Source organism: Euprymna scolopes, chromosome 35 (assembly GCF_053919585.1).
Source record: "Euprymna scolopes isolate OS-2025 chromosome 35, ASM5391958v1, whole genome shotgun sequence".
Taxonomy (NCBI): domain Eukaryota; kingdom Metazoa; phylum Mollusca; class Cephalopoda; order Sepiida; family Sepiolidae; genus Euprymna; species Euprymna scolopes.
Window position 1 is genome coordinate 88,302,541 of NC_136516.1, and position 72,089 is coordinate 88,374,629.

The 72,089-nt window shown below is 32.3% G+C and overlaps 1 protein-coding gene across 1 annotated transcript; it reads right to left on the reverse strand.

The window, feature by feature from the left end:
* Positions 1-17,401: 17,401 nt before the first annotated feature.
* Positions 17,402-55,849, reverse strand: LOC145259990 (uncharacterized). The gene is made up of 6 exons (XM_080117995.1): positions 55,601-55,849; positions 35,594-35,720; positions 31,820-31,979; positions 30,813-30,960; positions 21,293-21,366; positions 17,402-20,110 (listed from the first exon to the last, which is right to left on the reverse strand). The coding sequence occupies exons 2-6, from the start codon at positions 35,706-35,708 to the stop codon at positions 19,738-19,740; spliced, it is 870 nt and encodes a 289-aa protein (XP_079974121.1). The 5' UTR covers positions 35,709-35,720; positions 55,601-55,849; the 3' UTR covers positions 17,402-19,737.
* Between the last annotated feature and the right edge of the window lie 16,240 nt (positions 55,850-72,089).

Genomic DNA, 72,089 nt, shown 5'->3' on the forward strand with positions numbered 1-72,089 from the left:
CACTCTTCGCTCACTTCTCTATTTACATCAACGATTCTGTTGCTACGTTTTTTTCCGCCAGCATAAGAAAATACGATTATCCACATGCACGCACACACACACACACAGAAGCGTTTACCCACACACCGCAAATTATGCAGATATTCAGCCGCACGCAAAGACATTTACGTTCTTCTTTATTTCTCCCAGCACACACAAAAATTGCTTGTTTTCTCAACGAGAAAACAAAGGTCACTCTCTGCTTTTTCTTGTCAAAACAACACACAGTCTCAATAACTTTCACATTTGCAAGAACTGTCTATCCAGACACACCTTTTGGACACTAAAAAAAATGATCCGTTTGTTACTTATTTTCGTGTAAATAAACACTGTTTATTTCACATGCTTGATTTTATTTTAATTTTATTTGCGGCGGAAAAAGGGATCCTCTGAGACCTTAGTACCACTACACACTTTCATTTTCACATGATTATTTTTCTATTGGATAATTTTCGCAATTTTTACTAATTTTTACATGACAGGTAAGTACGTAATCATATTTTCACCTGAAATACATTAGTAAGAAATTCCATTGCACAGACATTTAAAAAGCTTGTTTTGAATAATAACAAGAATCAAAACATTCCATTTCAACTCAAAGGAATTGTTATGTCGAAATTATTAGCATATTCAAAAATTACGAAAAATAATCAAGTAGAAAATGAATTATTAATGAAAATTTCTTTGAAAGAAATTGCAAATTTTACTTAATAACTAAAAGAGTTTTTATGATTACAAGGGAGGTAACTACATGAAGTCAGGGATGTGGAACTCTCTTCTATTATCTTTTGTCTTTGCAAAAAATCATCTTTTTTTTTTTTTTACACGGTGATCACCACTTATCAAGGCCCAGAAGCCACTCAGGGATAAGGGTTATTGCAAGTACATTACGTTAGTGTGGAGATTTGATGAAGTGTTTAATTAAGGGGGCGGTTCATTAGGAATCTGTTAACGTTGGACTTGAAGACATCCAAGTTGTAGTCCGGTGGGAAGCAGGCAGACGGAACAGAGTTCCACAGGCGTGCAGTTCTAAGAAAGAAGCTTTGCTCATGGAATCCGCGTTTTGATTTAGGCACAGATATAGAGTGGGGGAAATTTTTCACAGTGGATTCAGCTAGACGGGTGTTTTTCGTGAAAGATTGGCGAGGGGAGACCAGAGATTGGAGTTCAGACGAGCACCTGCCATGGAAATAACGATAAAACAAGGATAGGCTCGCAACGTCTCTTCTGTGGGAGAGAGGTTGCAGGGTAGAGAAAAGGGCATCCCCCACTAAGCCATGAAGTCTATTTTGTGCTCTGTCAAGGCAGGATAGGCTGTTTTTAGCAGCTCCTGACCAGATATGACAACAGTATTCCATCTTTCGTTCTTGTTAGCTCCTTACATCAAGTGGTTTCAGGTCTTGTCTCAAGCAATTTCCACACAAAAAAATGGTTACTAATTTCAACATGACAATTAAGCAGACAACATTGGTTTTTAATGAAAATTCAATTTTGTGCCTTCTGATTTTCGTTATTATCCCGAAAAGCTCCTAATATTTATATTCAAATAGCGTATCAACTCATTATCAATACAATTCGTACGATACAGGGGAAATAACTCTTGTTTCCTTAACATCAAATTTCAGTAAGAAAAAAAATGATTCTTCAAATTAAGTATGAGAATAAATTTGATTATCTAAGGGAGATAACTAGCATCAACTAAGCAAAAAAAAAAAAAAAGTATTTCTTCAAGAGATAATTAGGAACGTTAAAATAATCCATGTAACAATGAAACAATTTTAAGTAAAGAAAGAAAAAGAAAGGGGGGGGGGTAACATCTCCACAAAAGCCTAATCCCCGAAACTTCCGAGGCAGTTTACAGAAAAAGAAAACAAATAAAAAAAAAAAAGAAAAATAAATTAGCGATCATAAATATTAATATTATTATTAATAATAATAATAAAAATGAATACACGAATACCTGAACCATGATCACCACAAGAATCGTCAGTCCCGGAAATTGCCGAAATAGTTTACGAAAATGGAACAAATTAATTAACAAACTAAAAATGAAAAAATAAAATAAAATAAATTAAATAATAATAGCAAAAAAAAAAAAAAAAAATGAATACACGAATACTGTACACAAACAATGACCTTCACAATAGCCATTAGTTCCGGAAATTGCCGATACAGTTTACGAAAAGGAAACAAATCAACTAACAAACTAAAAATGCGAAATAATAATAACAATAATAATACACAAACACTATAGCTGAACAATTATAATCAGTTACTCAACCAACAAAGGAAACAAGTTAATTAACGAATTAAAAATGAAACAATGTTAAATAGCAAAATAATTAAAATTGTTAATTAACGAACACAAAACCAAAAATAAATAAACTGTAGCAATGAAACAATGTTGAAACTAAAAAAATCATATCACATATTGATCCCTGATTGCAATAATTGTACGAGTAAAAAACATTGGTACTACTGCAGTTTATCATCGAAAATAGAGGCACCATATTTTTTTTTCGCGCACCTGTTACCAGAATCCGAGTGAGAAATCAGTATTTTAAACGATTAACGTAGCAGGAAATAAATAAGAAAACAATTAAACTAGATAACGATTACTTCTGGAAAGAACTAATTACTACGTGCCCCAACGTAGCATAAATATCTCCCACCTCCCTATATTAAGAATGGCTTTCGGAAGAAACACCCTCCCAACCTCAAAAGCCGTTCTTATTATTAAGTTAAGATATAAAAAATAAACTAATTATAACCTAAAATTATATTTAATAAGCTAACACATAAATTAAGAACTGAGACATTTCAATAGCACAAAAAAGAAATTAAATATTAAGTAATTGCAAAATATTGAGACGAACAGATTAAAATGGACTTAATCAGAATATAGAACTACAAGCATTAAGCCAATGAGATTAACAAATACAAAAGTAAAAATATTGAAGTAAAAATACATAGGAATGGAATCAAGTAAAGATTAGATACCCCGTAGCAGACAACAAAAATGAGCGAACAATTCAAGAGACACCGTAAACAGATCAAATAGCAGACATATTCGAATATTTGCAAGCAAGATTTTTTAAAAATATATTTACAAAACTTTTTAAAGATTTAAAAGAAAAAATATATATTTACAAACATTTTCTTTAATATTAAATATTTACAAAACTTTTAAGGATAAAAAAAAAACAAACAAACTTTTTTCTATTTACACAAAACTTTTATTAAAAAGTAATAAAACGAACGTATTTAAACAAAATATATTTAAATAAATGGGTGTCTTTCTGTGTACGTTCTTTTTATATATTTACAGAACTTTTAATAAAACTATTAATAATAAAAATTATAATAATATTAATAATAATAATTATAATAATAATATAAATAAATGGTAAATTTTTTTTACGACGTGCCCGAGCATATTATAAACACTCCAACCTCCCGATGTTAAGAACGGCTTTCGGGGGAAAAAAAACAGCCCCTAACTTCAAAAGCCGTTCTTATAACATGGGGAGGTTGGGAGGTGTTTATTCCGAAAACCGTTCTTAACATGAGGTGGTTGGGGTGTTTATACTACGCTGGAGCAGGTTGTAAAATAATACCAAATAAATAAATAAACCGAGGTTATAACTGAGAATTTCGGATGATGCCAATTAAAAAATACATAATTAAAAAAAAATTGAAATAAAATTATTATAACCAAACTTTTTATGGCAGAAACAAATATAAAATAACTGACTTGTTCGGATTTTTGCAACCAAGCGTGTGTGTGTGTGTGTGTGTTTATCTTTCTTCGTGCATTTTTAATACAATTCAATATTTATTTAAAGTGCGATGTATGTAGGTGGTCAGTGGAGGAGAAATCTTTCTAGACCGAGGCAATTTTCATGCATAATAAAATCACAAGTATAAACAATCGAGATTTTTAAAAATATATTTTATTCACATATTTTTTAAAACTTTTATTTTTATAAAGATGACGTGTAGCATCACAAGATACAAATCTTTTTATAATTTTTATTTTTATTTAAAAAAAAAAAAAAAAAAAAATCTTGCTATTTGCTTACTTCTCTATAAAGGCAAATTGGTGCTAGTGCAGAGAGTGATCCGCGCTATTTTTTTAAAATCGTATTTCCAAGTTTAATCAAAGTTTTATGATATGTTTTTTATTCAATTGTATGGTTGAAGTATAGAATAGGTACAAAACACCATCCCCATGTTAAGAATGGCTTTTTAAATAATAACGTTATTATTTACGTCTGGATCACTCTGCAACTGCACCACCAGTACCGGCAAATTAAGTGAAAGTAAGTTTAGCATCCAAAAATTTCAGTTTCCAATGTTTTGCAATTAATATAGGTCATTCATTTCATTTTTTTAATTTTTATTATAATTATAATTATTATTAATAGGTTTATTAAAAGTTTTGTGACAACCCATTTATTTAAATATATTTTGTTTAAATACTTCGTTTTATTACTTACATTAAAAAGTTTTGTTTAAATAGAAAAAAAGTTTTTGTTTTTTTTAATCCTTAGAAGTTTTGTAAATATTTAATATTAAAGAAAATGTTTTGTAAATATTCATTTTTATTTTTGAATCTTTAAAAGTTTTGTAGATATATTTTTAAAAAATCTTGCTCGCGGACATTCGAATATGTGTGCTATTTGACCTGTTTACAAGTTTAGAAACAACTAACGGCAATGTCAAGGTCGAACAAACAGTGCCTCTTGAATTGTTCGCTTATTTTTGTCGTCTGCTATGGGATATCTAATCTTTACTTGATCTGGAATTTCGATAAAATTATAAATTGATAAATATGGGCAAAATTGAGTTATGTCCCTTGCACCTGAATTGATACGGAATTGTAAAGATTAAAAAATAAAAATAAAATATTTATTAAATTATGATTGAAATTGAAATATTGTTTATTAAAATTATTATTGAAAAGATAGATTTTACATTTAAATTATTTAGTAACTAGTATAGGATAAAGATACATTTTAATATCATTTAAATAAAGCTTTTAATTATAGTTTTTTCTTATGAAATAACATGTAAAGGAAAAAAAATCAACAAATATATCGTAACATGTAAAGAAAAATTTATACGAAACTGAGGCAAACTGAGATAAGAATAGTTGGACATATTTTTAAATTTTTTTTGCAAGGTAGTCACACTTATCAAGGCCCGAAAGCCACTCGGGGATAAGGTTTATTGTGTGTAAAGTACGTTAGTTTTGGAGATTTGATAAAGTGTCTTACTTAAGGAGGCGGTTCATCAGGAATTTGTTTACATTGGACTTGAAGACATCCAGGTTGTAGTCAGGTGGGAAACAGGCAACCGGAACAGAGTTCACATATGCATATACATATAAATAGATACTAAAATTTAAAGGTGTGGATTAGAATTTGGGGAATAAATCAATAAAATTAAATAAATCGGAGAGGAAAAAAATAATTAGAAAAACCATTAAAAGATTAAATGAATATAAAAATAAAGAATGGCTGAAATATGATATAAAAAGTAGAAATACGAAAATGAAGCACTTACTCAATCCGAAGGCATTTGAAAAATAGAAAAACAAGAAATATATAAAATGATGAGAAAGAGGTGAGTCTTTTTTGCTCCCTTAAAATAGGGATAATTAATATATTCATATTTGAACAACAAATGTATTTTAGTGTCTGAAGAGTAGCTATTTTAGGAATATTTCTTAATGATATAATCCTTAAATTTGTCCAAGTAGTTATGAAACAATTGTAACACATAAGAAAATACACCATATGATGTTCGCATTTCATGTTTTGTTGTCATGATTTTGCAAAAATATTATATATATATATATATATATATATATATATATTATTATTATTATAATAATTTTTAAATATCTACAGACACTAGTGTTTCATCCTTTCGGGAATCATTAGTGCAGGGTGAAACGATTACTGCCAGTTGGGAGATTGGAACCCAGCCACAAAACCATCTCTGACTACATTAGCAATGGACAAACCTCACGGCCAATCTCAACTCAAGAAATATCGTGGAAATTGAAACATTTATTTTTAAATGTTGTAACATCTGTCCATAGTGATTTAATGATTATAACTTCATGATCTGCGCATTTGAGCTAAACTAACCGACTTTAGTTTCAACTTAAAAGTTCCCAACAGTAAGAACGGAGTTCTTAAAGGGACTTACATTATCATCATTATTATGATTTTTAAATACCTATTTTATCCTTTCGGGAATCATCAGTGCAGGATGATACGATTACTGCCAGTCGGGAGATTCGAACCCGGCCACGAAGCTATATATATATATATATATTTATTTAAAATTGTCCAGAAGGTCAAAAAAACATTGGTACCGTCGGTTTCAAGCCTAACATAAGGGGGACCAGTTCATGGTAAATTGTAAATAATATTAGGCTCTCGTCAGCCATGTTGTTTCTTTCCCAAAGAACAGTAAACTATATATATATATATATATATATATATATATATATATATATATATAAAATTTCTATTGCTCATATTTATGATGAAACAATAAATAACTTTCAAACAACCAGTAAAACTAAAATCGATAGGTCACACCACCGACAAATGTATATGTTCGGTTTGATGAGAAAATGACACCAATGTTTTTCTGACCTTCTGTTCAATTTTAAATAAATAAATCTTAAGCTCTTATATCGAAAAAAAGGATTTTCTTTGTAATCGAGCACTTTGTTGGCATTCTTTCCCAAAAAACAGTAAACAAATACATATATAATATTCAATAGTGAATTGGTTTTGTAATAATAAATACGAAATCTGCACGAATTAAAACATATTTAAGCATATTTTATGACCTAATATGGTACGGCACCACTGCTTTAACCAGATTAAAATACCCCCCCCTCTTTTTTTTTAAAAAATAAACGACAAGTACAATGTTTTTTCTCAGTTTACTGAAATGAAGTCTGGTTAGTTTTTACTGTCTCAACCGGCAAATTCCCGAGTTCCACCAGCAGATTCCCTAAGTTCTCAAAATAATTCAAATTCTTTTTTTTTTTTTTGCGATCACATGTAAACAGTGGCAAAAAATACCCCAAATACCCGTAAAGAAAGAATTAAAAAAAATATAAATATTTTACATGATTGTAAATTTTAGAGATAGAGGTGGAGCACTTTGCTATATAAATTTAATGCAAAACGAGTACCCAATTCCTGCTCAGTTATCAGTAGATTGAGACATGTAACCAATTGGTTTCCCAATATTTAGGGTGAGAAAATTAATTTAAGGTTTTTCGGTTTTAAATCTAAATGGTATGTATTCAGGTGGCAGAATGCTCGCCTCGCATGCAAGAGGCTCAGGTTTTGAATCCCGAGTTAGGATATGTCTAACTGATGAGCCCAAATGAGGTTGAAACTTGAGGCTTGCACTTCTGGTTTGTTGGCTGTCATGGCTCTTGTGAGCTGCGAGGTTGTTTGATTGTGGAAATAATATAATCTCTACATTCTGAATATATATAGATAATCTACAATTATATAAATGCAACTTTGTGCGAGTTCGTTTCTTATAGACTCTAAAACTGCTAAACAGATTTTCTTTAAAATTTACAGAACTTTAGTTTATAAGTCTGGGAGTGATCTTAGTTAAGTTTTGTCTCAGAATACCCCTGATAATTACCGATAATCGAAACCGTTATTTTAATTTATCTATCATCGGTAAAGCCATTTTTTTCCATCTCGTCACTTAGCAATAATAATACAGGGTGACCCCCCCCAAAAAAAACGGGCCCCAACTATAATTAGGCCCCGTTTCTTAGTGTTTTGTCTGAATGAAATGAAACTTTAGTCACAACTAGTTTATTATATTCAAAACATCACATCAAAACACTGGGGTCTTCAGCCTTTTTTTCTCCGTTCTATAGAATATGTTCTAGATGGCCTCCATTTAGCTTTTGTTTTTTTGGGGTCACCCTGTAGAACAATGGGCCGTGAAAATTCTACTGATTGTAAGTTGATGGCATGTTGTTTTTTTTGCATGACGTCTTTGCACGTAAATTTTTTTCTTTTCTTTTTCTATTAATGGCAAAGAATTTTATAAGATTTGAAAATTTACGTGCTTTTTTTGAATGTGGTCTGTAGGTTCAAACCCGTAAATTTCTTAATGTTTTTTTTTTGTTGACTGAAAAGAAGTTTATACGAAATAATTTTATAAAAGAAACAGTAGGTTCTCTAGAGTGCAATGTAGAATAACATATATTTTGGATTAAGTTACTGCATGGAGGCATGTGAAACTTCCTCCCGGGCGATTTCACGGATTTTGATGACAATAAAAATGTAGGCGTGTGAAATATTCCTTGATCATTAGAAATTTTGAATTTCACTCGGACTACATCTGTAAAGTGTATGGTTAACATCAGATAATTTGGGCCAAGATCAAAGTGTAGTATCTGTTCTCCAGATGCTACACTTAAATTTCTTGTTCTCTGTCAGTGGAGGAGAGATCCCTCACGACGGAGACAATTTTTATTTTTGTTTCCTTCTCCATGTTAAAAAAATGACCCTGGTGACTAACTCTGTCCCGTGGGGAGGCAAAAGCAAATAGGAACATCAGGTAGTTTTGTGATAAAGGAATGTAACTCTAGTATGGAAAATACCGGAAATAGTGATGCAATTTCAGAAGAATCTATTTATTTCGATTTTATTTTTAACTAGCGTGGGTGACCGGCATTGCCCGGGTGTTTGAAAAAAGAAAAAAAAAAGTGTTAGGAGGCAGGCAGGCTCGAGAGGAGTTAAAAAAAAAAAAAAGAAAAAGATGTGTAAGTAATGAGGGAGGGAGGGGGCCAGGTGGAGAAATCAAAACAACAGTCGGCAGCCCATGTGGAGAAAGGTGTTAAAAAAATAAATAAGGTAGCAGGTAGGCAGGCTTGAACCCGTGACTGACGCGAAGCCAGAAAAGAGTGACCGGAAGTTCGCAACATTGAAATTAAGTAAAGTCAATTCAGCTGACACAATGACTTGTAAAAATGTCGGCGCCCAAAATACGACCCCATCCTGTAGAAAACCGGTTGAGGGTGAAGTAATTAGTGTTTTTCGTCAATTTTTTGATATTTGTCGCCCGAAGGGTCGAGGTTTAAAACGATACCATCGCCTCTGTCAAAAGTTTTGCGAGACATACAAACACACATTTTGCGTTTTATATATAGACTAGCGAGGGGTACCCGGCGTTGCCAGGGTGTTTGTAGGTGTGTGTGAAAAAAAAAACAAAAAAAAAAAAACAGGTGCCCGTGAAAAAAAAATGAAGCTTTTACGACGCGCAGTTGAAAAATAGTAAAGTGTGAAAAAAAAACAAAAAAACAGGTGCTCGTTTTGGATTGATGTGATGACGATTTTGTGCGGGACAGTTTTTAACGAGGTCAATAAATCAGTTTGTTTGTTTTCAAAAACCCGCTCCCCTGTCTGATATGACGAAGTTGACAAACGTTCACTGGCTCTGGGCCTGTGGTATTAGAGTCGAGTTTCGCTTTTTTTTATACCGAAAACTGAATGTAACGCATGCCGATGCGGGAAATGTGGAATAATTAACGTTTGAAAGTAAATAAAATTAAATAGACAGGCGAGCTCCGTGGGTAACTCTGAGATATTACAATTTATAGATGATATAAAAAGTTTTAAGTTGTGAAGCGAGCAAGTGCTTCTCTGAAAGAAGCCTTTTGTGGACATCAGGGAAAAGCGTACATACATACACACATACATTTTCGCTTTTATATATATAGATAGATATTTAAAAAATATGCCCAATCAATGTATGACTGATAGCTCCTACTATCATATAGAAACAACGTGTAAAGTTGCTTAAATCAGCAGGAGCCAAATCGGACAATTTAGTTGTGTCGAATTTTAGTCGTACAATAAGCGCTTTACTAAAAATGTGCGATTTGCCCCTGCTGCTGATTTGCTATTAAAGCAACTTCTATACAAACGAACTACTGGGTTTGTCAGTGCAAAATATCGTAAGAACCTGTCGTATTAATAAAATAAACAATAAAATGAATTTACTCACAAGTTTCAATCAAGGTTATTTTTTGGCAAATATATTTTTAGATTCATATAAAAAGTATTTACAAAAATAAATTAGTTTTTTTTTAATTATTCTCTCTTAAGGCAGAAAGTAAATTGATACGTAAGTATTTATTTATGTAATGAACTCCTTAAAAACAAACCAAAAACTCTTGGATGAAAGTTGTGACTGACCAAATTCGGTTTGTTTTTTTATTTCACATTAAAGAAATAAACTTTTTTTTTTTTACAAAGATTTAAAAAAAATGTGGCTCAGTGAGTTAAAAAAAAATTTCAGTCTTTAAGTATTTGCCAAAAATTATCATGATTGTGATTAAAGTCGGTTTATCATTTTCTTAGCATTTGTGCTAACAGACTCAGTAGATTGCCAGTGTAAGAAGGAACATTTAATCAAAAAATCGGGAGTTTTCTTTAGTAAATATCTTTTTAGATATGCACCTAAAAAGATATTTGTTAAAAAATAACCGCTCAAAACTTCTGAGTAAATTTGTTTTTTTACAAGATTTTTTTTATATTTTATGCTGACGGACCCAGTCGATCGCCTGTGTTGAAGTTGCTTTAATCAGCAGCAGCAATTAGTCACACATAATTTTTAAGTTGTACATTTTTAGTAAAAGTGTATTTATTTTTATTTTTAATATTCTGGCACATTTTTACTGAATATAAAGAATACGATTTTCAAGACATTTTCCATATTTTCAAGGTAACAATAGAAATAAAGCCTTTTCAAGACAAAACTCAAAATTCCAAACCTTTGCAAACTTGTGCGAACAATGTAACTGGAAAAAAAAAAAAAACTCTGAAAGGACTGTTCCCATCATCGATATAACTGTCCAGAACAACCATTGCCCAAATAGAGCCGAACATGTAAAAAAAAAAAAAAATAAATAAATAAAATTAAAAAGCACAAAATATTAAGACCTTGTAGCATAAACAAACGGAAATTTTTTCTTTCGCAAATCAATGCCTCTCCCCTGTGTTATTTAGCCACATACTGACCAATCAGGGGTGCAGTGCATTGATCCTTTCTATACCCTAAGGAAATCGGACAGCTTCCGGTTTGAAGGAAAAAAAAAAAACTCTTTCTTACCGAGAGACGCCAAGCAGATAGGACCCTTTTCCTCACTCTCTCTCTCCATCTGTGTTATTTCATTCAGTATCGACGATTCCCACTGTGAATAACTACCGCGATAGCACCGGGTGGTCAGAGTCCAGTTTTTACCCAGGGATATCTCCCTGTGAACATTCGCCTGAATAAACCTTTTCTTTGTTACATTTATTGAAGTCGTTGTGTTCGTTGTTTCAGACGCTTGTGTTGAATTATTTATTTTATTAGGTCGTGCCCCAAAAGCACAAACCCTAAAACCTAAAGAATGACTGGGCAATTGGTCTAATGAAACAAAATCTACAAAAATACTAAGATGCAATTCCTGGAAGACTGTGTTAAAGTAAGAGTTATCGCCCTTGGTAGTCTTCTTTTACATATTTAGTTATTTCCCTTGTCTCGAGTGAATATTCAATATGGTGTCTGGCTATCAGTAACATGTGTTCATCAAACGTCGTGGGACGTACTAAGTGAACTAACATTGGTAGCAGAGCGTTTTTTTTTTGTGTGACAGATATCACATCTGTTCAACTTATTTTAAACACTATTGAAAGAAAGATGGCGTAATTTACGAAACAGCCACTTATTTTGCAGCTACAATGAAGTACAAGAAGAAACAGCATTGATTTCTCAAGAGTCCTCGGATATAAACTTTATGCATAGCTGAATCAAGTGTTAGTCCTAGGAGCGGTGCTCAAACTATCTGCCGCTGTGCCTCTTCAGACAGGGTGGACTCCTTGATGCTCCCCCGGAAGAGGCTTTGTTAATAGTGTGTCTTAGGTCATGTGATGTTGCACGTCTTGACATTCAATAAAGTTGACAGATACCTCTCGTAAACTCTAAAACAACAAACATCCGAGGTGCCTTCATTAAGTTTCCAGACTTTTTTTTTGTGGGTTGTTTTTGATTTATGGTATATCAACCTTTTTCAGGTTATTTAATGCCAAATCCAGTGATTTTGAAGAAAACGTTTTTAATCAAATATATTTATTTTTCTCATATCAGTTTCTATTTAACCCATAGTTGGGACCCTAACAGGTACTACCACTCCGGACCTGGGAGCAATGGCAATTAAAGGGTGGCTCCACACTCCCCAAAGCCCGCAAGCTGGGGCCTCACCACTGGATATAGTTTAAGGTCATATCCAGGACCAACTTTTTTTTGTATAGCCACTTTTATTGATAGTACACATATGAAACTCTAGTCCCCTTTGAAGTAATCTCCTCCGACTGCAATGTACTTGTTGTACCGTTCCAACAACTTCTGGGCGGCCCAAGGAAAGTCCTTTTGTGTGAGCGTGTCAATGCCTCTTTCATATCCTCAATTGCTTCATAACGACAGATTCTAACGTTTTCCTTGAGCTTAGGGAGTAACTAAAAGTCACAAGGAGCAAAGTCTGGACTAGAGGGAATGTGAGGAACTGTCTTGATGCCCATCTTAGTCAAATAGTTTGTGACAAGAATGGAGCACCCTTCGGACAAACTTTGCACATCTTCAGTTCTTCATGTGTATAGTTCCCATACTGACATCAAACTGCATTGTCTCTATGGACAAACGACAGTCCTTATCCATAAAATTCTTTATCAACTCTGGTGTTCTGATTTCCTTACTCCTCCTACACCTCTAATCGTCTCTTGAATCTCTTATGCCACTTAAAAAACTGATGCTTGATTCATTCAAGCTGGTCCAAAAGCAGTCTGAAGCATTCCATACGTTTCTGTGGTATTTTTCCAAGTTTATTGTATATCGTTTTCCTAAAGTTTCCTCACATCCAGATTGCATTTTTGAAATTCACCAGCTGTGACAATCAGGCTTTATTAGGATGTATTCCAATTTCTGCTGTAGCTGTTCATTTGAACTTGAAATCATAAAAATTAGTCAGTCATTTCATAAGATGTATAGCAATAACATACTGAACTTTCAAAAGTCTACAACAATTTTAAATGCTTGTACAAAAATGTCTGGAAACTTATTGAAGGCACCTTGTAATTTTGATTGTTTATAAGCTGGACTTCTGGTTTCGCTTGGTATGACGACTCTTTCTTGCTAAATTGATCAACGGATGACTCTGGACTGGCACATGTAAGACGATCATGGACACCGTGAGTGACCACATAGGCATGTCCACATTGAACAAACAAACAAAAACTTTATATATAGATGCATTTATTGATAACCACAATCATAAAATTTTACATTGAAAAACACAAAAAAAGATTCAATATATTTTAACGTATATAACTTGAAATAATTACAAAAATAAATATGAAATTTCTTTACAAATGATCTGATGAAATGAAATTAAAAGAATAAAACAAAAAATTCTTCAGCAATTTTATAATTCAAATTTCCGAAATATATATATATATATATATAATCCAAGGTAAAATCCAATGTAATGAAATAAAAAATGAGATCAAAAAGTGCTCAATACCAAAGTAGAGCTAAAAGTAATCTTTATTATTTTATCTTTAATGAATAAAGAACATTACAATTTGTTTTGGCAGACACAGACAAATTGTCCGACCTGCAGATCGTACAATTCGTTTGTGTCAGCGAAAAAAAAATTGTAATATTCTGTAGTTATTAAAGGTACAAAAAAAATTGGCATTACCACTTATCCAGGCCTGAAAAACACTTGAGGATAAGCGCTAAGGAATGTAAGGGAGTCAGTGAAACAACAGCATAGTGTGGAAATTTAGTACAACTTTATTATTTAAGAGGATGGCTCAACAAGAACTTGTTTAGATTAGACTTGAAGGCGATCATGTTGTAATCAGCTGGAAACCAGCACTGCGGTATAGAGATTTCTAGGAAAGAAACTTTGTTCATGGAACATTGTTGATTGTGGTTGTAGCTAGACGATTTTTGTGGGCAAGGGTGGGGGGGAAGAGAGAGAGAGAGAGAGAGAGAGAGAGAGAGAGAGAGAGAGAGGGGGGGGGTAGGCAATATATGACCATAGATTGAAACTTAGTTGAGCACTTGTTCTTTCTATTCCTAAACAGCATGATCTGTGGTCAAATGATCTGTCCCTTTTTCCAAGGGGGCTGCTCTTAATGGTTGCAATGAGAGAGGGGGGGGGGAATGATATATATATATATATATATATATATATATATATATATATATATATATATATATATATATTTTTGCAAACACCACTTCTTTTTCAGAATCTTCTAAATTTGTACCATCTAACTTATCTTCGTTAGTCACAGAATCGATACTATCTCATCGATTATTGTACATGCAATAACCTTTATCCCCGAGTGGCTTCCGGGCCTTGATTTCCAGTTGTTTCCGTGTGTGCAACAAAATACTGTGGAGCTGATTCCCAACTGACTACAACATGATCGGTTTCAAGTCTAATGTAAACAAGTTTTTTGTTGAGGCATCCTCTTATATAATAAAACGTTTCCCCAGTTCCACCATTAATGATCATCATGGTGTTTTGTGACACTCATAACCCTAATCGTCGAGGTTGAGTGATGTGTGGACCTTGATAAGCAGTGAACCAAAAGCAAAATAAAAAGAATATTTTAAAGTAAAATTCTCCAGCAAAATTATTAGAGATTTTTGTAAGAAATATTCTCCAAAATTTCAATGGAATTTAATTACAAACTTTGTAAGATAAAAAACTGTTAGATACTTGATATTATTAAAAGGAAATTGATAACGAACCAAATATAAGTTATTTTTGTTTGAATTTTGACATAAGGATATTATTTTTTTTATAAAGTATGTGTATATATGTGTGGGTAGGTCCTATTAAAAAAACAAAAAAAAAGAAAATACTATTAATAAAAAAAAATTCCTTAGAAATTTTTTTTTTTTTAAAGAAATTATCAATGAATTTAATAATTTTCTAAAATGAAAAAATTTTTCTTTTAAAATAAAATTCTTCAGTATCCTTTAAGATTTAAATGAATTTTTTTCTGTCTAATTTTTGTTTCTTCAAATAAAAATTTGAAAAATTATCAATGAATTTAAAAAGCAACTTTGTAAGATGAAAACATTACAAACGTGAAAGTTGATTTACAAAAAGAAATGTCAGAACCTGATAAAGATTTGTTAAAATCGAAAGCTTGTTCATTTTTTAAGATGAATAATTTATTTCAGAGAAAAAACCCCAAACACATCGTTATTGGGTTTTCTAATTTTTATACTATAATTCAACTACAAAACGATTTTTTGAAAGTGCCAATATTTTATCTTATTAAAAATATAATTATTGATTGAAGTTATGGCACGCTAACTTCACGTTTGTTCGAATTTTGTGATAAACCAAAACAAATTTTTGTGAAATTGAAAAATTGAGAAAAATATTTTTTGTTCCTGATCAGAATTCACACTATATTAAAAAAATTTTTTTTTATAAAATAACCTTTATGAAAATACTATGAATTACTTTTAAAAATAACTTGAAAAAAAAAAAAAAATCTATTTTACACTTCTGTAGGAAATACTTTTTAAAATTAATTTTTTTTTGCCTCATCTTTTTTTTTTAAATTAAAAATGAATCTAATAACAATCGTTGTAAAATGAAGAATAAATTTTTAGAAGTAAAATTCTGCTTCCGTAGGAAGTATCTTTTAAATCTTGAATTAATTTTATTCTGCCTTATCATTTTTCCGAATAAAGATTTTAAAAATTATCATCGAATTTACTAATAGACAAACTTTTTAAGATTATACAAACATTGAAAGATGATTTACAAAAAGAAAAAGAAATGTCAGAACCTGCTAAAGTTGAAAGCTTAGATAAATAATTTTTTTTTGGGGGGGGGGGGAAAGGATCAATGTTAGTTTTCTAATTTCTATGCTATAATTCAAATAAATTTTTTTTTTAAAACTGTCAATGTTTTATCTTATTAAAAAAATAAATGTTGACTGAATTACGATAATTGAAGTTATGGCATGCTAATGTTATTTTTTTATTCAAATTTTGTGATGAATTGAAAATCAATTATGAAAATGAAAAATTGAGAAAAAATATTTTACACTAGTTCAGTAAATATATGTAGGTTTGGCCAAGATCAAAGTGTAGTATCTACTCTTCAGATGCTGCACTTCCATTTCTTGTTCTCTTTCAGTGAAGGAATAGTCATTCACGACTGAGACAATTTATTTATTTTTTGTACCTTTTCTCCACGTTAAAAAATGACCGTGGGGAGGCATAGTAAATAGGAACATTGTTTAATTACAAACTCTGTCCAAGTAAAAATAATAGTTAAATGGTTTAAATAGAATGAAAATAAAATATTTGGGAAAATTAAGATACGAATAAAAAAGTATGAAACACGTTTACGATGCTTATTAAGTAATGAATTCAGAAAATAATAACTTAGCTTCAAATTTACGAATTTTCTACTTGCCTTTTTTTCCTACTGGTTTTGCAAACCCCATTTTTATTTTAGAATTTTCTAAATTTGTACGATATGATTTATCATTGTCAATCACAGCATCGTCAAACGTTGTAAAATGAACAAACATAAAGTCTCTCATCACACGCTCCACAACATTTTCCTTTCCAGTGGCTTCCGTAAAAATTTGTTTCAACATTTCTTCGGTACTTCCTATTTTCAAGTTTTGAATGTACAAGATTTTTTATCATATCCATAATTTCTCAGATGATAGCCACTTGCATTAATGGGGGCATTCTGGACAAAAGCCAATTTTTTTTTTTTAATAACCATTATGAAATTATTAATAAAAAAAAAAATATAAGTTATTTTTACCGTTATTAAAATTTTATTAAAATTGATTTATTTTTAACAATTAAAAATTTTTTAATGGCTATTTTTTTTAAAATGATTATCATTATATTTAATAATTAATTTTTTTTAATGGTTATTATCATTATTTTTTAATGATTACTAATTTTTTTTCCTAATAACCGTTATGAACATTAAAAGAAAAAATAACTTGGAGAAAAAAAAAAAAAAAGCTTAAATACACTTTTGTAGGAAATATTCAAATTTTACTTTAATTTTTTCTGCCATATTTTTTTTTTTTAATAAATGAACATACTATGGATTAATATTTTCTGCCATATTTTTTTTTAATAAATGAACATACTATAAATTATAAAAAAAAAATAAATAAAAAAATAAAAAAGTTTAAAATTTCTTAATAAATACACTTTTGTAGGAAATATTCACGTTTTAATTTAATTTTTTCTGCCTTATTTTTTTTTTTATCCTAAATAAAGATTTTAAAAATTCTCAATGACTTTAATAACAAAATTTATAAAATTATAATAATTTTTTAAAGTAAAATTCTTTTGTAAATTTATGTTTTATATTTTTTTGTAGGAAATATCCTTCAGAATTTAAATTAAGTTTTTGGCTTTTTTTTTTTTTAAGATTTAGAAAATTATTCAAGATTAGTAAGATTAAAAATTTACAAACATTAAAAATGATTTCCAAATTAAAGAAAAAAATGTCAGAACCTGAATGTCAAAAGCTTGTTCATTATTAAAGATAAATAATTTATTTTAGAAAAAAAAATAAATCATTATTTGACTTTCTAAACCCATTTCACATAGCCATGTGTGGATCAATACAATACCAACCACGATTAACATCTCCATAGACTACTATCCACAAGGGATTTTATATTTCTGATGGGAAAGATGACTTACAAAATTAAAACTATCAAAACCTGATAAAGACTTGTTAAAGTCGAAAGCTTAGTCATTCTTTAAGACAAACGAAGGTGAATTCTAAGGTTGGTGGATCAATAATTTATTTAAAAAAAAAAAAATCATTTGGTTTTCTATTTTCTATAATTCAAATAAAAAACAATGTTTTTAAAGTGCCAATATTTTATCTCATTAAAAAAATTATTGACTGAAGTTATGGCACGCTAATGGTACGTTTTGTTCAAATTTTTCGGTAAACTGAAATTTTTTTGTGAAATTGAAAAATTGAGAGAAAAAGAACAAAAACAAACAAACAAAAAATAAAACAAACAGAATTCCTGCTATATTAAAAAAAAAAAAAAACAATCTGTATGATGTAAACAAAAATATCATATTCTAAAAATTACATGTATTGATCAAATCGTTTCATTTTTAAATAAAATTAAAAAATTAAATTTTACCTTTAAGAAACAAGGGTAGATAATTCCACAATATTTCAAACTTGTGAGATCAACCTTGTAATGCCTATGATTTTCCTATAATTCACTTAAAATCGTTTACAAATGATTTTCTTTATAAAAATAAAACTACTTAAATCAATCTACGTGGTTTTTGGAATATGGACATTTTGTTCCGTCATGGGTACATACAGGGTGTCCCAAAAGAAGCTGATGGTAAATTTTTTTTTTTTTTTAAATTCATAACTTTCTTAATTTTTTTTATATTTTTTCAGATCATCTAGAATAACCCTTCCAAGGTCGTCATGAGTCAATACACTACCGAGAAGCGGATATTTATTGTAGAGTTGCATTTTCGATTGAATGAGTCAATATTAGAAACTAAAGAGAGTTGTGATGAAACTTCCTACACAAGAAATTCCCCAACTCCCAAGGCAATAAAAGCTATGGTGGCTCGATTTCATGAGCAAGGGTCTGTATGTGACCTCTCTAAATCTGGTAGACCCCGTATGGCAGGAAGTGATGAGAATCGTCAGATTAGCAGAGAGTGTGGCCGAGGATCCATCCACATCAGTAAGAAGAAGAGTAAGTCAAATTGAGGTCTTTCGATCATCTCTTCATAGAATGCTTCATGAAGAGGGAAATGGTGGACATTTGTGTAACATCATTTTTCATAACTAAAATTAGATCTTGTGAAAAACATACCTTGTATTAAGTTGTGTAAATAAAATTAGAATAAGTAGACTATGATATCTTACTATATATCAAAAAATCACGGGGAGGGTCATCTACCTACATATGAAAATTGGTAAGCATAACTTAAATATTGAGGAAGTTAATTAAATTTAAAATCCGTCAGCTTCTTTTTGGGACACCCTGTACTAGTGGCGGGACGATTTCAACATTTTTCCAGATTCCAATACAATTACCGATTCCTTATTAAAATCCCGGTTCAGATTTTTCATAAATCTCTAAATATTTAACTATGAAGTAGATTTTTTCCCCCCCAATCATCATAAAAAACCATGCGTAAAAAAAACACACTTGTGAGGGATTAGGGTTAGGATGATCATCAGATTTCAGCTGATAATCAATAAGTATTTATTACTAGCAGTGAAAGATTTTGCTTTTAACAAAATCAAATAAAAAAGGACAATTAAAAGAATCGTTTTTGGCATTGGAAAATAGATACAAATTTTTCCGATTCCGATACTTCTTAAAGTTCCGATTTTTCCGATTCCAATTAATCGTTCCAACACTAGTACCTACACCATAAAGATGTTTGTTTGTTTTCTTTTTCTTTAAATATAGAGGAAATTCTGAACAATACCCCAATATTCCTGTTCCTGTGAAAAAATAAAAAAATAAAAAATAAAAAAAAAAATCAAGGAAAAATATTTTACACCAGTTCAGTTTTGATCTTAGTGAAATCATTTTGAGGTAATGTGGTCAGCTGGTCAAACCCTTCTAACAAGAGATCGTTCTCAGGTGGCGGGTTCAGCTCGTCAATCAACTTAAAAAACGAATAAGTTGAATAACCAAGCATCAATTTAGAAATTTCATTTTCCAAATCCAACAGGAAGCTGTTATTCAAGTTCTGGTTGCATTTCTCGTCAAGCTCGGTAGAATATTCGTTCTTTGTGTCGCCAGTTATAGTTGGCGGCATTAAAATGGTGTCAAAGAAGGATTTATCAATGAAATCCTTGTTGTCATCACCGTTGTTGCTGTTGTTTTCTATTTTCACTTTGGCTCTTATTGTGGTCGTCTTCTTTCTGTTGAAGTTAAAAACAAAACAGAAAAATTAAATAAACCTCAAGTTTGAAAATCAAGCAAAACGGCATTAAAATCCATTTGGTTATACATTGAGACCCTACACCAGTAAGTTGAGATTATGTTAACGAGTATAAATTTGGGCAAGGGTCACATTAAGTACATCTGTAGAGACACATTAGTTTAAAAACTCGACTAAGTTTCGCACATAGCGAACACACGCACACAATGCACAACATTTTCAGTTTGAAATGTATACGGTTATCGCCCCTTATTTTCAGCGGTTGCATGTTTCAGCCCATAGCTGGTGATATCAACTTCCTTTTCTGTCTCTCTTTTCCCTTGTGGCGGGTAACAGGACGGATGCAAACAGACTACATAAGCATACAAATGCAAACAGATTACATAATTAAATGAATTGCTAGGCACTGATGGTCTTACAGAGGTAAGCTAAACTTTGCAAAATCATGAACAAAACGGATGGTACAATCACTGAATGAATACATTAAACAAAATCTTAGTTCACACATGATGGTAGAGAGCAACAAACACACACGTATGCTACACACGCACAGGGTCTTATACAGAGTGGTCCACTTAAAAGTAGCCCGATATATATCCAATCTCTTTTTCGGATTGAGCGGCCCACTTAAATGTAGCCGATCTCTTACTCTAATCAGTGTTTTTCAATTTTTGCAGCCCACTTAAAAGTAGCCCGACTGTCTTTTATAAAAACAGGCCACTGGAGCAGACAGGACAGACGTGAAAACGAGTCTACAGAAAGTACTGACGAATGACGCTGCTGCGGTGAACTGAAGTTTTTTGTGCTTTTTTCTCTAATCAATTTCTTTTTCCAATTAAGCAGCCCACATAGAAGTATCCCGAACAATCTTTCTCTAAATTTATTTTTCAGATTAAGTGGCCCACTTAAAAGTATCCCGATCACTCTAATCTTTTTCCAATTTGTTTTTCGGATTGAGCAGCCCACTTAAAAGTAACTCGAGCTAACGACGAACTGACACCACAAGACAAAATGCAATTCTTTTTCCAACAAGATGGCGCTACATGCCACACGTCTCACAGATCACTGACACGAGTTCATGACATGTTTACGGAAAAGAGAACAAGAACATGTATAAATCTAGTTTTATAAGGGAGGGGGAGAGAGAAAGAGAGAAACTGACCTCCGTTTTCTTTTGCATCCTGTATTGCATACTGATGACTTCAATTCAATTTCTTCAAAATAATCAGGAAAAACCTTAAAAAAAAGAAAAGAAGAAGAAGAAAAAAAAGGCATTTAAAAATGCACAACTCAATTCTAATAATTAAATTTTTATGGCAAAGATTTTTTTATTTGTTGTCGTTTCATTATCGCAGGAATGGGAGGTTGACCTGTTGTACTCGTGATTTCATTAATATCCCTGAGAAATGCACAGATTAAGTAGCATAAAAGAAGCTCTCAAGCCTCGGTTGTGCAACTCATCGAGGATAAGGAAAACAGGCTCCTTTCTGCTTATCCTAAATTTTGGTTCTTGTTAAGAATTTCCCTATATTAAACGACAAAAATGAAGAAAAATTTGTACCCATGATGAAAAGAAAATATCAGATTCCAAGAATTGAGCAAATAGTTTTATTTTTATAAAGAAAATCATTTTTAAATGATTAATGGGAAATGTGTATGCATTAATTGTATGCATCATTTTTGAAAATTTGAATTAAGAGTGAGTTATCTCTGTAAAAAAAAAAAAAAGATTTTTTTTTCAAAATGTTGGACAAGGCAGGTGCTCTTGGTTACCCACAAAATTTGTTTTCTTATTTACGTGATTTTTGGAATATGATATTTTTGGTTCGTTACCGGGTAGGGGGGGGGCACATACATTATAAAGATCTTAAAAAATGTAATAACATAATATGGATCACCTTAATTAGAGAACAGGTTTTTATACGGAGGTTTGCAGCCAATCAGGAGGTCCTTAACCCTTTACCACCAAATTGTACTTTCAAGTCACCTTTCAATAAACAATATTTCTTACTCTTATGGCTTGTCAGCCAAACTGGTCTTCAAAGTACAGGGCTATGTATGGTTCAACAAGTGAATGAATGGTTCAAAAAATTATTTATTGCATATCTGATAACATACGGAAATAAAAAGGAACACCCTTTATGGAACGAGGTTAAAATAATTGACAGGGATTCAAGATGAAGATGAAGCGGCACATATGATAAAAATAGAAAATTACCAAGCAGAGCGAGCATGGATATCAGTATAAATCTCACCTGTCTGTTTAAATGTATGTATGTATGTATTGTGTCAGGTCATGTGATATGCTACTGGTACCATGTAACCCAGTACTACCTGCCTCATGGTTGGGTCATCGGCGACTAAATTGGTTCCCCCACCAGACATGTTTGGTGAGGAGGGCAGCTTGTCTCCCTGAAGGATTAAAAACAAAACCTTTCAAAGGGCGAATGAAGCCTTTTTCAGGGTCAACGGCCAACTAGCATATGTGTTGGAGTGGAGAGGGCTCCCGTAAGCCGCGGTGAAGGCAACCTTTCTAGGAGAAGCAAATCTCTGATTTAAAAAACCATAAAGCGGGAGACCAGTACCCGCATTAAGCTGGTCTGCAGTTTAATTTGTTGTTGACTATCTTGCTCTTGCTTGTTGCTGGATCTCAACATTTTGAACTGAGAGAGAGAGATTTAGCTGTTGTACAAAGCTAAGACTCTGTAACATCATCTTTGTATAGATACTCCCTCGGGCATTTGGGGTCATGGACTTGAAGTGTCCGAGGGAGTGGCACTCGTCTGGCAAGACGTTGCAATCATCATGTATGTATGTATGCATGCATGTATATCTGCCTAAAACTTTCGACAGAGGTGACGGATTTTCATGAGATCAGTATCATTTTGAAGCTCGACCCTTCGGACGACAAATATAAAAAAAATTGGCTAAAAATATCAATTCCTTCACTCTCAGCTGGGCACTTTTGTACAGGGAGGGCCGATTTTTTCACCGACGTTTTTGGCAAGTCATTCAACCCTCGTGTTCACAACATCGCTTAAAAGGCGTTATTTCGATCGCCCGTGACATCACAACCACGGTAGGCACATCGGTAAGACACTTTTTTTTTTCTCACCTCTTTTTCCTCTGGAGTGTTACGAGTTTCAACCTGCTTACTATTCCTGTTTTTTTTTTTTTTTTTTTTCTTTCTCAACCAACTGCCGTACACACACCTCTACTTTCTTTCCTACCTTCGCGTCATGCAGGTTCGAACCTGCCTGTTTACTACAACTTTTTTTAATTTTTTGCTCAACACACACCTCCAAACACCTGGGCAACACCGAGAACCCAGACTAGTTAATTATAAAGAAAAACAAATTGTACAAAGACTAGTTAATTATAAAAGAAAAACAAATTGTACAAAGCCTCCTTAAAAGTTCAACAGTAAAAGGGAGATAATAATCCCCTGTCTAGTTTATTAAAGTTACCTCCCTTTGCCAACCAAATCTTTTTCACACATACAAAACCACAAAAACAACTCCAAGCATACAAAACCATCTATGGAGCCAGCAACTTTTCTCATTTCTTTTTCAAGATGGTCACCAAAATGCCTTACAATTATCGGAGGCTACATCGATTGAAACATTGCACAAATAACACTCAAGATGAGAACAATAGTCTAATGAAAACAAGTAATACAAACAATCAGCTCTCATCTCAAAAAATTCAGAAGGATTGGATGTTAAAATTATTACTATGATGATGATGACGACATTGGAGCACAAGAAGAAACTCGTGCAGTGTGATTTTAAGAGTTAGGAGTCAACGATTTTAATTTAATTAATTTTTTTTGTTTTTTTTTTTTAGATCGACATGTTTTTTTTTGTTTTTATATCAGGAGGTGATGGGGGTCCGTTGGTAAACGACATGGGTGTTCCAAGTTTGTCCCACAAAATCAATTAGGATCTTAGCAACCTTCTCGTGGTCCCTCTTGCAAGTATACAATGCCATTTGTGAAAGAATTCTGACTAGAAAAATATCAAGAAAACCAATGCCAATAATAGAATCTTTGGATTCAAGAAGAAGAAGAAGAAGAAGAAGAAGCAGCAGCATTATTATTATTATTATGATGATCACATTTAAAACTTCAAAAGTAATTCTGAACCTTTAAACATATTTATGCATAATTCGAACCATTAAAAATTTTTTTAAATAGTATTTTCAAGTTTTTTTTTTTTAGGTATAAGAGTTGTCTATTCCTGACTACAGAAAGTAACTAGGGGTGATCTCTCCTGAACAGGAAATGACCAAGGGAGGATCTCCCCTGAACAGGAAGTAACCAGTGATTATCTCCCCTGATGGTTTTATATATATATATATATATATATATATATATATATATATATATATATATATATATATATATATATATACACACACACACACACACATCACACATGTGTAGGGCATTTTGTAAGTATTTTAAACTTTCACCAAACAATTTAAGGAACAAAAATAACATTGTAAGATTGTATTTTGTAAAGTGGGAAACATGTGACACATTTTCTTTCCAGCTCATTACTGAGCTCATCACAAAAAGCAAATTGCTGCCCCTATGTCTCTTTTATTTTTATATAAAATGTCACATGTTTCGCACTTTAAAAAATACAATCTTACAATTTTATTTTTGTTCATTAAATTGTTTGGTGAAAGTTTAAAATACTTACAAAACGCCCTTCACATGTTTCAAAAGTTTGGAGTGGATAGAAAAAGTGCAAGGAAATTCTTCCATTATTTAACAGCAGAGGAAGATTAAATCCCAGCAATATGAGGAGAGGTATTATAATTCAATAACTTTAGTGTTATTTCTTCCACCCGTCACACCAATAATTTCCTGGGTAAGGTTAACACTTTTGCCCAAACTTCCAACTTCTGTATACGTAACGCACCTTCTCTCAACTCCCAACAAACTTCTGCTAATTCAACCTATTTCTTTGAAATCCAACTTCAAAATGAACGTCCCTCTAAAAAATCAACCCTCTTTTATCTTCAACTAGGAGCATCTCATTTGCATATCGGGTGGTCACATTGCAGGCATATAAAGAGATAAGGCAGCCATTTTTGTTTCTTCTTCATCCATTTCATTCCACGATCGACCCGTTGAATTATGCACACGTGCTAATTAGGCAAGTTGCACGTTTCCCTACAGGTATGCAGAATGGGAGACTTTGATGGTATGGTCACATCATCAAAAGAACTAATAGAAGTGGTTGGGTTAGTAGATGTAGAACAATTGAGGTAGCAGGATGTTGGTAGGGGAAGGCTAAGGAAAACATGGGGAGAAGGGAAAATGGATTTAAGAAAGATAAAGACCTGGCCAGAGATAGATTAGTTTGGAAGTTAGTTTTAGCATGTTAAAGGAGGAAGAAGGGAATGATGATGATGATGAAGATGAAGAAAAAGTTTACATAGTGTATATACTTGTGTATAAGTTGATGTGCATTTTAAGACCAAAAATTGTGTCATTCTAGGTATTACCTGTGTATACGTCGACTGTAGATTCTAGACAAATTAAATTATCTCCTCCTAACAAGCCTCCTTACAATCATAGTTGCTTACACTGCATGAGCTCTACTCAACCCCTTTATCCAGTAACAATGAAATAACAATGTCCCTAATTCACTTTGAGGAGTGTAACTATTAAGCAGATATATAACCTCTACAAACTAACTTTTCAGCAGATATATAACCTCTACAAACTAACCCAATAACATTAACTAACCACGCGGGGTCGCAGAAATACCTGGATTAGAACCCAGGCGCGGAGCAAACCCTCTCAGTGGTGACGGACCCAGTAGATCTTTCCAGATCATCCGTCTAGGAGAAGGAAAACTTTGAAACTAAACCAAAGAGGAGGGAGGCCTCTTCAGTCTTGGATGACAACCTTCCTAGAGCTGGTGACTCAAACAAATTACCGGTTTGCAAACCTAAATTGCTTAAGGAGTAGATAGGTCCTGCCTATCGCCCAGCTTCCATACTCCTTCTTTGCCTATTAGTCAGGCGCAGAGATACTATCATAGTGATTCGACAGAAACACCCAGTGGTAGATTGTTTCTTGTCTAGGGCAATGAACGCCATTTCCCCACTCCCGACACACCCCACCCCTAAAGCTGGGCACTTGAGAATGCTTGAGTACCATATATGCCTGAGCAATTAGATTGGGTTGACCATCCTCTGATGGGTTGAGGGTACCGGATTGACAGTTACTGGCTGCTGTTTCCGACTGGTAGTACAGGAGCCCTAACTCTTTGGTAGCGCTTAGAGCGGCTGCTCCATCAACAGTTGTATAATATCGGGATGTTTGCAGTGCCATGGCGCGCATGGAAAGGGACCCTGCACTCATCCCTGGTGGGCTTTCCTGAGGCCACAATCCTAGTTGATGGAGGGTCAGCTGATGGTCTACTTGTGATGCATGTGTGATATTCTGCATAACCTCCTGTTCGGCTCCCCCTAACCTAACTGAAACTCGTTAAAAGATATGATGACAGTACAATCTAAAAATAAGCTTAAACCAGGCTTAGGGTCAAACAAATCCAACTTGCCTTCTCCCTTGAGGCTTGCATTCACAAATATCCGTGGGCTTAGAACTAATTTAGCTGATGTTGAAGCATTACAAATACCCCGTATATCTTAGCACTAAGTGAGACTAACCTACACTCCTCCATCCCCTATAACTACTTTAACATGCCTGGATATCTCCCACTCTGCCGTAAGGACTCTGACAGACATATGCACGGACTTGGAATTTACATTCGTAATACCCTTCCCTTGACTAGAGAAACAAACCTAGAAACGGATGATCAAGCCTTTATGTGCTTTAGACTAATCATGCAACACAACATTAGCTACTTTTACTTTCTCTACCGCTCTCCCTCGACCCAAGACTGCACCATAATAAACAAAGTATCCGACAGCATAGACACAGCACTCTCCTTCGACACTAGCGCCCAAGTACATGTATTTGGTGACTTTAATGTCCATCACAAAAACTGGCTTGGATTCTCTACTTACATAGATGCAGCAGGCAGCGCAACTCATAGCTTCTCTGTATCTCACTCCCTATCGCAAATTGTTACTTTTCCAACCCGTTTCCCTGATCAGGAAGAACAACATGCATCACTATTAGATCTGTTTTTGACCACAGTTCCTGATGATTGTGTAACGAAAGCTGACAGCCCACTTGGGAACACTGATCATGCAGTGAAAATGGTTGAAATCGCCCTAAACTCTAGACCCAAAACTGAAGAGCCAGTGCTCAAAACAACGAGATATTATAAAAAGGCTGACTGGGAAGCCATCAGAGATCTTATCAGAGACGCCCCATGGGGAAATATTTTTTCTCTTCCTGCTGAACAGTGTGCAACCGAGACCACTGAATGGTTCAAAACTGCAATCGTAGCGCATGTTCCCATGCGGAAATTCTATAGCAAGCCCCACTCTCCCCAATGGTTTACTTCGACTTGCGCAACTGCCATTGCTCAAAGGCAGTATGCATTCCGCAGGTTTAACCGACATAAGTCCAGTTCAAACAGACAGAAGTACATAGAAGCTAGAAGTAACGTTAAGAAAGAAATAGCGACAGCTAAGAGGGAATTTACGGAAACCACTAAAAAACGCATCGAAGCACAAAAACTAGGAACTCGTGACTTCTGGAAAATCTACAACAGTGTAGTAAATAATGGGCAATCAACAATTCCTCCACTAACCAACAATCACGAGGTTCTTTGCTCAGCAACCGAAAAGGCTAACATGCTTGCCAGTCGGTTTGCCTCAAACTCCACACTGGACCCTCTAAACCACCCCCTACCTCAATTTCCTATGCGGACAGACGCCACGCTAGACGATCTGAAAATCACCCCTGCTCAGGTGCATGCTATCATAAAAAACCTTGACACTTCAAAAGCATGTGGACCCGACCTCATCCCAGCTGTGCTATTAAAAAAGTGCTCAGCCGAAGTAGTTCCAGTTCTCTCCAAACTCTACAACAAATGCCTTAATGAAGCTTGCTTTCCGGGCTGTTGGAAAACTGCTTCTGTGGTACCAGTATTCAAGAATTCTGCCGAAAGAACTGACCCATTAAATTATCGCCCTATTAGCCTCCTCCCACTTTTTGCCAAAATATTTGAGACCTTAATTAACCATGCTCTAGTCCAGCACCTTACAGATGCTAAACTTCTGACCGACCAACAATATGGATTTAGACAAGCCTGTTCCACGGCAGACATCCTCACTGTAATCTCTGAACGCATATACCATTCACTGGACAAAGCGGGAGAGGGCAGAGCAGTAGCTCTAGATATATCTAAGGCTTTTGACAGGGTATGGCATGAGGGTCTCCTCAGGAAGATTAGATCATACGGTATCACTGGTAGAATACTTAACATAATTAAATCCTTCTTAGATAAGAGAAAAATCCAGGTTGTCCTTGACGGTCGTACATCTAAATATGATATAAATGTGGGAGTGCCCCAGGGATCTATCCTTGGACCTCTGCTGTTCCTGATATTCATAAATGACCTCCCCGACAAAATTGCCTCTGAGATGGGTATATATGCTGATGACACCACACTCTATAGTAGGCACGACAGGAAAACAAATGAACATATATCTAAAGTAATGGCAGAAACACTAGAGGGTGACCTCCAATCAGTAGTGGAATGGGGACAAAAATGGATGGTCACGTTCAATGCCGCCAAGACTAAACTGGTTTCATTCAATAATTACAAGAAACCTTCTCTACCACCAATAGCAATGGCCAACGATTCTTTATCTGAGAGTACGTCTTTCAAGCTCCTTGGCCTAACGTTCACAGGAAACATGAGTTGGAACAATTACATCGAGGGCATTGCCAGGGCCGCTGCAAGGAAGGTGGGCTCTCTCTACCGTGCTAGAAAACTTCTAACACCAAAAAGTATCCTGTACCTCTATAAGGCCACCATTCGCCCATGTATGGAGTATTTCTGTCATATTTGGGCTGGTGCATCGGCTACTAGTCTCTCGCTCCTTGACAGGGTTCAAAAGAGAGTCGCAAATCTGATAGGCCCTAAACTGGCATCTAAGCTTCAGCCTCTGTCCCATCGTCGAAACGTTGCATCCCTCTGCCTGTTCTACAAGTATTTTAATGGTGAATGCTCTGATGAACTGCAAGCACTTGTGCCCCCACGACGTGAACACCCTCGACAGACCCGACAAGCTGCAAAATCCCATCCCCACATTGTAGAGATCCCTAGATATAAAAGATCTTTCTACTCCAGTAGTTTCTTCCCCAGAACTGCTAGACTTTGGAATTCCATTCCAGGTCACTGCTTCCCCAACTGTACTGACATGCATAAGTTCAAGTGCAACATGAACCAACATCTTGCTGCCCAAATCCCTACATAGTACCCCAGTAGATGTTTCCCCCTGATAGTAGCCCCCTACACCAAAGTTGCAATGTGCCTTGTTTGGGGTGAAAATGTAAAAAAAAAAAAAAAGGCCCGTTTCATGGCTTTTTCTTGCACAGATAATTTCCTTTTAGTGTTTTTTTTGTTTTGTAAGACATTATAAATTGTTTCTGGGCATCTGCAAGCGATAACATCTGCATTTACGCAAGTGTGGTCTATTCGATTTTCATATATAGAACCAACACGGCTGCACATTTACATGCACCAAACGCAAACGTTGCTAATCAGACATTCTGATCAATGACATGCTGTAGATTCCAGACACAGTTATTGTTTTTAGACATAATTTATGTCATGTACCACAATAACGTAAACACATACATAGCATGAGCTGTAATATACTGTAATAATATGAACGCATGCGTTAAGTGCCATTAAATGGTTTCATTATATAATTGTCATTAAATTATTAAAACTTGTTGAACTTTGGGGAGAATGACATATCGTAAACACTACATTTCATAACCTACTAAAAAAAAGAAAAAAAAAAAAAAGAAAAAAGTTATATCATCACCGAATATATCATATCAAACTTAGCCCTATAGCCACATCTAGAGAGAGAACATTGCAAGAGCTATTGTAATTAATATTCAGCCCCCTACTGAAAAAACGCACGTGCTTACATGCTGTCAAACACACTGTAATGGGGTTCGGAAGGAGTGCGATTAATTACTAGGATTACTGGTATGTACCGAGTGCACAAATAAGATGGCGTTTTCTATGTTATGATCGAGTGCTGAGTCGCTCTTTAACGTTTAAAAATAACATTTCCATATGTATAAGTCAAACCCTCAAAAATAAACTTAAAATCGTCTCCAAAAAATGTGACGTATACACAAGTATATACAATAATTGTTTTTTTTTTTTTTTTTTTTTTACATAGGAGTCACTATTTATCAAGGCATGAAAGCTACTCGAGGATAAAGATTACTGAGTGTAAGGTAATTGGTGAGACAACAGCATAATGATCTGTAGTGGGGGAAACATGTTTTAGTCAGCTGGAAAGCAATCCCACAGTATAGAGTTCCACAGGCGAGCAGCGCTAGGAAAAAACTTTGTTAAACACAAATAGAGAGCATGGGGAATTGTTAACAGTGGTTGCAGCCAGACGAGTGTTTGCTATGAATGTTTTGCATGGGAGGAGAGGGGGAAGTGTTCAGTTGAGCACTTGCTATGAAAATGTTGTGGAGATAGAATTACCTTTCTTTTTATTTTATCACGTGGTCGAAGTCGTGACGGCAACAAAAGGTTATTCAAATCCTTATCTGTTGGGTTTTGCTTTGATGTGCTGTACATCCAGTTTGGGTGCTTCTCCCGTAAAGTCTTCATATCTTCTTTAAATTCTTCCCTGTTTGATAAAATGTGAAACACAAGTAGAAAACAAATTTGAAGGGGGAATTCATTCTAGCTTTTCAGGACAATCAATCAATGGGAAATAAATTAGTTTCTTTTTTTCTTGGGGGCGGGGGGGGGAGGAGAAGGGAAGGGTGTAAAAGAAATTTTTTAAAAGTGTTTATAAGTTAGTAAAAATAGACCCCCCCCCCACTTTATCAAATTAAAAGTGGCAAGTCCTTTAAAAACGTGTCAATTCGCAGCCATTTTTCTTGTTTTCAACTAACATGTGACACTATGTTTTTCGGAACCAAATAAACGTTTCAAAGTGAGTAAAACTACCACAAACGTTTCTAGATAGGTAGAAGAGTAACTTATCTTGCGTTTGATAAAATTTGTTATGTTATTTGAATTTTTTATCACTTTTTTAATTCTCTGTGGATTGCAAAGCTTCCAAACACTTACTATATAAATAAATCTCTAAGCAGAGGTGTAGAAATATATGGTTTAGAACCCAGGCATGAGGGTAACCCCACTTAATGTGATTAACCCATTTAGGAGACAGAAAACTGACATAAAACCTGTGTTACTGACCTCACATGTCATGGGATCTAACTACTGGGAAAGAAGTGCGACGTTCTTAGTCGACAACTGGTGACTTGAACAAATTATCTTAAACTCACTAATTTTAATAAAAATTAGTAAATTTTTTTCTTTCTTTTTGAACGAGAAGACATATTTCTTTTATTATCTCTAGGATTCAGTGCACCACTTGTAAACAAACAATAGGTCATTGTTGCCGTACGTTGGTCATCCTTATTGCTAAAAATGTTTTTTTCTAAACTCGTTAACAAAGAATGCAATCTTGAACTTACTCATATGGTTTCCGTTCCTGTTCAGTCAGCTTTCTCCATTTTGATCCCAGCAAACAAGAAATGCTCCGGTTCTCCAGATACGGATACAGGGAAGCCATTTTCGTACGATGTTCCATGGCATATCTAATGAAACCATTCTTGGGTCGTTTGATTTCTCCATCTTTTAGAAAAACAAAAGACGACAAAAAAGAATATTAAAATGGCTTCAGTCTTCATCTATCGATAAAAAAAACGGCAAATTTGATTTTTCAAATACAAAAAAACTACAACGATCAATACAATAAAAGTCTTTCTTCATTTTTGTTTATTGCCATAAGTGTCAATCTGAATAAGCACCATTGTATTTTTTTTAAACAATAAAAAATAATATTTATCTATAAAAAAAGTAATCTAATCTATAAACAGCTATGTTTGTTTGTCTGTCTCTATATTTTCAAGTTCGATCTCCTCCGAAACTAAAAGCCGCAGGTACTAGAGGCCTCAAATTATTGCAAGTCACTTTCTAAAGGATTCTGCTATTGCCTTAGATAAGTGTACATCCGTTTTTCCCCTCATGTCTTTTATAGAGCATTGTATCATCAGCAAATATACCCATCTCAGGCACAATGCTATCAGGAAAGCTGTTCATGAATATCAGGAATAATAAAGTTCCAAGGATCATCCCCACATTAATATTGTTTTTTTTTTGTTTTTTTTTTTAAACAAAGGAATCACCACTTATCAAGGCCCAGAGGCCACTCGAGGATAAAGGTTAAAGAGTGTACAGTATTCAAAAGGACAATATCATAGTAATCGTTAGAAGTGTAAATTTAGTAAATTGGACTACTTAAGGGGAACGGATCATCAAGAACTTGTTTACATTGGACTTGAAGACAGTCATATTGTAGTCAGCTGGAAAACAGGTAAATGGAAGAGTTCCACAGGGGTGCAGTTCTAAGAAAGAAGCTTTGTTCATGGAATCTACGTTTAGGCTTAGGCACAGATAAAGAGCGGGGGGAATTATGAAAATAATTATCAAGGATAGACAGGCTCGCAATGTCTCTTCTGTGGGAAAGAGGTTGCAGGGAAGAGAAAAGGGCATCCCCCACTAGGCTACGAAGTTTATTTTGAACTCTGTCAAGGCAGGATAAGGTCTTACTAGCAGCTCCTGTTCAATGTGACAGCAATACTCCATCCTTGGACGTACCTGGCTCTTATATGAGTAAAGAATTGCATCCGCAGGTAGATATTTACTGGATCGATAGAAGGATCCCGCCATTCTTTCCAGCAACCTTGCCAACGGATTTGATGTATGTGTTCCATTTTAGGTCAGGAACAAAGGTCAAGCCCAGAAGCTTGTCAAAACATGGAGCCTCCCCAAGACAAGGGTCATTCATTTCAATTGAGCCAGATAGGGATCAGAACGTTGATGATGTAAAGATAGCAGCTTGGTTTTAGATGCATTAAAAGTAACCGGCCAATTTTTCCCCCATTGCACCACGTGATCAAGATCAGAGGAGAGAATCAGAATGTTTCAAAGTACATTTATTAAGGACAAGCTGGATTTTTCTCTCGTCTAAGAAGGATCTAATTATATTTAACATTCGTCTAATAACACTGTATGATTTAATTTTAATTAGGAACCCGTCATGCCAGACTTTGACAAAGGCTTTGGATATATCAAGGGCTATAGCCCTAGTTTCTCCAATTTTATCCAGTGCATGGTATATGCGTTCAGAGATAACCGTTAAAATATCTGCAGTAGAACAGATTTGCCTAAATCCATACTGTCGGTCAAAGAAAGGATCAGCTTTTATGAGGTGGTTAGGGTTAGGCAAAGAGGGGGAGGAGACTGATAGGGCGATAATTGAGCGGATGAGTTCTTTCACCAGAATTCTTGTACACTGGTACCACAGAGATAATTTTCCAGCTGTCAGGGAAGCAAGATTCAGCAAGGCATTTGTTGTAGAGTAAGGAAAGTACAGGGGCCAGCTCAGCTGAGCATTTCTTAATTAGTATAACAGGGATGAGATCAAGACCCCACGCTTTGAAGGTATCTAAATTTTTTATGATATCACGGACATGAAAAGGGGTAATTCTGATTTTCAGATCATCAAGTATAGCTTCTACCCACATAGGGAAATTTAGGAATTGTTTGTGATCTAAGGTTGAGTTGATGGCGAATTGCCAGGCAAGTAGTTCAGCCTTATCAGTTGCAGTGCAAATGACGCCCTTTATTTCGTACACTAGCTTAGGTGCCAGGCATTGCCCAGGTGTTTGTAGGGGTGTGTTTAGCAAAAAAAAAAAAAAAAAAAAAAAAAGTTTTAATAGATTAGGCTCGAACCCATGACACGAAGGCAGAAAAGCAAGTGGAGGTGTTGTGTGTAAGAGTGTTGGTGGAGAAACAAAAAAAAAAAAAAAATGGTAGTAAGCAAGACGGCTCGAACCTGTACCGCGACGGAGGAAAAAAATGAAAATAAATAAAAAATAAAACTGATGTGTTAGCTGTTGTGCCCATCGCAAAATGGAATTGACGTAAGTTTAAATTAAGGCTAGACAATCAAAAAGAGGCGATGACTTTCAAAAATATCGTCGAAAAAAAGCTACCCCTACCCTGTAGAAAAGGGTCCAGCGTTGCCCGAGTGTTTGGAGGTGCGTGTGGTTGTTAATTAAAACCTAAGAATAAGCAAAGTAAAAACAGAAAAACGAATGTTAAAACTTAAGTGGGGGGTGGGGGTGGGTAATCAAAACATCGCAAAAAAAAAAAAAAAAACTAACGTAAGGCAAACGAACGATGTTAAATGTAAAAATCGAAAAACAAAATAGAAAACAGAAAAACGAACGTTAAACTAAAATTTAAAAAAGAAAAAAAAAAAAAAAAGGCTTGAATAAGCCTGTTTTGATATTAAAATTAAAAAAAAAAAAATCGGTGGGTACCCGGGTGGTTTTGGGTGTGTGTGGTCGGTCGGGGTGGGGGTGTTAATGAAAACCTAAGAATAAGCGAAAAAAAAAAAAAAAAAAAAAAAAAAAAAACAGAAAAACGAACGTTACGTGAAAAATGGCTTAAATAACACTGCTTCAATATTAAAATTTAAAAAATCGTTAAAAAAAAAAAAAAAAAAAAAAATCTCACACCACGATTCGAACCCAAAAACGTTTATATAATGAACCAATGCTCTAACCAATTGACCTAACACGACGTACATGAAATTGTGTCAGTTCTTCAAATATTTAAACTAAATCAGGTCATGACGTCATCTGACGCATGCGTAGAACCGATCTTATCATGAGAGGACGGTTTTTGTTGACCCCCCCCCCCCCAAAACTGTTGACTTCAGGGGTGAAAAAATTAACGTTTTTGGCCAATTTTTCGGACGAAGGATGGAGCTTCAATATGATACCAAGTTTGTTAATTTTTGTTCTGTCTGTCGAAAGTTTTTAGCGGACACACAAACATTTTCGCTTTTATATATATAGATGGTGCACCTACTCCAAGTGATGTTACCTCAAATAACAACACGAAGCTGGATACTCCACCAGAATAGATGAATTCTTGTCCTGGAATCCGGTAAGAACATATTTAAATGTTCAATTGGAGAAAGGAAAATTATGTTTTTAACTTCTTGATGAACTCAGTGTTTCAATGGAATATTCAAATATGTATGCATCTCATATAAAGATCAAGTGATAGGCCCAATAAGGGGACCCCTTGATTTCTGAGAACTTTGCAAAAAACAAAACAAAAAAAAACACACACAACTTTATATATAGAGAGAGATAAATCATTTGACTTACTTTTTGATAAAGGAATGGTTTCTTCTGAGAAGTTCTCAACACAAATGTTTTCATTTATTTCCATATTTTCTTGGAGAATTTTCTCAAGTTTGAGGACACAGTTTGCAGCTTCCATGATAAAATAATCCTGCAAAAAACAAAAAAACGGTACTTGTACAGTTTAGTTAAGACATTAAAAAAATGAAAATATCGGAGAAAAAAAAAAAAAAAAAAAAAAGAAAAAAAAAAGAAGTTATATCGCACGTATCTGTTATGGAACAAAGTTCTCTGAAAAAATTTCACTTAATTCCATCAAGTAGTTTTTTTTTTTTACAGCAAAAAAACAATTTGTTATGATACCAAGCCAAAGGTTTGATTTTTAGGAAGAAAAGTTAGAATTAAAGATGGGGAGGGGGTATTGGCGCTTTACATGGAGTTATCTCCCCGTGGCGTGTTCAGCAAATTTCACAGTGGCTGACTTCAAATTTGTAAATCATTTGAAATTACAGATAAAAACTCACATGTAAATAATAATTTTGAAAAATTTCGTAAAACTTAAATAATTTTAATAGTTTTCAACTTCTTTTTTTTACCAAAAAATCGAGAAAAAAATTGTATAAATCGGCAACGTTTGTGACCCCCCAAAATTAAATATATTTTATTTCATCATTCCAGTATATTTTAATATGTAAAAAAAAACAAAAAAAAACAAAAAAGAAAAATCTAAGATTTCTCCCCACCATTTTTTTTTTTGATAAGATCGCGTTAATGGGTGAGGCAAAATATGGAAAAATTTTTTTTCATATATTTTTTTTTTCAGTTAATATGGGCATAGCCAAAAAATTGAAAAATAAACAAGTAGTTATTTTTAAAACGAATTAAAATCTATTATAATTCATTATTCTTGAGCAACTTTTTTTTTTCCAGAAAAATAAAAGCCTGAATTTTATATGAAAAGTAGAATAATACAAAACATTTTCTACTATTTTTAATAGAATTTAAAATTTTCCAAAACCACAACATTCACCGACATTTTTTGTCTTGATTGGTAAAACATTAAAATATTTTTTTAAAAGGTTTTTGAACCAAATAATTTTTTTTTTCCGTCTACATAAGATTTAGGATGATTTGCTATAAGAATATGCAAAAATATTATAATATACATATCTGAATTCCAACTTTTTATATCACTCTATGGACTTGTGTAGCGGAAAAAAAAAAAAAAAAAAAAAAAAAAAAAAAAAAAAATCAAAATTTAATGATACTTTACAATTTAGTACGGAGGCCTGGAGAGGATTAAATAAACTATATTTAGCCATGTATTTTTAATGTTTGATTTGACGATTAAGTGAAGGGTTTAATTCTTTTTTTCATAAGCTAGTATATATATATATATATATATATATATATATACATACATACTAGCTGTACCCTGCCACGCGTTGCTGTGGCTCAAATTGGCGCAATGGAAAAAGTTCCAAAATGAGAAAAAGCATGTTTCTTATAGGTTTAAATTTCCATTTTGCATGGGTACACAGTTTTTGTTGTTCCATTTTCTTAGCTGATATAGAGATTTTCCGGTTTGGTGGCTCTTGAATGCGTAACATAAATTGTCCATGTGAAAAAACAGTCAGTGTGTAACTGTAAGGCCCACAATTGTAAAGATTGTTCCCTGTGTTTTGTTGATGGTTATTGCAAATGACAATAAAATTGGAAAGTGCAATTTGCTAAAGTGTAATGATGTATCCGGTGGAATCATAGGAATACATGGAATGAAGATATATTCATCTGTGAAAGGTCCTGTTAAGATTGTTGTTTCTATGATATTGTTTGTTAATTTTTTTTTACTGCAAGCTATGTGCCATTGCAAAGGTTGGATTGGTTTATATTTCACAACATGATAATTAGTACACCAAATTTCAGTTGCAATACATGCGGTGGCATCCCTGGCAAATATAGCTGTTGGATAATTAACCACTTTATCTACTTTCACAACAGTGTCGATGGATTTGTATTTGACTACCTCACTTGGAATTTTACATTGAATAATAGCGTTAAGTTCATGGGCATCTTTGTATTGACCTGCAAGAATAGCTCATTCACTCAGTCAAATGGAATTCTTATAATTTGAATATCTGCAAAAAAATTTTAAACTAACTATTCTTTTGATGAAATAAAATTACAGAAATTACAGAAGTTAAAAGTCAAAGAATTTTGCCCTTAACTCTGATCAGCTGGCACTTTTTCGTACCCAATTTCCCACAAGTGATGCAAAAGTTTTTGTGCGGATCGAACAGTCTGCAACTGGACATGCATATTTTGAGTTAAGTTTAATGTCTTCACATGGAACAAAAAAGTAGAGTATTTGAGGCAAGCATTTATTTCATCTGCTGGTGTTGATTGAAGAATAACAGGTAACATTTGTCTGAAATCTCCTGCAAGCAATATTACTGCATTCCCAAATGGTCTGACATTGCCACACAAATCTTGCAAGGATCGCCCAAGAGCCTCAAGTGATTTTTTGCGTACCATTGTGCATTCATCCTAAACAATAAGTTTGCATTTTTGCAATATTTTTCCCCATATTGGATGTTTGGGAGATGTCGAACATGAGATTTTTGAAAAATTGAATGTTTTAAAGTAGAATAAATAATTCTTCTACTTGGCAGCAAGGTCGCAGATATTCCTCATGCAGCAAGGGCTAAGGCTATGTCATTTTGTTACCAAATGGCTGCCAAAATCAATTTAATTAAAAAGGTTTTACCAGTTACTTCTGGTGCTGTTCAAGGTAGCAGTAATTTCCAAATAACTTCTATTCTCACAGTCAGTAAATTAGGTGACTAAAATAGGATTTATCCATGTTTTGACAATGCCTTATTCACTGTAATTAATTTAGGAGACTAAAATAGGATGAGGGATTAGAGATGGACAGATAGAGAGGAAGATATATAAATAGAAAAGAGAAAGTGAGAGGAAAATAGAGAAAAAAAAAAAAAAGTCGATAAAAGTCGTCATTTAAAAAGAAATTTAAAATCAAATGTTTGTAAAAGTGAGAAATTATTAATAAATGTTTAGTAACATTTTTCGGTGCTAATGCAGAGAGTGATCCATGCTATTTTTTAAATCGTATTTCCACGGTTAATTAAAGTTTTATGATATGTTTTTTTTATTCAATTGCAAGGTTAAAGTACAGAATAGGTACAAAACACCCTCCCCTCCCCATGTTAAGAATGGCTTTTAAAATAATAACGTTATTATTTCAGCATGGATCACTCTCTGCATGAGTACCCATTTTTCTTTTAATATTCATAAAAAGTAAAACTTTTTTCAAAATAAATAAATAAATGTTTGTAAATGTGACAAATAATCGTTTAGTTACAGCAACGTCAGTAAATAAAATGTTATGTGCGAGGTGGGGTGGGGGACTAAGGGAGTGACTATTATTTTTTTTCTACTGGTCGCCATGGAACTCAACGCCAAAGGAGTACCAAAATGTAATTTTTTTTTTATCAAGTAAATAAATTTCAAGCAAGTTTTGCAATAAATAATAGATAGCAACTTCGTTAATTTTACGACTCGCCCCAGCATATTATAAACACCCTAACTTCCCCATGTTAAAACGGCTTTCGGAATGAACACCCCCAACCTCCCCATATTAAGAACGGCTTTCGGAATGAACACCCCCAACCTCCCCATATTAAGAACGGCTTTCGAGGTTTATGGAAGGGCGTGTTTTTTTTAACATGGGGAGGTTAGGGTTTTTATTAGGCACCGCCAAAACTGGGGGGGGGGGGGAAAGGGCAGGTCAGTACTTTTTGACGGACCGTCTTTTTAAAAATCTACCAAAAATCAGGTAATTATCCGATCAATACAAAATTTTCAGCGATTATTAAGAGAAGAATGAACTTTATAACAATGTACTTATTTTTCATAAACGATATTTATATATATATATATATATATTTTTTATTACAAAACCCCCCCTTGTTTTGAGGGGTTACAAATATGCTTAAAATAATCATCTGAAACTGAACACAACATATTGTGTTGTTGTAAGGGACAGAATTATAGATTTAAAAAAAAAAAAAAAAATTGTTTGCATACCTTATTTTGACGTCTGAATATCAGAACTTCGATTGTGTTTAATTATCCCGCTTTTGAGTTTTGAAGTGTGAAATTCGGTGAATATGTTAAGTAAAATAATTAATTTAAGTTAAGCAAAAAAAAAAAAAAAAATTTTTTTTTAAATATTTATACGAAAAAAGCTATTTTAAAATCTTTGATAAATAAATTAACAATTTTTTTTTAGCGAGCCGAATAATGCATGACCATTATTAAACAGGGCATGCTTTGAAGAATCGATACAAAAAAAAAATTCGATAAATATTGTGCCCTTTGTGTTAAAAATAGCATCATTTTTTCGATCCCGTTTGAAAACGTTTGTAAGGTTAAAGTACAGAATAGGTACAAAACACCCTCCCTTCCTCATGTTAAGAATGGCTTTTTAAATAATAACGTTATTATTTCAGCACGGATCACTCTCTGCATGAGTAAGTTTTTTTTTTTTCACTTGTAATTCGAGAGTAGTTGAAACGGAAGTTACCAGAAATAAAACCGGGCAAGTCTCGCAGAAACGAATTCGAAAAATATTTATATTTTATTTAACATTTTAATAATTCGCGAGGTAAATTTATTTTGATGACATAAAAACATCCCTCGACTCTAAAGATGGGTTGTCTGAAAATTTCAAATAAATTGGTAACGTAGAAATATGGTTTTATTCACTTTTAACGAACCAAATTTACATTTTTATATATATATAGATATACACATATAAATAAAAGTATACCATTATAAAGTCCATTCTTCACTTAATAATTGGTGAAAATTTCGTATTGATTGGATAATCAGTTGATTTTTAATAAATTTTTAAAGAAAGACCCTGTCAAAAAATATTACCTCCCGCCTTTTGTTTTATCCGTGCCTAAGTTAATATATAATTAAGTTTTTTTTTAAAATAAGTCTGTAAAAAATTAACAAAATGGATCAATTATTTGATGTTGTCATTATTTACGTTAAAATATGTAGAAATAACATGCGGTTTTATTTTTCCCCGTTTTTAGCTTTTTTGAGGAATTTTTAAAAAAAAAATTCACCAGTTTTACGGAGAGTAAGAAAAAAAAGAAGAATATTTAATTTAGAATCTTTACAATTTTATTCATTCTTTGTTGAAAAAAAAAAAGGAAATGCCTATTTTGTCTCTGAGTTGAGTTGGTAACACCTCAAAAGGTAATAGTCCTTTTATCTTCAACAGGAACTGGAATTTGGATTACAGCACTGTTCGAAGATCGGATTGATTATAGTCGTTTGAAGAGGTTTGAATGATGCCTTCTGATGATGCCTTCAATTCTCGACTAGGGTCGACATCAGAAAAGTTCATAAAGAATGTTCATTTGAAGAAATTGTCATTAAAGACATTCCAATAATAGTGCTGAAAAAGCTTCACCCAGAACTAGCTCCCATACTTACAAAAGTGTTTCTAGCAAGAAAAAAAAACTGCCTTGACAGAGTACAAAATAGGCTTCGTGGCCTAGTGGGTGATGCCCTTTTCTCTTCCCTGCCAACCTCTCTCCCACAGGAGAGACGTTGCGAGCCTGTCTTTGTTTAATCATTACTACCATGGCAGGTGCTTGTCTGAGCTCCAATCTCTGGTTCCCCCCTCGTCAATCTTTAACGATAAACACCCGTCTGGCTGAAACCACTGTCAAAAATTTTCCACACTCCTTATCTGTGCCAAAATCAAAATGTAGATTCCATAAACAAAGCTTCTGACTTTCAAGTGCACGCCTGTAGAACTCTGTTCCGGTTGCCTGTTTCCCACCTGACTACAACCTGGATATCTTCAAGTCCAATATAAACAAATTCCTGATGAACTGCCCCCTTAAGTAAGACATTTTATCAAATATCCAATACTAACGTACTGTGCATGCAATAACTCTTATCCCTGAGTGGCTTCCGGGCCTTGATAAGTGGTGACTACCTTGTAAAAAAATAAATAAATAAAGCAACTCGACTGCTGATAACAACTAATAACCAAGAATTTTTTTTGTTTCAAGTAGACGGTCCATCCCATCCATAGCCTTGAGCCCCTGGAGGGGTATAGGCCATCTACAACTTTGTAGATGCTTTTATAGCGAGTTCTTTTAACAGGGTGAGGGTGCTGGCCTAGGTGTATCAGAATTTTTGACACCCTTTACACAAAATTGTGAATAAATATACAAAACTCGTAATTTCTGTTTTTAAAGTGGGTTGTTTAATTTCTTTATGGAATATACTTCCAAAATAAACTATTAAAAAATTATAACAATATTATTTAAAAAAAAAAAAAAAAAAAAAAAGTGTTTACAAAGTGCATGCGCGCACTCATGCAGCCATTTTTTCTACATAATTTTTTGATTGGTATGCCATGTGAGAAGGCAGTTTGCTAGGTGAAGCAAGCCGTCGTTCATGCTGCAGCACGCGCGCGTAGTGTAAACGGAAGCTGCAAAATGGTGGAAAGTAGTTTGTGGGTTCAGGGGTTAATACCATGCAAACGGTAAATTTGCCCCAAGTTTGACTATCAGATTCGTTGTCAGCGACCTCAATTACCTATAAAAAACAAATTAGAGTGGTCGGTGTTCTGTTGTGCGGATCTGGATTATTCAGCTCGAAAAACATAGTGTTTACCGATGTATTCGAAAATTTAAAATGGCAGCCGACTCTGTCTTTGAGGCGGTAAGTTTGGGAAAATTAGTTATAAATAAAAAAACAGATAAAATACTGTTAGAAACTCGCTCAATCTATGTTACCGTGACATAGGCTGACATATATTCAGCGGGTTTTTGACAGTATTTTGACTGGTTTTTTTATTTTTTTTTTATTTATAACTCCTTTTCCCAAACTTACCGTATCCGAGAGAGTGTCGGCCGCCATTTTGAATTTTCGAATACATCGGTAAACAGAACAGTATATTTTTCAGAGTTTAATAAACATGTTACATTAAATATAAACACTAAAAACATATCCAATTAGTTAGAAAAGTAACTTATCTTGCCTTTGATAATATTTATTTGTTCTTTATTTGTTTTGTGACAACTTTTTCGAATCTATGTGTACAGTAAAACAAACCCGAATAGAAGTTTTTTTTTTCCTTTTTTTTTTAAAAAAGTTGTTTTTAGAAACAACTTCTGAAATACCTATATTATTTATATATTATTGGCATAGTAACGTACCGCCGGTAAATAATCACCGGTACGTCGTACCGCGTACCGGTGATTAGGGAAATTAGTTCCTTTTAAAGGGTTCGACATTATTTTCCCACCTAAACTACAGTCTTGCCAATAGTGCGAGGGTTCAGGGGTTAATACCATGCAAACGGTAAATTTGTGACGGGTTTGAATATCAGATTCGTTGTCAGCGACCCCGAAAACCTATCCAAAAACAAAACAAATTTTATTGGTCGGTGTTTTGTAAACATTTATCCATTAAATTTTTCTGCTGGTCGCCATGGAACTCAACGCCCAAGGAGTAACATTTTAAAGTTTATTTTTACAAGAATGTTCGGACATTTACCTAGCAAATAAGCATAAAAATACTGCGTTTATTATTTTAAAAAAATCCAAATTAATTAAAATTGGTTAATTTCCTGATTTTTTGTGAATAAAAGGAGGGGTTAAAATGTTGAATTTAGGAAAACTCGTCCCCTTTCGCTAGGTAGGAAAACTTATTTATGCTCGTTCTTGAAGGAGATATTGTTTTTTTAAAATAGACTATAGCCCCCCCCCCCTAATATTTAAAAAAAATATTTTTACTTGTTTAATGTTTTTTTTTTTTTTTTTAAAATAAAATCGGTTTTCTAAGTGTCCCTTTTCTTCCTAACTGGCCAAATTCTTAGTGGTTTCACTTATTTTAAAGCGTTTATTATGTTCATAAACGAGACCGTATTTTTAATGTAATTTTATCAATTATCAACATTTATTGTCGTCCTGTCAAATCTTGCAAAATTATAATTTTAAATAACGCATGAGTGCATTTGCATTTGGTATGAGAGAAAACAAAAACATAACAAAAAACAAAAAACCAAAACAAAAAAGTAACAAAGAATCGAATCGCCGTTTTTTAAATTTTTTTTTGTTTTTATTATTGTTTTTATTACTCCAAAAAGCATCGTTAAAATAAGAACAAAAAAAATGTTTTAACTAATAAATTAAAAGCGAAATATTTTTTTGGCGCGAGAGATGCCATATGTGCTAACAGAATTTAGGAAAACTCGTCCCCTTTGGTCCTTTATTGAATAAATATCGATTGAAAACACATTTTATGATCGTTCTTGAAGGAGATATTGTTTTTTTTTTAAAATAGACTATAGCCCCATAATATTTTTTAAAAATATTTTTACTTGTTTAATGTTTTTTTTTGTTTTTTTAAAAATAAAATCGATTATCTAAGTGTCCGTTTTTTACGTAACTGGCTAAGTTCTTAGTGGTTTCACTTATTTTAAAGCGTTTATGTTCATAAACGGTACCGCATATTTTTTTTTATATTAATATAAAAAGAATTTACTTATTTTCTGTTGTTTATAAAAGGGTAAAATCGATTTTTCTACCTCGCCGACTATGTTGTTTGTTAATTTATTTGGAATCGTTTATTCGATAAAGAAAAAAAACAAACAAAAAAAAAACACAGAAAATAAACAAAAAACATGTCGAGTGTTACGTGAGAACGAGAAATAATGTCCGGTATAGCACATCTTAGGGGTCTTGATAATCGCTAAAAAATAGAAAATTAAAGAAATTACTGAGAGAGATTTGGTTTTAAAAAGAAAATAATAAATTTTAATATTTTTTAAAATATAATTTAGAGAGAGAGAAGGGGGGGGGGGTAAAAACTATATCTCCCTCCGAAAAACAACCAACAAAAAATGAAATTAAAAAGATTCTTGATAAACGATAGCGGAGTTTTCAATAAAATTGATTAATAAATTTATTTAGTGATTACTTTTTCTCTGAATGATTGATTTTAGAATTTTGAAGTAAAAATTTAAAAAAATTAAAAGCACATTGAATCTCTCGCGCCAAAAAAATATTTCGTTTTTAATTTATTAGTCAATTTTTGCAAAATTTGACAGGACGACAATAAATGTTGATAATTGATAAAATTATAATTTTAAATAACGCATGAGTGCATTTGGTATGAGAGAAAACAAAAACATAACAAAAAACTATCAGAATTAAAAAACCAAAACAAAAAAGTAACAAAGAATCGAATCGCCGTTTTTTAAAATTTTTTTGTTTTTATTATTGTTTTTATTACTCCAAAAAGCATCGTTAAAATAAGAACAAAAAAAAAAATGTTATTTACTAATAAATTAAAAGCGAAATATTTTTTTGGCGCGAGAGATGCCATATGTGCTAACAGAATTTAAGAAAACTCGTCCCCTTTGGTCCTTTATTGAATAAATATCGATTGAAAACACATTTTATGATCGTTCTTGAAGGAGATATTGTTTTTTTTTAAAATAGACTATAGCCCCCATAATATTTTTTAAAAATATTTTTACTTGTTCAATGGTTTTTTTTGTTTTTTTTTAAATAAAATCGATTATCTAAGTGTCCGTTTTTTACGTAACTGGCTAAGTTCTTAGTGGTTTCACTTATTTTAAAGCGGGTACTAGTGCATGAGCTGGCCTGGGCGTGGCTTATCACTCGCTCGGATTTCTCCGTAAAATGACGTCACATGCTGCCATCTGACGGAGAAAATGGACGAAGGGTGGGGGTGGGGTGCGTACAGAGAGAGAAAACGCAAAAAAATAAATGGCCGACAGGGGGAGGGGGGGGCTAGCAGCGCCAAATACAAGTTTCCAGAACATTTCGACATGAAACTACTTGAAAAATTAATTCTAGCATTTTCTTTAATTACTATAAAATTAATATAGTGGTAAAATTATTTAAAAAAAAAAGAAAACAGAAGCCAAATTTGAAGCCAAATTAAAAAAAAAGAAGGCCAAACCATTTCAAAAAAGGTCAAATTCACGAAATTAGCCATTAAAAGAATAATAAATGGTAACAATAACATTATGAATAAAAGTTACTTTCCAACTTATCTGCATCATTCGTTGGTATTTTTAAGTAGTTTTAAGTGCTTTTTATTTCATATCGAATGTTAGAGCGGTTTCCGCTAACTTTGCCAAATTTTAAAATGCCGTAAAACATACCCTGTTTTTTTTTTTTTTTTTTTTTTTTTTTAATAATTACTACTTTTTTAAATAGAAAAATGAATGATGCAGGTAAGTTGCAAAGTAATTTTTATTGTCAAATAATAACAGAAAAACTTACCGTAATTATTTTTCACATGCATGGGAGTCAAATAGAAGAAAACTTGTAATGTTTCCAAGGAAAAAAGCTAAACAAAAAAAAAAAAAAATGGACGACTCTAGCAGCAGCAGAAGCGCCAAATACAAGTTTCCAGTGCTTGAAAAATGAATTGACGAATAACACCGACCACTCTAATTTGTTTTTTTTTTTTTTTTTTTTTTTTTAAAGGTAATTGAGGTCGCTGACAACGAATCTGATAGTCAAACTTGGTGCAAATTTACCGTTTGCATGGTATTTACCCCTGAACCCACGAACTACTTTTGACCATTTTGCAGCTTCCGTTTATGCTACGCGCATACAGGGGGGGGGGATGTGGTGTTGGGGCGCGCGCGCGCGCCCCAACACCACATCCCCCCCCCCCCCTGTATGCGCGTAGCATAAACGGAAGCTGCAAAATGGTCAAAAGTAGTTCGTGGGTTCAGGGGTAAATACCATGCAAACGGTAAATTTGCACCAAGTTTGACTATCAGATTCGTTGTCAGCGACCTCAATTACCTTTAAAAAAAAAAAAAAAAAAAAAAAAACAAATTAGAGTGGTCGGTGTTATTCGTCAATTCATTTTTCAAGCACTGGAAACTTGTATTTGGCGCTTCTGCTGCTGCTAGAGTCGTCCATTTTTTTTTTTTTTTGTTTAGCTTTTTTCCTTGGAAACATTACAAGTTTTCTTCTATTTGACTCCCATGCATGTGAAAAATAATTACGGTAAGTTTTTCTGTTATTATTTGACAATAAAAATTACTTTGCAACTTACCTGCATCATTCATTTTTCTATTTAAAAAAGTAGTAATTATTAAAAAAAAAAAAAAACAAAAAAAAAAACAGGGTATGTTTTACGGCATTTTAAAATTTGGCAAAGTTAGCGGAAACCGCTCTAACATTCGATATGAAATAAAAAGCACTTAAAACTACTTAAAAATACCAACGAATGATGCAGATAAGTTGGAAAGTAACTTTTATTCATAATGTTATTGTTACCATTTATTATTCTTTTAATGGCTAATTTCGTGAATTTGACCTTTTTTGAAATGGTTTGGCCTTCTTTTTTTTTAATTTGGCTTCAAATTTGGCTTCTGTTTTCTTTTTTTTTTAAATAATTTTACCACTATATTAATTTTATAGTAATTAAAGAAAATGCTCTGTACGCACCCCACCCTTCGTCCATTTTCTCCGTCAGATGGCAGCATGTGACGTCATTTTACGGAGAAATCCGAGCGAGTGATAAGCCACGCCCAGGCCAGCTCATGCACTAGTACCTTAAAGCGTTTATGTTCATAAACGGTGCTCGGAAAACTCGTCCCGGGAAAACTCGTCCCCTTTCGCTAGGTAGGAAAACTCGTCCCGTATTGAATAAATATCGATTGAAAACACATTTTATTATCGTTCTTGAAGGAGATATTGTTTTTTAAAATAGACTATAGCCCCCATTTTTTACTTGCTTAATGTTTTTTTTTGTTTTTTTTAAAATAAAATTGATTTTCTAAGTGTCCATTTTCTACCTAACTGGCTATTAGCGTCCATTTTCTACCTAACTGGCTATTAGCGTTAAAGCGTTTATTATGTTCATAAAAAGTTAATTACAAATTTTTTTGTTCTTATTTTAACGATGTTTTTTGGAGTCATAAAAACAATAATAAAAAAACAAAACAAAACAAAAAAATTAAAAAACAGGGAGCGATTCGATTTTTCGTTACTTTTTTTGTTTTGGTTTTTTAATTATGATAGTTTTTTTTGTTGTTGTTATGTTTTTGTTTTCTCTCATACCAAATGCACTCATGCGTTATTTAAAATTATAATTTTATCGAATTTAGGAAAACTCGTCCCGGGAAAACTCGTCTCGGGAAAACTCGTCTCCGGAAAACTCGTCCCCTTTCGCTAGATAGGAAAACTGGTCCCTTATTGAATAAATATCGATTGAAAACACATTTTATGATCGTTCTTGAAGGAGATATTGCTTTTTAAAATAGACTATAGCCCCCCCCCCCAATATTTAAAAAAATATATTTTTATTTGTTTAATGTTTTTTTGTTTGTTTTTTTTAAATAAAATCGATTGTCCGTTTTCTACCTAACTGGCTAAGTTCTTAGTGATTTCACTTATTTTAAAGCGTTTATTATGTTCATACAAAGTTAATTACAATTTTTTGGGTTCTTATTTTAACGATTTTTTTTGGAGTCATAAAAACAATAATAAAAAAACAAAACAAAAAAATTAAAAACTGGGAGCGTTACTTTTTTGTTTTGGTTTTTTAATTATGATAGTTTTTTTTGTTGTTATGTTTTCGTTTTCTCTCATACCAAATGACTCATGCGTTATCTAAAATTATAATTCTATCAGGGTTTGTATTACTGTACACATTGATTCGAAAAAGTTGTATTTTTAAAATATAATTTAGAGAGGGGGGGTTAAAACTATATTTCCCTCCGAAAAACAACCAACAAAAAATGAAATTAAAAATATTCTTGATACACGATAGCGGAGTTTTCAATAAAATTAATTAATAAATTTATTTAGTGATTACTTTTTCTCTTAATGATTGATTTTAGAATTTTGAAGTAAAAATTAAAAATGAGTTAACGAGAGATTGTTAGCACATGGCATCTCTCGCGCCAAAAAAATATTTCGCTTTTAATTTATTAGTTAATTTTTGCAAAATTTGACAGGACGACAATAAATGTTGATAATTGATAAAATTATAATTTTAAATAACGCATGAGTGCATTTGGTATGAGAGAAAAAACAAAACCATAACAAAAAAAAAAAAACTATCATAATTAAAAAACCAAAACAAAAAAAGTAACGAAGAATCGAATCGCTCCCTGATTTTTTAAAAATTTTTTGTTTTGTTTTTTATTATTATTGTTTTTATGACTCCAAAAAACATCGTTCAAATAAGAACCAAAAAATTTGGTATTAACTTTGTATGAACATAATAAACGCTTTAAAATAAGTGAAACCACTAAGAACTTAGCCAGTAAGGTAGAAAATGGACACTTAGAAAATCAATTTTATTTAAAAAAAAAAAAACATTAAACAAGTTAAAATATTTTTTTAAATATTATGGGGGGCTATAGTCTATTTTAAAAAACAATATCTCCTTCAAGAACGATCATAAAATGTGTTTTCAATCGATATTTATTCAATACGGGACGAGTTTTCCTACCTAGCGAAAGGGGACGAGTTTTCCGGAGACGGGTTTTCCCGAGACGAGTTTTCCCGGGACGAGTTTTCCCGGCACCAATTTTATCAATTATCAACATTTATTGTCGTCCTGTCAAATTTTGCAAAAATTAACTAATAAATTAAAAGCGAAATATTTTTTTGGCGCGAGAGATGCCATGTGCTAACAATCTCTCGTTAACTCATTTTTAATTTTTACTTCAAAATTCTAAAATCAATCTTTAAGAGAAAAAATAATCACTAAATAAATTTATTAATCAATTTTATTGAAAACTCCGCTATCGTTTATCAAGAATCTTTTTAATTTCATTTTTTGTTGGTTGTTTTTCGGAGGGAGATATAGTTTTTACCCCCCCCCTCTCAAAATTATATTTTAAAAAATATTAAAATTTATGGTCGACCTAGACGAGAGGATCCAAAATGGCCGACCAGGACTGAGATATGACACGTGCCGTTGTTTCCTTAATAAATTATTTCAGTTAGAGCCGATGAATTGTCAGATATTTTTTTTTTTTTTTACTTCGTTTTGTTTTGGTAAGGTTTCATTATTATTTAACATTTATTTGTGTGTAAGTTGCTATTTATTAGTATAAGCTCGAGCCGTTGTTTCCTTAATAAATTATTTCAGCTAGAGCCGATGAATTGTCAGATATTTTTTTTTTTTTTTTTTACTTCGTTTTGTTTTGGTAAGGTTTCATTATTATTTAACATTTATTAATACATGAGATATTTCTTCCTAACTGAAATAATTTATTAAGGAAACAACGGCACGTGTCATATCTCAGTCCTGGTCGGCCATTTTGGATCCTCTCGTCTAGGTCGACCAAATTTATTATTTTCTTTTTAAAACCAAATCTCTCTCAGTAATTTCTTTAATTTTCTATTTTTTAGCGATTATCAAGACCCTTAAGATGTGATATACCGGACATTATTTCTCGTTCTCACGTAACACTTTTGTTTGTTTTCTGTGTGTTTTTTCTTTACCGAATAAACGATTCCAAATAAATTAAACAACAGTAAATAAGTAAATTCTTTTTTATATTAATATTAAAATAAATATGCGGTCTCGTTTATGAACATAATAAACGCTTTAAAATAAGTGAAACCACTAAGAACTTAGCCAGTTAGGTAGAAAACGGACACTTAGAAAATTGATTTTATTTAAAAAACAAAACAAAAAACAAAACATTAAACAAGAAAAAAATTTTTTTTTTAAATATTATGGGGGGCTATAATCTATTTTTAAAAAACAATATCTCCTTCAAGAACGATCATAAAATGTGTTTTCAATCGATATTTATTCAATACGGGACCAGTTTTCCTACCTAGCGAAAGGGGACGAGTTTTCCGGGGTCGAGTTTTCCGGAGACGAGTTTTCCCGGGACGAGTTTTCCTAAATTCTTCATAAACGGTACCGCATATTTTTTTTATATTAATATAAAAAGAATTTACTTATTTTCTGTTGTTTATAAAAGGGTAAAATCGATTTTTCTACCTCGCCGACTATGTTGTTTGTTATTTAATTTATTTGGAATCGTTTATTCGATAAAGAAAAAAAAACAAACAAAAAAAACACAGAAAATAAACAAAAAACATGTCGAGTGTTACGTGAGAACGAGAAATAATGTCCGGTATATCACATCTTAGGGGTCTTGATAATCGCTAAAAAATAGAAAATTAAAGAAATTACTGAGAGAGATTTGGTTTTAAAAAGAAAATAGGCACCGCCAAAACTGGGGGGGGGGGGCAGGTCAGTACTTTTTGACGGACCGTCTTTTTAAAAATCTACCAAAAATCAGGTAATTATCCGATCAATACGAAATTTTCAGCGATTATTAGGAGAAGAATGAACTTTATAACAGTGTACTTAATTTTCATAAACGATATTTATATATATATATATTTTTTGCTTACAACCCCCCCCTGTTTTGAAGTGGGAACAAATATGCTAAAAATAATCATCTGAAACTGAACACAACATATTGTGTTGTTGTAAGGGACAGAATTATAGATTAAAAAAAAAAAAAAATTGTTTGCATACCTTATTTTGACGTCTGAATATCAGAACTTCGATTGTGTTTAATTATCCCGCTTTTGAGTTTTGAAGTGTGAAATTCGGTGAATATGTTAAGTAAAATAATTAATTTAAGTTAAGCAAAACAAAAACAATTTTTTTTTAAATATTTATACGAAAAAAGCTATTTTAAAATTTTTGATAAATAAATTAACAATTTTTTTTAGCGAGCCGAATAATGCATGACCATTATTAAACAGGGCATGCTTTGAATAATCGATACAAAAAAAAAAATTCAAATATTGTGCCCTTTGTGTTAAAAATAGCATCATTTTTTTCGATCCCGTTTGAAAACGTTTGCCGCCTTTCGACTACGGTGGACCAAACGCGCTGAAATAATTTTTTTTTATTCTGCTTTAAATTGCCCCCCCCCCTTTTTGGGAGCCTGGCCCCCACACACATACACATTAAAAACCAAACGTATACAAATGGTCACCCATCTGGTACTGGCCAGCCTCAGCTTAATAATACATTGAAATTTTCGTCACTGAAAAATAAGTTTTTTTTGGCCTGTTTGGTCTTCCATAGTTTGCTTTTTATCAAACGAAAACGTAAACAGAGTCGATCTGAACTCTACGTCAACGCGAAATATCTGGTTACCTATATGAATAAGTGGAATTATTTGAAATTCAGGTACTTATATTATAATATTTTTGCATATTCTCTTAGAAAATCATCCTAAATCTTAGTTAGACAATAAATTAATTAATTATTTCAAAAACCCTTTTTTTTTAATATTTAAGTACGTTTTTTGTGCAAGACAAAAAATGTCAATTGTTAACTTTTTGGGAAAATTTAACATTTAAAATTGAATTAAAAATAGTAGAAAAAGTTTTACATTATTCTGTTTTCTATATGATAAAATTCAGGGTTTTATCTTTCTGGGAAAAAAAAAGTTACTCAGAAATAATGGATTTTAATAAATGTAATTTCGTTTTAAAAAACAACAACTTGATTTTGCGGCCATTTTTGGCGGTGCCTAAAAGAAAATAATAAATTTTAATATTTTTTAAAATATAATTTAGAGAGAGAGAAGGGGGGGGGGGTAAAAACTATATCTCCCTCCGAAAAACAACCAACAAAAAATGAAATTAAAAAGATTCTTGATAAACGATAGCGGAGTTTTCAATAAAATTGATTAATAAATTTATTTAGTGATTACTTTTTCTCTGAATGATTGATTTTAGAATTTTGAAGTAAAAATTTAAAAAAATTAAAAATGAGTTAACGAGAGATTGTTAGCACATGGCATCTCTCGCGCCAAAAAAATATTTCGTTTTTAATTTATTAGTCAATTTTTGCAAAATTTGACAGGACGACAATAAATGTTGATAATTGATAAAATTATAATTTTAAATAACGCATGAGTGCATTTGGTATGAGAGAAAACAAAAACATAACAAAAAAACTATCATAATTAAAAAACCAAAACAAAAAAGTAACGAAAAATCGAATCGCTCCCTGTTTTTTAATTTTTTTGTTTTGTTTTTTTATTATTGTTTTTATGACTCCAAAAAACATCGTTAAAATAAGAACAAAAAAAAATTGTAATTAACTTTGTATGAACATAATAAACGCTTTAAAAGAAGTGAAACCACTAAGAACTTAGCCAGTTAGATAGTAAACGGACACTTAGAAAATCGATTTTATTTAAAAAAAAAAAACAACAAAAAAAAAAAAAAACATTAAACAAGTAAAAATATTTTAAAAAAATATTAGGGGGGGGGGGCTATAGTCTATTTTAAAAAACAATGTCTCCTTCAAGAACGATCATAAAATGTGTTTTCAATCGATATTTATTCAATAAGGGATCAGTTTTCCTACCTAGCGAAAGGAGACGAGTTTTCCGGGGTCGAGTTTTCCGGGCACCGTGCTAATCTCTCGTTAACTCATTTTTAATTTTTTTAATTTTTACTTCAAAATTCTAAAATCAATCATTAAGAGAGAGAGAGAGAAAAAAAAATTATTAATCAATTTTATTGAAAACAGGGATATATAGTTTTTACCCCCCTCTCTCTCTAAATTATATTTTAAAAAATATTAAAATTTATTATTATTTTTTTTTAAAAAACAAATCTCCCTCAGTAATTTGTTTAATTTTCTATTTTTTAGCGATTATCAAGACCTCTAAGATGTGATATACTCTCATGTCGGATATTATTTCTCTTTCTCACGTAAAAAACACTCGACATGTTTTTTGTTTGTTTTCTGTGTTCTTTTTCTCTACCGAATAAACGATTCCAAATAAATTAAACAAACAACATAGTCGGCGAGGTAGAAAAATCGATTTTAAATTCTTTTTATACTAATATAAAAAAAATATGCGGTCTCGTTTATGAACATAAACGCTTTAAAATAAGTGAAACCACTAAGAACTTAGCCAGTTAAGTAGGAAACGGACATTTAGAAAATCGATTTTTATTTAAAAAAAAAACAAAACATTAAACAAGTAAAAATATTTTTTAAAAAATATTATGGGGGCTATAGTCTATTTTAAAAACAATATCTCCTTCAAGAACGATCATAAAATGTGTTTTCAATCGATATTTATTATTTATTATTCTTTTAAAGGATTTTTACAATGAATTTATTTAACTTCAAAATTTAGCTGAATTAGTTAGTTCGCAGTGAAAACATTTTTCATATTTTGGTTTATCTACACCTCAAAAGGGCCGAATTTCGCATATTCGCGGAAAATTTAGATGCGATATTTTGTCCTAAGTGGTGTGCTGTGGTGGCCATCGTTGTACGCGTAAGCGTGCATGTATTTTTTGTTAAAAATGATTAACACTTTATTATCTTGAAAATTTATTACGTCGTTTAAGTTTTTAACAAATATGGCCGCCGTCTTACATTACTACATGAGGCATGCGGAAAAGTATTTTTTCAGTATCGTGAAAACTAGTTGCCGGCGATAATTTTGAATGCGATATTCGTTTTCAGCACAGGAAAACAAGGTTAAAAAAGGTTGCCTTTTTTCTTTCTTAACCTTCGGGCCAGGATCAAAATGTAGTACATGTTTTGATGCTACACTTCATTTATTTGGTCTCGGTTTGTGGAGGAGAAATCCTTCATGACTGATACATTTTTAAAGTTTTGTTACTAACCAGACAGAAAAGTAACTTATCTTGACTTTGATAACATTTGTTACATATTTGGGGTTTGTATTACTGTACACATAGATTCGAAAAAGTTGACAAAAAACAAATAAATGTTATCAAAGGTAAGATAAGTTACTTTTCTTCCAAACTGGATAAATTTTTCGTGTTTTTATTCAATGTAACATGTTTATTCAGCTCGAGAAACATACAGTGTTTACTGATGTATTGGAAAATTCAAAATGGCGCCCGACTTTCTCTTTAATACAGTAAGTTTGGGAAAAGGTGTTATAAATAATAAACTAGAAAAAATACTATTAAAAATCCACCGAATATATGTCAACCTATGTCACGGTAACATATATTGAGCGAGTTTCTAACAGTATTTTGTCTAGTTTTATATTTATAGCACCTTTTCCCAAACTTACCGTGTTAAACAAATATATAACAAATAAATGTTATCAAAGGCAAGATAAGCTTATTTTTCGTGTTTTTATTCAATGTAACATGTTTATTCAGCTCGAAAACCACACAGTGTTTACCGATGTATTGGAACATTCAAGATGGCGTCTTATTCTCTCTTTAACACGGTAAGTGTGGGAAAAGATGTTATAAATAAAAAACCGGATAAAATACTGTTAAAAACTCGCTCAATATATGTTACCGTGACATAGGTTGACATATATTCGGCGGGTTTTTAATAGGATTTTGTATAGTTTTTATTTATTTATAACACCTTTTTCCATACTTACGGTGTTAAAGAGGGTGTGAGACGCCATCTTGAATTTTCGAATACATCGGTAAACACTGTTTTTCGAGCTGAATAAATATATTACATTGAATAAAAACACAAAAAATATATCCAGTTTGGCAGAAAAGTAACTTATCTTGCCTTTGATAACATTTGTTATATATTTGTTTTTTGACAACTTTTTCGAATCTATGAGTACAGTAATACAAACCCAAACCTTGTATTAATGTAAAATTTGGGAGGGTTAACTACGCTGAGTTACGTTCGGTTATTTTAGAGTGCGGGTGGACCTTAAGTTCGTGTTTAATTTACTACAACGTTATAATAAAAAAGTGAACAAGCCATGAAAAGTTATAAAAAATGATTTAAAAAATAATTTTTTTAATTATCTGATACATAAGTCTCTATTGGATGATATTAACAAGAAAAAAGTGAAATTTATGGAATTTATAAGGTAAGGCTTGAGGCTCAGATTCCCAACGTCTCCTAAGAAAGAATTGAAAAATGTCGACTTACTTTTCTGCGTTCATCAAGCGATAAGGAATTGTTCGACAAAGTATTTCAAGAAGAATTAAATAAAATCATCCCTTTCACAACTCATTTTAAAATGACACTGACCCCACCTTCACCAACACATCCGCCCTTTTCACAAAATTAGACAGATTCGTTTCTCTGTACAAAAAGGCGGGTACCTTTGGTGACCTGCCTTCTAAGATAAGTTTATTGTGGGAGAAAGGGGGAATATTCCCCTACACGTCCACTCCATTCGAGCTCAAATTTTGCTGTGATTGGCTCGTCAGTCATTCTATGGTGAAGGGACTCATTAACCGCCCCAAATTGGGAAATTTTTATCCTTGGCTTAACCGAGATTATTAATTAAAAACAAAAAAAAAAAAAACAAACGGCGTATGACGAGTGCCCATCCACTAAAAATGCGTGTTTTTCGTCTTTTTATTTTAAAGATTTTTCCGACGATTATTGGTACGTGTATTTACAATGCCTCCCCACGGGACAGAGTTAGACACCAGGGTCGTTTTTTAACGTGGAGAACTCCTTCACTGAAAGAGAACGAGAAATGGAAGTGCCGCAATCCGCATCTGAAGAACAGATACTACACTTTGATCTTGGCCAAAAAGGCCAAAAAATTGTAGGTTACAGACTTAAGTATCGTATTAGCAGAAAAACTTTTGAAAAAAAAATTTAATGACTTTTAAAAGAATTTTCAATCACGTGACACGTCGGTAAAGAAATGGACATTAAGTCAGGTTGCAATAAGTAGAACGTTATAAAGAGAAAGTTTTTTTTAAAAGTCATTAATTTTTCTTTCTTTCTTTTTTTTTTTTTTTTAATTTTCCTGTTAATACGATACTGAAGTTTTTTTGATATATGATAATCATCGGAAAAAAGTTTTTAAAATGGCGTCAAAAAACTTTTCATTCAGGAATCTTAAGTAGGAATGAGAACTCTAGCATAGACCAACAAAAGGTGGAATGACAAGGATGACTATAGACCCCCCTCCCCCATCCTCAGTTTTTCAGTGGCCTTGTTCCTAAGTTTTTGTTTTTTTCTTTTGTTATTGTACATTTCAGTAAAATAATAAAAAAAATTATACTTCATCAAGAATGAAACCCTTTTCCGAATGATCCGGTAGGTGTGTCAGAATTTTTTGGGAATTTTTGACACCCTTAACATAAAACTGCGAATAAAATATTAAAAAAAAAACAACAAAAAAAACTCGTAATTTCTCTTTTTAAAGTGGGTTGTTTAATTTCTTTATGGAATATACTTCCAAAATAAACTAATAGTTTTTTTTTTTTTAAATAATAGAAATATGATTTTTTTTATATTAAAAAAAAAAGTATTTACAAAGTGCATACGTGCGTTCATGCAGCCATTTTTCTATGTAATGAAATGAATTAAATTTTACGAGTTAATTTTTTTCAATTTTTTCTATTTAAAAAATCTATCAAAATTATTCTATTAGTTAAATTTTTACGATATTTGCAGGTTTAATGTGAAATTTTATGCTCTTTCCAATAAACTGAATATAACCATGAAAATAATTCATTTTCTGACTTCAGATTTATATAACACAAATTGAAGATAAAAGATCAGTAAATAAAATAATCTAATTTAAAACAAAAACAAAAAAGAATAGTTTTGTGCAAATTTACCTGTAAAGTCAAAAGTTTAAAGCTTAAAAAAACAACAACAAAAAAACAAGTTGATTTTTTTTAAGTGAAACCTCACATTTTTAAAATATTGTCCTGAAAAAATTGAACACCTACAATAATTTTTTCTGTTTCATTCAATGTTGTTTTATTTTAGATATTTAAAAAAAAATTAATTCCATAAAGAAGAAATAAAATATTTTAAATCAAATCTAATGTATTTCTTTTAGAGAATAAAAAAAAAAAATGGAAAATTTGTCAAAGGGTTTGTTTATAAAAGTAAACTTACTTATGAGTGAATGTGATCATTTTCCAAGTACGGTGATACATATGGACTAACTTTTGTTGTTGACAGCAAACACATGTCAGAAATAGAAAGGTAAAGTTAATTATAGCGCTTTTAGGCCACCGTAGTTCTCAACTGGAAGAAAGGGAAACACACCCACTCTGTGACTATCTGCTATGACAATTTAAAAAAATCGCGGTATTTTTTAATCCTTACTTAAAAATCCTTTATTTAAAAAGTACATGGAATATAAAATATAAATATGGATAAATTCTTAACAATGACGAATGGAAGTACCCATTGATTAGTATTTTTTATAGGTAAGTGATTTTTTGGAATTTATATATATTTATTATATTCGCAGTAAGTTAAAATTCGTTGATTTTCTTGAAATCTTTTTTAAAGAAAACAGATTAAAAAAAACAAATATTGCATATTTTGCTATTAAACTTGTTATTATTTTAAAATTTAGTCTTTTCTCCTTTTATTGAAATAAATTAGGGTTTAAATTACATTTTCAAGTAGTTATAAGCTTCGAAAGATAGTGTCTAATTATTCATGTTTTTATCACGCATTTTTAATGGCGACTTCTGACACTGCTAAATCCGGTCCCTGTGGAGTTTGCTGGTGGGAGTTTAGTCCTGTGTGCGGTTCTAGGAGGTCCAGTGGTGGTCCACCCTCTCAGGCTTTGCTTTCTCTCTTTGAGAAGAGGTTAGTTTATTGCTAATCACCAGAGGCGCCCTCACCTGGAAATACCGACGGGGCTGCCCAGGCACTTTTGCAGTGCTCCTCATCTGGGGCGCTAACCGCACTTCTGTAGGACAACAACATGAGGCGAATGTGTATGTTTTAGTTTCAAGGACGGCTGATAGAGGGTGTTTGTCAGCCAAAGAACAGGGATCGATAACTCGTATTTTTTCTAAAAGTTCGTGTAAATCTTTCCCCGAAAAAATTGAAAAGCACGCATTGAAAAAACATAAATAAATAAAAATAAACGGTAATCTCCAAAAATACCGTTAGGGCTTACAACATGGCCGCCAGAAGAGTCAGCAAAAAACTGCGATTAAAATATATAAAACTCGTAATTTCTGTTTTTAAAGTGGGTTGTCAATTTTCTTTATGAAATATACTTCCAAAATAAACTATTACAGTCGTTTAAAACATAATAGAAGTATTATTTTTTATTTTTTAAAAACAATGTTTACAAAATGTCTACGAACGTGCGTAGACATTTTGTAAACATTGTTTTTAAAAAATAAAAAATAATACTTCTATTATGTTTTAAACGACTGTAATAGTTTATTTTGGAAGTATATTTCATAAAGAAAATTGACAACCCACTTTAAAAACAGAAATTACGAGTTTTATATATTTTATTCGCAGTTTTTTGTTGACTCTTCTGGCGGCCATGTTGTAAGCCCTAACGGTATTTTTGGAGATTACCAAATAAACAATATTATTAAATTGAAATTAAATTTCGATACATTTTATATTTTCAAATTATATTTTGATACATTTGTATACAATCTTTCTGTACAAAAAAGACGAATTATTCTTAAACCTCTATAAATGTTTCATGTTTTTAAAATTATATTTTGCTATATTAACAAACTAAAATTATATTTCGATATATTTTTATACAATCCTATTGTGAACCCCCCCTCCAAAAAAAAAACAAAAAAAAACGGTGCAGGTTAGATAAGTAGGTCCCGCAGACGAGCCTTGTTTTGACATTCGGAAAATTTAGGTTAACAACCGGTGAATCTACCGAAAAGTAACCCTTTTGAATGAAGATGGATATAAACAATATTTTAAAAATGAATTTCTTAATTTTACTTAAAAATAAAATGTAAACATATATAAACAAAATATTTTAGAAAATAATTTCTTAATTTTAAATAAAAATTGATTGTAGACATAAAGAAATTTTTTTGTAAATAATTATTGAAAAATATTACAAAGTGTATACATAGCTGGTTCTTTGGGATAATAGGGGCGCTTCAACCCCCCCCCCCAAAAAAAAAGACAACCAGCGAAAAAAGTTTGAGTGTTTTTACTATTTTAAAGCGCTTTTTTAAAAGTTTGAAACACAAGTAGTGGCTAGTTATTAACTTAGAACAACATGGCGGACATTCTTCAGGGTTTAAATGTATTGTGATGCTTTTATTGGAGTCGAAAGACGTTTATCAGCCGCCATATTACTTCCTATGGTACTTGTACAGTTTAGTCAAGAAATTAAAAATTGAAAATATCGGAAAAAGGTTATATTGCACATATTCGTTATGGAACGAAGTTCTCTGAAAAACAATTTCACTTAATTCGGTCTTGTACAGTTTAATCAAGACATTAAAAAAATGAAAATATCGAAAAAGGTTATATTGTACGTATCCGTTTTGGACTGAAGATTAATTTAATTAATTTAATTTGATCGAGTATTTTTTTTTATTTTACAGCGGAAAAACATGTTTTAATGACAGCACGTTGAAGGCAGCCATCTTGGATTTTTTATAAATTTTTGTTAGGATATTAGAAACGTCTCGGGGAGATAACTCCATATAAAGCGCCGACACACCCTCCCCATCTTTAATACTAGCTTTTCTTCCTAAAAATCGAACCCTTTGTTCGGTATCATAACAAATTGTTTTTTCGCTGTAAAACAAAAACTACTTGATGAAAATTAAGTGAATTTTTTTTTTTCGGAGAACTTCATTCCATAACGGATACGTACAATTTAAACTTTTTTCAATATTTTCATTTTTTTAATGTCTTGATTAAACGGTACAAGTACATTTTTTTTTTTTTTTTTTTTTTTTTTTACTTAAAATGCATTTTTGTATTCAATTATAATGCTCAAGGATCACATCCACAAACCCCCAGAAAACAAATTAACATTTGAAAAATAAACATTTTTAAGAAATTGCAAAAATCAAACAAAATAATAAATAGATTAATTCGCTGGATCATGACTGTAAAAAAGACACAAAATTAGTTGGTAATATTGGGGAGTAAACCGAGACCGCTTCAATATACCTACCACTAATTAATGTTATTTAAATTATTTGTCACATTAATGTTATGGGTTTGTATTACTGTACACATAGATTCGAAAAAGTTGTCAATAAACAAATATATAACAAATAAATGTTATCAAAGGCAAGATAAGTTACTTTTCTGCCAAACTGGATATATTTTTTGTGTTTTTATTCAATGTAACATATTTATTCAGCTCGAAAAACATACAGTGTTTACCGATGTATTCGAAAATTCAAGATGGCGTCTCACACCTTCTTTAACACCGTAAGTTTGGGAAAAGGTGTTATAAATAAAAAACTAGACCAAATACTATTAAACCCCGCCGAATATATGTCAACCTATGTCACGGTAACATATATGGAGCGAGTTTTTAACAGTATTTTATCCGTTTTTTTATTTATAACACCTTTTCCCAAACTTACCGTGTTAAAGAGAGAATCAGACGCCATCTTGAATATTCCAATACATCGGTAAACACTGTATGTTTTTCGAGCTGAATAAATATGTTACATTGAATAAAAACACGAAAAATATATCCAGTTTGGTAGAAAAGTAACTTATCTTGCCTTTGATAACATTTATTTGTTATATATTTGTTTTTTAACAACTTTTTCGAATCTATATGTACAGTAATACAAACCCAATGTTATTTATATTTAATAATTCAAATGTTAAAAAAAAAAAACAAGCAAACAATGTAATTAATGAACGATTTATTTTAATCATTTGTTTCCTTTTTTTCCAAATGTTAGTTACAGTAATTACTTTTTACGATAAAAATTTAAGATATTCTAATGTCAGAATTATTTTCAGTTTTAACAAGACTAAAACTTGTCCTTATAGGCAGAAAAGTAACTTATCTTGCCTTTGATAACATTTATTTGTTATATATTTAATTTTTTTCACAACTTTTACAAACCCAATTTAACTTTTCAAATCCTATTTAAAAAAAATAATTTTGCTAAAAATAAAGAATAAAAAAATACTAGTTAAAAAACGATATAAACCTGAATTAACATTTTTTTTTCCTGGCAATAAAAAATGAAACAAACAGATTCACAAGATCGCAAGTTAGGGATCCTAACCAGATTTTTATCATTGACTCTTCAAGTTTAATGTGTATTTTCTCTTATTGGTACGTCCTGAACCCTTATATATTTTGAAGTGTTCACTTCAGACTTCACACATACTTGGCAAAATTTACAGTTGAATATTAAAACAATGAACTTTTTTTTTTTAGCCTTGTCTTAACCTGGCCGCGGTTAGCTGCGTACTATTAATGTTTGTCTGCGTTTTTTTTTTTTTTGTTTGAATTTCTTCAAAACGAAATCTCCAGATTTTAGAGAAAAAAAAATCCCACTAGCCGCGAGATAGCAAATTTACCCGCTCGATTCCAAACGAACTCTCCAGATCTAGCGGGAAATCCGCTAAATTGGCAACCCTGCATCGATGTCACATGTCACGTGACATAACTGTTCAGATTTTTCAGAACGAGGCGTGTCTGTGGGACCTACTTATCTCAGCTGCACAAAAATTACAAAAACAAAAACAAAACAAAAAAAAACAACAAAAAAAAACAAACAATTAAAAAAAAAATGTTTCCTGTTTTTAGCATAATGTTTCATTCCGACCACCATTGCCGATTTAAAAATTATGTTGCTACATTTTACACAATCTTACTGACCCCCACCTCCAAATAATTCTAAAAACAATCTATAAATGGTTCTTAGCATTTATTAAAAAAAAATTTTTTTATTACATTTTCACCCCAAACAAGGCACATTGCCACTTTGATATAGGGGGCTACTATTAGGGACACAGACTACAGGGGTACTAGGTGGGGAGTTGGGCAGCAAGATGTCGGTTCACGTTACACTTGAACTTCTGCATGTCAGTACAGTTGGGGAAGCAGGAACCTGGCAGGGAGTTCCAAAGTCTAGCGGTTCTGGGGAAGAAACTACTGGAGTAGAAGGCTCTCTTACGTCTAGGGATCTCTACTGTGAAGGGGTGGGATTGTACTGCTTGTCGGGTTTGTCAGGGGTATTTATGTAGAGGGGGTACAAGTGCTTGCAGCTCGTCGGAACATACACCGTTAAACAACTTGTAGAACAGGCAGAGGGATGCAACATTGCGTCGATGGGACAGAGACTGAAGTGTGGATGATAGTTCAGGACCTATTAGGTTGGCGACTCTCTTTTGAACCCTGTCTAGGAGTGAGAGACTAGTAGCAGATGCACCGGTCCTAATATGACAACAATACTCCATACATGGGCGAATATGGTGGCCTTATAGAGGTACAGGATACTTTCAGGGGTCAGTAGCTTTCTAGCACGGTAGAGAGAACCTACCTTTTTCGCAGCGGTCCTGGCAATGCTCTCAATGTAATTATTTTATTTTCAGTTATAAGACACTCATTGAAAAGAAATAATATGAAAACATTAAAATTATATTTTTTATACAATAAATGTTTTACTTTTCATATGATATTCATTTTTTTTGCTAAATTTAGGAAAACTCGTCCCCGGAAAACTCGTCACCGGAAAACGCATATTCGGAAAACTCGTACCCGGAAAATTCGTCCCCTTTTTTTGTTAGGTAGGAAAACTGAACCATTATTGAATAAATATCGATTGAAAACACATTTTATTACCGTTCTTGAAGGAGATATTATTTTTAAAAAAGACTATGCACCTGATTGCACCTCCCCATAATATTTTTAAAAATTATTTTTAACTCTTGCTTAAAAAAAATAAACTTGATCATCGATTGAAAACCGTTATTGAAGGAGATATTGTTTTAAAAGAGAATACATATCTCATAATATTAAAAACAAAACAATTCTTGTTTACTGTTGTTTTAAAAAAATAAAATTGATGTTTCTAATTGTTTGTTTTCTACCTAGGTTTGTAAGCTTTTAGTGGTTCAACTTATTTTAAAGAGTTTATTTAGTTTTAAAAAAAAACAAGTAATGCGGAGTGTTACTTTTGAACAAAAAATGTCCGACATGAGAGGATCGAATTTAGGAAAACTCGTCCCGGGAAAACTCGTCTCGGGAAAACTCGTCTCGGGAAAACTCGTCTCCGGAAAACTCGTCTCCGGAAAACTCGTCTCCGGAAAACTCGTCTCCGGAAAACTCGTCCCCTTTCGCTAGGTAGGAAAACTGGTCCCGTATTGAATAAATATCGATTGAAAACACATTTTATGATCGTTCTTGAAGGAGATATTGCTTTTTAAAATAGACTATAGCCTCCCCCCCATAATATTTTTAAAAAATATTTTTATTTGTTTAATGTTTTTTTTTGTTTTTTTTTCTACCTAACTGGCTAAGTTATTAATGGTTTCACTTATTTTAAAGCGTTTATTATGTTCATACAAAGTTAATTAAAAAAATTTTTGGTTCTTATTTTAACGATGTTTTTTGGAGTCATAAAAACAATAATAAAAAACAAAAAAAAAAAATTAAAAACTAGGAGCGTTACTTTTTTGTTTTGTTTTTTTAATTATGATAGTTTTTTGTTGTTATGTTTTCGTTTTCTCTCATACCAAATGCAATGCACTCATGCGTTATTTAAAATTATAATTCTATCAATTATCAACATTTATTGTCGTCCTGTCAAATTTTGCAAAAATTAACTAATAAATCAAAAGCGAAATATTTTTTTGGCGCGAGAGATGCCATGTGCTAACAATCTCTCGTTAACTCATTTTTAATTTTTTTAATTTTTACTTCAAAATTCTAAAATCAATCATTCAGAGAAAAAGTAATCACTAAATAAATTTATTAATCAATTTTATTGAAAACTCCGTTATCGTTTATCAAGAATCTTTTTAATTTCATTTTTTGTTGGTTGTTTTTCCGAGGGAGATATAACCCCCCCTCTCTAAATTATATTTCAAAAAATATTAAAATTTTGGTTTGTATTACTGTACACATAGATTCGAAAAATAATAAACTAGACAAAATACTGTTAGAAATTCGCTCAATATATATTACCGTGACATAGGTTGACATATATTCGGTGTTTTTTTTAATAGTATTTTGTCTAGTTTATTATTTATAACACCTATTCCCGAACTTACTGTGTTTAAGAGAGAGTCGGCCGCTATTTTGAATTGTCCAATACATCGGTAAACACTGTATGTTTTTCGAGCTGAATAAACATGTTACATTGAATAAAAACACGAAAAATATATCCAGTTTGGTAGGAAAGTAACTTATCTTGCCTTTGATAACATTTATTTGTTATATATTTGTTTTTTGACAATTTTTTCGAATCTATGTGTACAGTAATACAAACCCAAATCCATTTTACCCTTTTATAACAACAGTAAATAAGTAAATTCTTTTTATATTAATATAAAAAAATATGCAGTCTCGTTTATGAACATAATAAACGCTTTAAAATAAGTGAAACCACTAAGAACTTAGCCAGGTAGGTAGAAAACGGACACTTAGAAAATCGATTTTATTTAAAAAAAAAAATCAAACAAGTAAAAAAATTTTTTTTTTAATATTATGGGGGGGGGGCTATAGTCTATTTAAAAAAAACAATTTCTACTTCAAGAACGATCATAAAATGTGTTTTTAATCGATATTTATTCAATAAGGGACCAGTTTTTCTACCTAGCGAAAGGGGACGAGTTTTCTCGAGACGAGTTTTCCCGAGACGAGTTTTCCCGAGACGAGTTTTCCGGGCACCGAGAGGATCACGTCTTAGGAGTCTCGATAATCGCTGAAAAATAGAAAATTAAAGAAAATATTGAGGTCGATATAGTTTTAAAACGAGCCCCCCCCCCATCCAAAAGAAAATAAATTTGTATATATTTAGGAAGGTGCCCGGAAAACTCGTCCACGGAAAACTCGTTTCCGGAAAACCCGTACTCGGAAAACTCGTACCCGGAAAAATCCCCCCTTTTTGCTAGGTATGAAAACTGGCCCCTCATTGAATAAATATCGATTGAAAACACATTTTATTACCGTTCTTGAAGGAGATATTGTTTTTAAAAGAGACTATACACCCCCATAATATTTTAAAAAAATATTTTTAACTCTTGCTTAAAAAAATAAACTTGATCACGGAGTCAAGATACGAAAAACGAAACTAAATATTTATTTTAAAAATACTCTAGTTTTAACACTTTTTTGTGTCATTACGAAACAAAATAAATAAAGAAAATACATATTATCAAAGAAAGCAATTATTTTATTTAGAAGAATTAATTCAGTTTAAATAATTCTTGTGTTATTACAAAACAACAAAAAAGAAAACACGGTCTTATGTAATTTTGGTACCGTGCTGAAATAATAACGTTGTTATTTCGAAAGCCATTCTTAACATGGGGAGGAGAGGGTGTCGTTTAAAAGTCATTTCGGGGGCACTTGTGCAGTATGCAGATGGCGGCTATTGCTAGGCGGTGCGCGTCGACCATATGCGCGCGCTTGCGCGAACAAAATGGCCACCCGTGATAACATATAGGATCATATGATTTAATATTTGGAAAACTACTTGTTTTTCGTCTAATTTTAATTTTTCACCAATACTGCACTCTAACAAGGCAGTTTGGTACATGAGTGCACATTTAACAGCCTTTTTATGGTCGTGCGTAGAGTAAATGAAGGCTGGGCTGTGAAATGGAAAATAGTCCCAGAGTTAAGGGGTTAATACCATACAAACGGTAAATTTGCGACGGAAACAGTTACCGTATTCTTTTAAAGCCCACCACACCGAAAATTACAAAACAATAATTTCTTAAAGTAAAATAATACCGCTTTTTCTTTATTTTTTTAATTTCCTCGTGTCTTTATTGAAAGATGAAAACAGAAAAAGAAATCGAAAAAACCTTTTAGCTAATAAGCACTCGAAAAAATGTCCCCTCTCTCAGGTGGCCAGAAAGTGGGTGCCCATTTTAAGTTAAATTTACATAGAAAAGTGATCACCCACTTGTCGAAAAAGTAATTTCTTCATATCATGAAAACTATTTTTTTGCAACGGAAACGGTTTGCAGATTCCTTTTTAGCACACCGAAACCTACAAAAAAAAAAAAAAAAATATATATATTTTGTCATACACGTACGTGAGATGGGCTTTAATGTACAATTTTACCCTTGTTATTTCTTTTTAACTAAATAAACTCTTTAAAATAAGTTTAAACACCAAAAACTTACAACGCTAGGTAGAAAACGAAAACTTAGAAAAATCAATTTAATTGTTTTTGAATAGTAAACAAGTAAAAATATTTTTTAAATATCATGGGATGTGCATTTATTGAATTTAGGAAAACTCGTCCCGGGAAAACTCGTCTCGGGAAAACTCGTCTCGGGAAAACTCGTCTCCGGAAAACTCGTCTCGGGAAAACTCGTCCCCTTTCGCTAGGTAGGAAAACTGGTCCCGTATTGAATAAATATCGATTGAAAACACATTTTATGATCGTTCTTGAAGGAGATATTGCTTTTTAAATTAGACTATAGCCCTCCCCCATAATATTTAAAAAGATTTTTTTATTTGTTTAATGTTTTTTTTTTTTTTTTTTTTTTTTAAATAAAATCGATTGTCCGTTTTCTACCTAACTGGCTAAGTTCTTAGTGGTTTCACTTATTTTAAAGCGTTTATTATGTTCATACAAAGTTAATTACAATTTTTTTGGTTCTTATTTTAACGATGTTTTTTGGAGTCATAAAAACAATAATAAAAAACAAAACAAAAAAATTAAAAACTGGGAGCATTACTTTTTTGTTTTGGTTTTTTAATTATGATAGTTTTTTGTTGTTATGTTTTCGTTTTCTCTCATACCAAATGCACTCATGCGTTATTTAAAATTATAATTCTATCAATTATCCACATTTATTGTCGTCCTGTCAAATTTTGCAAAAATTAACTAAAAAATTAAAAGCGAAATATTTTTTTGGCGAGAGAGATGCCATGTGCTAACAATCTCTCGTTAACTCATTTTTAATTTTTTAAATTTTTACTTCAAAATTCTAAAATCAATCATTCAGAGAAAAAGTAATCACTAAATAAATTTATTAATAAATTTTATTGAAAACTCCGCTATCGTTTATCAAGAATCTTTTTGATTTCATTCTTTGTTGGTTGTTTTTCGGAGGGAGATATAGTTTTAACCTCCCCCCTCTATAAATTATATTTTAAAAAATATTAAAATTTGGGTTTGTATTACTGTACACATAGATTCGAAAAAGTAGTTAAAAAACAAATATATAACAAATAAATGTTATCAAAGGCAAGATAAGTTACTTTTCTACCAAACTGGATATAATTACCGTGTTTTTTTTTCAATTTAACATGTTTATTCAGCTCGAAAAACATGCAGTGTTTACCGATGATGTATTGGAAAATTCAAAATGGCGGCCGACTCTCTCTTAAACACGGTAAGTTCGGGAAAAGGTGTTATAAATAATAAACTAGACAAAATACTGCTAGAAATTCGCTCAATATATATTACCGTGACATAGGTTGACATATATTCGGTGTTTAAGAGAGAGTCGGCCGCCATTTTGAATTTTCCAATACATCGGTAAACACTGCATGTTTTTCGAGCTGAATAAACATGTTAAATTGAAAAAAAAAACACGATAATTATATCCAGTTTGGTAGAAAAGTAACTTATCTTGCCTTTGATAACATTTTTTTGTTATATATTTGTTTTTTAACTACTTTTTCGAATCTATGTGTACAGTAATACAAACCCACGCTGTAAAATAAGTGAAACCACTAAGAACTTAGCCAGTTAGGTAGAAAACGGACACTTAGAAAATCGATTTTATTTTAAAAAAAAAAAAAAACATTAAACAAGTAAAAATATTTTTTTTTTAAATATTATGGGAGGGGGGCTATAGTCTATTTAAAAAAAAACAATATCTCCTTCAAGAACGATCATAAAATGTGTTTTCAATCGATATTTATTCAATAAGGGACCAGTTTTCCTACCTAGCGAAAGGGGACGAGTTTTCCCGAGACGAGTTTTCCGGAGACGAGTTTTCCCGAGACGAGTTTTCCCGAGACGAGTTTTCCCGGGACGAGTTTTCCGGGCACCGCATTTATTACCTAAAAATATACAAATTTATTTTCTTTTGGAAAGGGGAGGGCTCGTTTTAAAACTATATCTACCTTAATATTTTCTTTAATTTTCTATTTTTGAGCAATTATCCTCCTAAGACGTGATCCTCTTATGTCGGACATTTTTTGTTCATAAGTAACACTCGACATTACTTTTTTTTTTTTTTTTTTTTTAACTAAATAAACTCTTTAAAATAAGTTGAAAGACCAAATAGAAAACTAAAACTTAGAAAAATCAATTTAATTTTTTTAAACAGCAGTAAACAAGTAAACATAAAAAAAAAATATTATGAGATGTGTATTCTCTTTTAAAGACAATATCTTCTTCAAGAACGGTCATAAAATGTGTTAATCGATATTTATTCAATAAGGGACCAGTTTTCCTACCTAGCAAAGGGGACGAGTTTTCTGAGGTACGAGTTTTCCTACATTTATATATATATATATATACACACGATTACTGACGCCAATTTTCATTTTTTTCTGCTCCTTCGCTATCACCAAATGAAAACTCCAAATGACCCCTACCTAAGTACCACCTCCTCCACCTTTTTTTTTTTCGCATCTAAGTGACAAGTGTTTTCAACTAGGAGACTTTGGAGATCTTCATATCGGCTCAAAGTAGAATAATCTGCTGACGCCTCACTCGAATCTCATTCGTTTTTATTGGCATCATTTTAAATATCTGCATGGGTGAAATAAAACTTTTCAACAGAAATTGTATATATATATCCTTTTTGTAAAAACGCTGGGGTTTTCATTAGTTAGCTTTAGATTCCACAGAGTGAATGAGGTATTGTGGTAAATGTTGCCAGTCAAGAGTAAAGTCGCCACAGACGCCATTTTTACTTTAGTTACAAAGACCCTGCAACAGTGCAACACTCCCCTCCCCCGATCTTATAGGGCCTTGTGCCTAAATTTGTTTTGTCTTTTGGAGATTTTACTTTTTTAAATGTTTTAATTTTATATTGAAATTTTTTTAATTATAATTTTTTCAGGCCAGGGTCAGAGTATAGTATTTGTTCTGAAACTACACTTAATTTATTGTCTTTATTTGAAGGGTGCTTTTTTTTTTTTTTTACACGGAGGTCACCACTTATCAAGGCCCGGAAGCCACTCAGGGATAAGGGTTATTGCAAGTACAGTACGTTAGTGTGAAGATTTGATGAAGTGTTTACTTAAAGGTGCAGTTCATTAGAAATTTGTTAACATTGGACTTGAACACATCCAAGTTGTAGTCAGGTGGGAAGCAGGCAGATGGAACAGACTTCGACAGGCGTGCAGTTGTTCTAAGAAAGAAGCTTTGTTCATAGAATCTACGTTTTGATTTAGGCACAGATAAAGAGTGGGGAAAGTTTTTGACAGTGGATTCAGCTAGACGGATGTTTTTCGTGAAAGATTGGCGAGGGGGGACCAGAGATTGGAGTTCAGACGAGCACCTGCCATGGGAATAACGATAAAACAAGGATAGGCTCGCAACGTCTCTTCTGTGGGAGAGAAGTTGCAGGGTAGAGAAAAGGGCATCTCCACTAAGCCACAAAGTCTATTTTGTACTCTGTCAAGGCAGGATAGACTGTTTTTAGCAGCTCCTGCCCAGATATGGCAGCAGTATTCCATCCTTGGACGTACTTGGCTTTTATATAGATAGAGAATTGCATCAGTTTTTGTAAATTTTCTATTTTTGAGCGATTATCGAGACTCCTAAGATGTGAGCCTCTCATGTCGGACATTTCTTTTTTTCTAAAATAACTCTCAACGCTACTTGTTATTTTGAACTTAATGAACGCTTTAAAATAAGTTTAAATACAAAGCTAGGTAAAAAGGGAACATGTAGAAAAATGAACTTTATTTTTTTAAACGATACTAAATAAGTAAAAATATTTTTTTTTAAAAATGATATGGGGTGTGTATTCTCTTTTAAAAACAACAACATCTCCTTCAATAACGGGCATAAAATGTGTTTTCAATCGATATTTATTTAATAATGGACAAGTTTTCCTACCTAGCAAAACTGAACGAATTTTTCACAGACGAGTTTTCCGTGAACCAGTCTTCCATGAACAATTTAATAATTATTTAATAATTATTATAGTAATATATGAATTTAGGAAAACTCGTCCCCTTTTGCTAGGTAGGAAAACTGGTCACTTATTGAATAAATATCGATTGAAAACACATTTTATGATCGTTCTTGAAGAAGATATTGTCTTTAAAAGAGAATACACATCCCATAATGTTAAAAAAAAAAAAAAAAATATATGTGTGTATATATATATATATATATATATATATATATATACATATATATATATATATATATATATATATACATATATATATATATATATATATATATGTATATATATATATGCATATATATATGTATATATATATATGTATATATATATGTATATATATATATATATATGTATATATATATATATATATATATATTTACTTGTTTACTGTTGTTTTAAAAAAATTAAATTGATTTTTCTAAGTGTTCGTTTTCTACCTAGATTTGAAAGTTTTTGGCGGTTCAGCTTATTTTAAAGAGTTTATTTAGTTAAAAAACAAAACAAAAAAACAACAAGTAATGTAGAGTATTACTTTTGTACAGAAAATGTCCGACATGAGATAATCACGTCTTAGGAGTCTCGATAACCACTCAAAAATAGAAAATTAAAGAAAATACTGAGGTAGATATAGTTTTAAAACGAGCCCCCCGCCCCCGGATAATAAATTTGTATATTTTTAGGTAATGTCCAAGATCACTGCTCGGAAAAAAATCAAGCTACCGGACGTGGATACGGTTGATTATATAACGAAACCGAACGAATGACACGAAAAACGAAACCGAACGGAAGACACGAAAAAGGAAACCATATATTTCTAAAAAAAAAAAAAAAAAAAAAATACTTGTAGTGGACTGGTGGATATATTATACATATCCCCCAGTCGTACAAAATAGGAAAAATGAATTGTTTTGAGAAAGAAACGAACAACGTGTTAAATTGAATTAAACGAACTAGAATTTATTTCGTGAAGAAACAAATTAAATGAAAGGGTACAGCACGTGTTTAGTTTGGCGTGCGTCTCTCGCTGTTAACTGGTGAGAAGGAAAGTCTATTGTTGTAGAGAGAGTGAGAGTGAGAAGTCAATCCAGTTTGGCTCGCGTCTCTCACTGTTAGCTGGTGAGAGGGAAAATCTATTGTTGTAGAGAGAGAGAGAGAGAGAGAGAGAGAGAGAGAGAGAGAGAGAGAGAGAGAGAGAGAATCAATCCAGGCTATGGAGAGAGAAAGTGTGTAAGGTGTATGTACTGTCTGTTGACTCTTGCCCCACACATAGTAGCAGTGTGCGTACATGTGTGTACATTAGCGTGTGTGTGTATGCACGTGAATGTGGGTGTATGTACGTGAATGTGAATATATCTACGTGTG

Excerpts from the sequence above, each read along its gene's own strand:
- LOC145259990 (XM_080117995.1), bottom strand. The coding sequence starts at position 35,708 with ATGGAAGCTGCAAACTGTGTCCTCAAACTTGAGAAAATTCTCCAAGAA. Across the intron at positions 21,367-30,812 it reads GTGATAAAATAAAAAGAAAG|GTTTTTCCTGATTATTTTGA; the intron begins GTAATTCTATCT and ends CTTTTTTTTAAG. Across the intron at positions 20,111-21,292 it reads GGATGCAAAAGAAAACGGAG|AAAGAAGACGACCACAATAA; the intron begins GTCAGTTTCTCT and ends TAACTTCAACAG.